Source organism: Melitaea cinxia, chromosome 8 (genome assembly GCF_905220565.1).
Source record: "Melitaea cinxia chromosome 8, ilMelCinx1.1, whole genome shotgun sequence".
NCBI lineage: Eukaryota > Metazoa > Arthropoda > Insecta > Lepidoptera > Nymphalidae > Melitaea > Melitaea cinxia.
This window is the reverse complement of record NC_059401.1, coordinates 5,392,515-5,464,603: the sequence shown is the minus strand read 5'-3', so window position 1 is coordinate 5,464,603 and position 72,089 is coordinate 5,392,515. Positions and strand designations below refer to the sequence as shown.

Below are 72,089 nucleotides of genomic sequence, written 5' to 3'. Positions count from 1 at the left end.
AGTGGGTTCAATTCCCGCGCACGACAGACATTTGTATTGGCCACATAGATGTTTGTCATGATCTGGTTGTTTGTGCTTGTGTAATGTGTATGTTTCCGAACCCCCGACATAAGAGAAAAAGCATCCTTGTTAGGTCTACCCATCACTAAAAATTGTAAAATAAAATAATTTTTAACAAAAAAAAAACCGACTTCAAACAGGAAACTAAAAAGTGAAAAATAAATTTACTTAGTACAAAGTAATTCGTATTTTGATTTAGTTAATCAGAAATGATTAAATAAAGATTTTATAATTTTGAAGTTGGTGCCAAGTAAAACAATAACTACTTTAGTATCTACTCATAAGTTGTATTCAGTTTTCTTTCATAATTTGTTTCATTGACTATTAGGTTGAATACTGTTATTATTCTGTTATTGTTTTGACATATCTAATAATAATAATAATTAACCTTTAAAACCATGGCAATGGTTTCACTGATGGAAAGCGATTACCGTAGATTATAGACGCCTGGAACACCAGAAGCATGGAAAACGCGTTGCTGACCCTACTAACAAAGATCTGATTACCTCCACAGATACACAACACTGCTTGAAAGCATTATTATTTAACTGTGATCTCCTGTAAGGTTGATGTACTTCCCCACTCGGACTGCTCCAGATTTTCAGCCAGATATTTCCTGCTGTGCCCTACCTCTGTTAAAAAGTTCGACACATATACTTGGATAAATTACGGGATCGCTTACACATACATACATACACTAAAGCTGCCTAGGTACAGCTCTCGCATCTCGCTTATGGCTGCCTGAGCTCCATTTGAGGGGCGAGATTATCTCTTAGTGGATGATGTTATTAAATATTTTTGTAGTTTTTACTTTTTGTGACTAGCTCGTTGGCGCAGTTTGCAGTGACCTTGGTTTCTGCTCCGTGGGTTGCGGGTTCGATTACACCTAAGTCTGGTTGTAATATTTGTATTTATATATATAATATTTCTACGTATATTTATCAAAAAAAAATGTTTAGCTATATCAGCCGTCTGTTAAAACAAGAATTAAGTTGCTTACTGCAGGAACAGACGACCGTGTGTATGTTATAAGATATTTAATTTAAAAAATATATTTTACAGATTTTAGAACAGGCTCAATTGGCGAAAATGAATTTTAAGACATTTTCTCTAACAGAATCAATCAAAGCTTTAATTATTTCATAGTTCGAAACTATTTATTTTTGAAGTAAACTTTCAACTAATCTTAGCTTCGCCACAACAAGCGCGATACCCAACTACTTAATGTAACCTGATAACCTTGTGTATTTTATAAAAAAAAACTAGTTACTCTGTAAGTTTAATAGAAATTAATAGATTGAAACTAATTAGCTAAGAAATTACTATTATTATTATTATGCCAAAATCGATCGGGCACTATTAGCCTCGCTCTAGTATAAATCATTTGTGTTAAGCTTATACAAACATTTCATATTCTTAATCAAAATAATAATGTTTTAAGTATGTAAAGTGCAAAATATTATGTTAGAGACGATCTAATAAACATAATATTACGTTGTGAATACGATACTGATAACCTCTATCGGAAAAGTAATTAAATTAATCTAGAAGAAAATATCATTATTAATTATACTAATCTCATTCATTTATATTCGTACAAATAAAAAGCTGAGCAAGCAAAGAAAAGTACCTACACGCTGGCGCTTAACAATTACAGCCTAAATTGTTAAATAATTTTAACATAAGTAAGAAATTTGTTATAAAAGTTCTTAAAATTGACACTTTGTACGTGATCGATCACTTTGTCAAACAACTTTCTTTTGTCTTCCAAATTAGAAAGGCGTTGGTAATTTATATGTATAGTAAAATGCGTGTGAATATTACCTAATAGTTGGTAACAATTATACAGTTATCGGTGTAACAAGTGCAGATGCGTGTAGTGTTGTGCACGAAGCCAATCGCCGTGACAAAAACGGTGCACGAAAGCGACCAAGCACGACTAGGGAACGCATTAAGTGGTCATGATAAACCCTAGTCCGTTGTACCGATGCATATCGTTTTACCACTTCGATTGGAAGTACATATTTATGATGACACTGTCTTTCTAGTTATTAAATAACTACCTACTTTACTTTTCCTGTTATTTCTATTATTTATTATCGATCTTCTTTTTTCTTTTTTATTCGACTTAAGTTCACAGTCTGAGAAATCAAACTTAACGAGACGAAAAAGTTTATTTATTGCATTGAAAAAGTGACGTCGATCGTAATCTGTAATCACAACCATTGTTTATCTAAATGCTTACAAAAGAATTTATCCTTATTCATAAACTGACTGAGAGACTTACAGATGACGGACTCTCTAAATGACTGGCTTACAACTAAGTAGGCAAACAAGCATATGGCTCACCATATGGTAAGCGATTACCATAACTTATAGACGCCTGCAACACCAGAAGCAGAAGCGCGTTGTCGACCCTATCCCCAATTCCCCCAGGAGCTCTGGTCACCTTACTCACCAGCAGAAACACAACACTACTTGAAAACAGAATTATTTAGCTGTGATCTTCTGGTAAGTACCGGTCGGGCTGCTCCATATTTTGAGCATAAGATTTCCTGCTGTGCTCTACCTCAGTTAAGAGATAGAGCAGTCATAGAGGCTGACTTGAAAATGCGCATCTGAGTGACTTAACTAGTTAACTTATTATATGACAACAGTTTATATAAAATTCCACGATTTTTAGACACGCATTAGGATTTTTGATAATTTGCATAGAAGTTTAACAGAAGCTTCAAGCATTTTCCAAAATGTATACATATTATAGCATATATAAATTATAAAATTCTCATTGGCTCAGTGTTTTATAAAACACTGAGCCAATGAGAATTTTATAATTTCAACGTTTGTATCGCTCTGTGCGTACTTAATCTAGTTTATCTTACATTAAGATCTTCTATTGCAACCTATGTTCCAGTTTAGCAATTTTAAAACACGCAATACGTTATAAATTGCAAATAAAAATTCATGTATAATATAGGTATATTATATCTCAATAACAACAACCGCTCTGGTGTAATGGTGCGAGTAGTCGCACTAATGGTTTGCGGATTCGATTCCCGCTCGGGATGGATATTTGTATTCGTACAAATATTTCTTTCCTGTTTAGATGTCTTTCCTTGTGGGTCTCCCCACCGTGCCTCGAAGAGCACGTTAAGCCGTCGGTCCCAGTTGTTATCATAAATATCTGATAGCGATAGTTACTCATAGTAGGGAAGAACGCTTCACAAGATTTTACATGGGCAAGTGACTCGTTCAAATGTCATCCAGCGAATCAATATCAACGTAGATCTATTTCTAGACATCCCAATATCAACATTTCCTTCCCCTCCTGTACCAGGACTAATGTTGAAAAATATGCTCCTGTCAACAGATTAATGGGAACATACAATGAATTATTGTTAGGAGCGACATTGATATCTTTTTTCTAATAATTGTAAAGAATTTTATTAGATTTAACTGTGCTTTTGTATTGTATTGATTCATACCTGTCAACTCTATGTGCTCACTACTATTGCATAATAATTGCTGTATACACCTTAAAAGACAAATCAAACTGTATTGTACCTGTGTCTAAGTTTGTATTTCTATCTGCAATGTTTTTTGAGATGTGTCGATGGTGTGTCTATTTAATAAATAAATAAATATCCGCCAACCCGCAGTGGAGCAGCGTGATGGATTAAGCTCCAATCCTTCTCCTATATGGAGAAAGAGGCCTATGCCCAGCAGTGAGATGATACAGGCTGAATGCATTTCGTTGTTGTTTAGTTCGATTCACTTCCGTTTGGGTTTAATATTAATAGTGTTGACTAATCTTTACAGTGCAAAGTACCTAATGAATTGCAGAAAGTAAAATAAAGCCAGTAGAATCGGTGTGGCTTTTATCATTTTAATCTATGGACCACGTAGCATATGGTTGAGCGTCACGGTCACCGCGCGTCCACTGCGTTCGAGGGAGTGTCACGCTTGGCCGGTGTCAGACAGTTCCGAATTCTAACAGCACAAACTGTCAGACTTATTTTTTTAATGATACCTTTGCAACTTAAATTGACGGTAACAACTAAGAATTAGCACAATTAGTATATGATAAATTTAAATTGAGAACAATATAAAGATTGGCGTGTCTTCGTCACAAGTTTTACGCCCGGCAAAGATAAAACTGGAAACTATATGCTAAAAGCTAATCGTTAGTACGAAATCGTAAAATTATATACCAAAAGTCAGACATATGGAACGAACTTGTTTGCGCGAACCCCAGCTTATATTTTTTACTAGCACAAATGAATAACAACTAAGTATACCGTATCTCTTCGACTTATCTCTCTTATAACATAGTTGTCTATTATTATAATATAAAAACTCGATGTCATAAAAAGTGTTTTTGTGTTTATAATTTCAAATTATTTAAATTGTTTTAAATTGGACATTGTAGTTTTTCAGATCGTATGACAACCGAGGTCCAATATAGTAAAGGTGGTTTGATTTTGGATACAATTAAAGATTTCCTTATGGTACCATAAGGATCCTAGTTTCCTTATGGTACCATAAGGAAACCAGGATCTGATGATGGAATCCCAGAGAAATCGAGCGAAACCCTCGAAAATCGTAGTGACGACTAGTGCGTTTATTATTTTTTTGTCTACTTACGTTGTATTACTTGTTGATGTAATTGAAGTCGATTTTTTTCATTTGCGAGCAAACACAATTATTAAACAATCTTGAAATATTCTATCATCGTATCAAATAAAGTATATTATAAATAGAAACATTCCAGTAAGGTAGTCAGTGGTTGTATTTTACATATTATAAACTTGACGTTTTAACAGTTTCTTGAATCCTCAAAATTGGTTTACCCTTATTCTCCATAATAATTACCTATGTATAGTCTCGTCAATTACAATATTGTGCCATTTTTAAGTGCGCCTTATTAAATTTATATAGCTATATCATTAGTATATTATATTTATGGAACATTTTAAATTTACTGCATATTTAGATACCTTAGATATACAAAAATGAACGTATAAAACATCTTTATGAAAACAAAACTTTCCTCCTTTTACCAGCAAACATATTACGGAACTTAAAAGAACCTTTGCATGAAAGTAACGTGCGATGCGAAAAGAAATGATGTGTTATATGCAAGTAATGAATACTTACTTTATATTCTAATATAAAGGCTTTTGAAGAACGAGGGATGTAGGCTTATGATATACGCCGTATACGGTTAACTCAGTCAGTCATAGATAAACAGCCGGTGCCGGTGCCCGCGCACCGCAAGAGGAAGTGCAGTGAACGATCGCCCTTACGTTTGTTGCTATTTGAAATTCGAGCAGTGTGGTTTTTTTTTCATAAAATAAAACGACGTTTGAACATCGGTGATTTAAGGTAAATTTATTTTTTTATTATTTATTATTTGTGTTTCAAACCAATTTTTTATGTAATTGTTGTTTTGTTTTAATAATTTATTATTAAACCCGACTGTTTTTTATTTGTTGTAATTTCAAGTTAATTTTGAAAAATTATTAATAGTTTAATTATACATTTTCAATAATTATTTAAGTAAATTATTGGTATAGTCATAAGCAAATCGATATACTTAAATATATAAAATAAGATAAATTAAGATGACACTGCAAGAATGCATAAATTTTCCATGTAAATCAATACTTTCACTTTTAATTGTGTTACTCTAAATCAATAAAACCTAAACTTAGCAAGTTTAAAATAGTAGGAAATGAAGTTTATAGGATCACGACATATACCAAGAAGTATAATGCACTTAAGTGGCTCTTTAATAATAATTTTCACTTATAAAAAATAAGCATGACATTCTTATTGCTACCTGTCTTTCACTTCCTATTACATTACATCCTTAAACACATTTATATTAATAGAGCAAAAACCTAGTACGTAACATAGTTGAAATAACCCGTCTAAACATGGAACTCGTCGCCTGCATCACTATACAGCCGTAAACAAATCATGCCGCGAAGTAGATCGTAACAGATCGACAATTTATGGGTCAGCAAATGTTATTTCCATACAAATTATCATTTATCCGCAAAAGAAAGTTTTACTGATACAAAATCTTAAGAAAAATAATTATCTCTGCTCTGTGGAACAAACATGATTTTTATTACTGAGTTTTAACATTAATTAACGCATAAATATTCTGTTTAAGTAACATTTTTATTTTGGCAGTTCGTTATAATTAACGGGCTTGAGATGATTCTGTAATTTTTAAATATGTCTTGAATGGATCCCAATTTTTTTTTATCACCACAATATGCAGAATGGAACATGTTATAGTTTTCTAGTTTTATATGTAATATTAAATAGTACTGTGTGGCTACGGTACTAAAGAATTTAGCCACCCCCTCTCTTCCCGTGGGTGTCGTAAGAGGCGACTAAGGGATAACAAGGTTCCACTACCACCTTGGAACTTAAGAAGCCGACCGATGGCGGGATAACCATCCAACTGCTGGCTTTGAAATACACAGGCCGAAGACGGGCAGCAGCGTCTTCGGTGCGACAAAGCCAGTACTGCGGTCACCAACCCGCCTGCCCAGCGTGGTGACTATGGGCAAAACACATGAGTTCACATTATTTTTGACGTAAACTTGTGGAGGCCTATGTCCAGCAGTGGACTGTATAGGCTGTAATGATAATGATGATTAAATAATATGATACATTCGTTTTTTTAGTACGAATCGTCTAGTTAACGTCTTATGCGTTGAAAGTATTTAGTTAAAGCATATATGTATAAAGCTTCGTACATTTTTCACACTAGAAAAAGATTTCCTTTTCTTTACAAAGTGGTGTGAAAAATTGTTTGATAATTGCATCGTTTGTAAAACAAACTTGCACATGACTGATTTTATAGCAACACTATAGTCTAATAATTATTTATAGTAATTATTCATAAAGTTGACATGCGAATTAATTTATTTAAAATTAGAATGTACCTACTTAATAGGTAGGTAGGTATATTGTATAATTTCAAGATGAAACATACATAAGTCTAAACCGACAAATCTCACCACAATTTAATTATTCGTCATAAGTAAATAAATTGTTGTGTAAATATTTTTATGTCAAATACAAATATTGGAATTTAAATACATTTTTGTTAACACGCTAGTTGATTATATTCTTGGAATTAACGCCTTCAAATGATTTTCGTTTAAAGAGTGAAGTTAACGTAACAAAAGATCAAGACAATTTTAAAGTAGTTTCTCTTTATAAAAGAATTTTAATTTACCATTTATTTTATAATATTATGAAGATTTATGAAAAAGAGATCGTTATTTGAATATTCCCATAGTTTTCTTGTTACGTAAATTCACTTAATCTAAGAATCTTAATTACATTTCTCTTACAAAAATTCAACTCAGTATTATAAACAATGCTCGGAACATAAAAACTTTCTACGGTAAAAATGTTGCCGAATTTGCACGTGATTAAGTAAAAAAATAAACAATATAACCAACGATAATCATGTTTATAACATCAGTGTAACCATTACCGTAGCTTTATTTTGTACTTAAGTGTAAATAGAAATTAACTTAAATGCGTGTACCCTTTAAGTCTTAGATACAAACGACATATTCTCTAATTGTTGGCTTTAAAATAATATTGAAATTGAAATTGCTCATGTTTCAACACGACTTCAGTCGTTTTCTTATAAAAATCTTAGTAAAAATGTATCTTACCAGAAATATTATAGCAAATTACTACGTTTATAGGTATTCAAGAAGATCAGCGCGTAAACAGTTTTCATTAATTTTTTGTGGCTTCTACTTATTGTAGGTAAATCAACGATTTTTGAAATGTTTGTATCACCCATAGCTAAAATAAATAAAACGATTAAATAAGTTAACCCCTAAAGTTTTTAAACTTTAATAGTCATTTTCAAGGTCTTTCTAACTGCTTCAGTTTACTTCACAGTTATGGAAATTCGTACACTGCATTAATCATCCGCGAACTATCGACCCAATAGTTTTCTTTATTTTCATGACAAGGTCTAATAAGAATCCTTTTAGTATTGAAGCCGCTGTTTAAACGAAAAATATCATAATTGAACTGTTTTATTTTTGATCTGCTCGCTTAAATGTCATCTTAGTACAAATTCTTTAGGCATATTCCCGAATATGTACTGTCTGTTTAGACGTCGATATACTCGTACTTCGCAAGGTTATGTCACTTAGGCTTTCCAAAATGTACAAATGTTACGAGACTGTATATTGAGCCGTATTTTCCAAATGTATATACAAAAAGACTACTGATAATCCAATCTTAGTACTTGCGCGCCTTTCTATTTCCACGGCTTCTCTCCCATCTCCACGCATCCGCCTGGTAAGACCATCAAGGCTAGTAGAGACAGCAATAAATTCAAAATTCAAGCACACAAAACACCTGCCTCTCCTCATTTGCTACCCCCTTACCTCTACAATTATGAAGAAATATATGAATAATAGCGTAAACTGGCATTGTTTTTTCACTCGATTTTTAAAGTCACCCGTAGATCCACAAAAATAGCGACTTCTCTGTATTTGATTACCACTTAGCTAAAATAAATATATTTTTAACGAGCAAATCAAGTAATCAAAATAAATGATAGAGTCTAAAAATAACCTTATATTTTTCGTAGGTATACTAACTTTTAACATTACTTCAATATGATTATATTTCAATTAATTAAATAAATATTGAAATTCGCCCTAATTGTTTTTAAATAAAATTCAAATAACCAGGCGATTTTATTAAATACTTTAAATATAATTTTTATTTTGCTTGACAGTTTTCATATAACATATACGTGTTAATTATTTGAGAGCAAGTATATATAACTTTTTGTTAGTCTAAATTGTAAATATACAATGTAACTTCGCGCATTGTAAACATTATAATCATTTTAAGTTGATGAATACTAAAAGAAGATTTTAAAAGTTTGTTTGTTAATTAAAGTTTCATCAAATCACTTTCTGATAAAATCGGTAGTTCAACAATTTCTGTCGACATCTGCAAAAGTTGGAAAATTTCTGAGTTGATGTGAGAAAAGTTTTTTGTTCCTTTAGAAATCGTGTGAAATACACGTGTAAATAATATCATGGCTATGTCGATCTATGTAGATTCGTGTCACAGTAACATGATCGCGATAAATTTTCTTATGAAGCACTAGTGAAGTGTGTACTCTTGATGTTTCCGAAATAAAACTGCATACAACCTTTGCATATTTATGTAGTACAAAAACTCGATTTATATTTTTCTACAGTAAATATTAAAGAGAGAAGAAATACAATTAAGTTAAATAAAAAATAAAATTAAAAAAAAAATTAATTTTAAGGTATATCTACTCTAAAAATTAAAGTCCAAAGAATCAAAATTATAATCCTTGACATAAAATATTTTTTTTAATATCATTCGTTATTGAACACTAAATAATATTTTATGTTCTCAGAAAAGGCTAGATTTTGCCTATCCTATTTAACACAAAATATGAAGTTATCGTCAAATCATCGTAAATCATCTCTATTATCAAGAAATCTAACTTGATTAAAATTATCTGTAGTTGAATATAGATACCAACCTATCGATTAGGGACAAAGTATAAAGTATTATCATGATAATGTGACTGGTGTGTAATAAAAACACCTGTAATAAATTATATTGTTCACTTTTACCGTACGTTCATTCCGTCGCAAGCTTATTTTAAGTTGTCAAATATGGTAAAGGCGCGAAAGTACGTAGTTAAAAAGCATTTCGAAGGTGTACCAAAACGCGATGATTTTGAAATAGTAGAATACGACTTACCACCTGTTCAAAATGGAGAAATTCTCGTTAAAACGGAATGGGTAGCAGTAGATCCGTATCAACGAGCCTACAACCAAAGATATCCAGTTCCTTTTGATCAGTTTGGTTATCAAATTGGAGTGGTGGAAGACTCTAAGGATCCTCGCTATCCTGTGGGGACCAGAGTAGTATCACACAAAGGATGGTGTGACTATAGTGTCATGAACGCAAATGTATCAAACTCTCCCGCCGACGTAGTATACAAAGCACCTGAATTAAAGGGTCTCTCACCTTCCTTGGCAATTGGAGCAGTCGGCATGCCAGGAGCAACAGCATATTTTGGTTTTCTTGAATTGTGTCAACCTAAATCAGGTGAGACTGTTGTAGTAACGGGAGCTGCTGGTGCTGTAGGATCTCTCGTCGGACAAATCGCAAAGATTAAGGGCTGTCGAGTAATTGGTTTCGCGGGTTCTGATGACAAAGTTAACTGGTTGGTAAAAGAATTAGGATTTGATCATGCTTTTAATTATAAGACTACCGATATACGTAAAGTACTTAAGGAAGCAGCACCCAAGGGCGTAGATTGCTATTTCGACAATGTTGGAGGTGAAATGAGCAGTATCATAATGAGTCAAATGAATCATTACGGCCGAGTATCTGTATGTGGAAGTATAAGTGCATATAATGAAACGAGTTTACCAACAGCACCAATTGTACAAGTTGATATAGTAATGAAAGAATTAAAAGTTGAAGGTTTTCTAGTGCCACGCTGGATAAATCGTTGGCCTGAAGCATTTGCTGATCTTACAAAATGGATTAAATCAGGACAAATAAAAGTCAAAGAACACGTTACAGAAGGTTTTGATAAAATCTATGATGCGTTTGTTGGAATGTTGGCCGGAGATAACACTGGTAAATCGGTTGTGAAAATTACATGATTACGTTACGTGCTACATAAAAGATGTAATAAGAAATGTTATGTATGAAATGTAATAGTTATTGTTATTTGAATAAAATATAACAACGATTTTCATTTTTTCTTTTAAGTACTATACATTTTTTATATCTGTAAAGCGAAATAAAAAAGCGATAAAATTTAGGCATATTTCTTATCAAATGTATATTTTGCAATTCACGTGCCATCTTGAAAACTTAAATCGATACGTTTTTGTATCAACGGGTGTGTACACTGTATATAAAAAAAATGGAAACCAGCAATTGTATTTTACTTACTTCAAACATAGAAACAATTGAAAATTATTCGTCTCCTTTACTATCCTTGTACACCAAAAGAGTTTTCATTAATATTATTGAATTATAAGTTATCAAAATATTTATATTTTTATTGATATAGTCAAAATGTTTTACGTCGGAGTCTCTGTCCTTGTGTGTGTCATACATGAATGCATGCATGCAGCAGCAGCAAGTATGATAGTTATAACTTATCATTTCAATGTAACTCAATTATCAGTTTACAAAATAGTTCGTGGTAATTTACAGGTCAACATTTTTATAAGACAGATAAAATAAACATAGATAACACACTATCAGCATCGTTTCCAATATTTATGTCAAGTCTAAATTCTAATCTAAGTTTTATAACATTTAAATGTTATCTTAAACCAAATAACATCTTTTAAACGCCCATAAATAGCAGTGTGTGGCTACGGCACTAAAGAATTTAGCCACCCCCTCTCTTCCCGTGGGTGTCGTAAGAGGCGACTAAGGGATAACAAGGTTCCACAACCACCTTGGAACTTAAGAAGCCGACCGATGGCGGGATAACCATCCAACTGCTGGCTTTGAAATACACAGGCCGAAGACGGGCAGCAGCGTCTTCGGTGCGGCAAAGCCAGTACTGCGGTCACCAACCCGCCTGCCCAGCGTGGTGACTATGGGCAAAACACATGAGTTCATGTTATTTTTGGCGTAAACTTGTGGAGGCCTATGTGTGTGAGTGGACTGTATAGGCTGTAATGATGAAATAGCAGTACTAGATATAATACGATGTGGTCTCACACAAGATCCAGCAAAACTTTGATTAAAAAAACACCCTGGTACTAAGTTCTACGCAATCTTAAACAAATTCCTAAGACATGAAACTCTCAACTTTATACTACGTATTAGGATCATTATATGTTTAACGTAACACCTAAGTATTCGTATCAGTCAGATTGTAACACTTTAACATTCGTATCAGTCCGTAACAACTTGAATAAATGACAAAATGTATCATATCATATATGTAATATCTTGTACAATGACAAAAATTAGCTTTAGATTAAAGTAAGAATCATTAAAATCGGTGAACCCAGTCAAAAGTTATACGGTTTAATATAACGTAGGTCGACGAAAAAATAGTCAAGTAAATGCTCGTTAGTAGATATAACACGCAACACGTTTCAATTAAAAGTAACTTCTGCGGTAACATTCATAAAATAATTCAATCAAATTAAAAGCCTCCTCCTTGATTGGATAACGATAACCTCACCTAAACTTATGTAACTATAAGTCACCAATAGAAAAAGAATAAAAATGTACCTACTATACTATGAGGTATTTTCTGTTTGTCTATGTACAAGACAATGTAATTATGATCCTTATGATTATCTCGTCGATAACTCAAAAAGTACTTATCAGATCTCAATTAAAATTAAATAGAACCACATGACACGCAACAACTTAAAAAAAATCGAAAATCGAATTCAGAACCTTTTCCCTCTCTTTGGAAGTCGCTTAAAAATCATTTCGATGACACTCAAAAAGGGAAGACTGAAATAGTGGAATATGAACTGCCGGTTATTCACAAAAAAGAAATATTTTTCAAGACAGAATGGGTTAGCGTAGAGCTCTACCAACGTTTCGGTAAGTACCTGCATCAAATTGCTAGGAGGTACTGGAATTGCCCCTGCTTGCCATGAGTGTGGCGCTCCGATTGATACGGCGCGTCACACTCTAGAGGAAGGCCCTGGCGTCCATTGTAGGCGGAGAACTCTCGTTGTCGAGGCCCGTCCGTTCTATGCTCAGCAGCGAGAGGTGCTGGATGAAAAAATAACTGAAAAATGTTAATAGTATTCATACTTATCAAATTACAAGCATGTTAATATGTACGATTTTATTTTTGTGTTACCCTCACATTAGGAATTCTAAACATTTTTGAATATCATATCAAAAATTGACATTGAAAAAATTGAGTCGGAGACGCGGGTTCGAATCCCGCTGGAGCGGTAAATTTTTGATATGATATTCAAAAATGCTTACAAGCATGTTGTTTCATTATAATATTTTGAAAATTAATGTTTTTAGTGAATCGTCTGAGAATGTTGTTGATAAAAAAATCTGTTGGAAATTGATCGCTTCCTACAGAAAAAGAAATCGCGCATTGTACATTACAAATTATTGTACTGACTAGCTACTATCCGCAACTTCATCTGCGCAAAATTCTAATTCTATGTAAAGCCCTAACTTTGAGAAGTCTATGTTTTTTACTTGTGTAGTTGTTTTTTATTAATAATTAGTTGTGCCTTCGACTTTTTCTTCGTGGAATTTAACAAAATAGTTATTGGTCAGTTTGCAAAGTTATAAAATAAAAAAATCTAAAATAAAATTAGGCTAAGTTACTCTTTAGTACATCAGCTATCTGCCTGTGAGAGTACCGTCGAAATCGGTACAGCCGTATCAGAAATTAGCAGGAACAAACAGACAGATAGACAAAAATTATAAAAAATGTTATTTTGATATATGTTCCGCGTATGCATACATATGAATTTAGTAAAAAGCGGTTATTTTAATATTACAAACAGAAACTCGTTTTATTTATTTGTATAGATAAAGGCAATAGGCGTAGGAATTTAAAAAAGTTTTCATGAAATTGAAGAGTGATTTCTTCCAAATAACCTAACATAGGTACAGCATAAGATACGATATGGCAATGGGTAGAATGTGTACGGTATATGAGAACAAAGGAATAATAAGATTATTAATTGATGTGTTCATACATTACATAATTTACAGTTAATTTTATTAATATGTTGAAGAAGTTGTTTGTTGTTATCTAGGCTTTCAAATAAAAATATCATAATAAATACTGTTTAGAAATTTTATTCATTTACTTAGTTTAACGCTTGTTTTGTCTGGATAAGGAGTATTGTGGTTCAGGTACCCTAACACTTAACCGCATTGACACGCTTTGCGAGCAGGACTCACCTGTAATGGGGCAAACGTTCGTAAGCAACTACAAACTACTAAAGTAGTTTAATACTAATGGTTATAGTAACAGATCAGCAAAATCATGATTTAGTTATTCCTACTTTTGCAAAAAAGTAATAAAATTCAATGAATAGGTTCAATTTAAAATACATACCTAAAAACATAAAAATAATTTACATAAGTGTGATTTAAATAAGTTTATAAATTTCGATATGATACTTATGATTCATCGAAAACAAATAGAAATAATTAGAATAAAAATAATTAGAATTCTAAACATTTCCATAAATACTTGCAAAGGAGAAATCATCAGAGCGTGAATGAGGAGGAAGTGACCCTATAATTAAGACCGAGATACTTTCGCGTACAAAAAGCGGCTCACCTGCTAAGCATCTTCACTGGAATTTTCTTTACCGTGTCCATTAAATAGCGTCATACCGGATGCCTTTCAAATATAAAATAAACTAAAAATAAAGTTATAATACGTAACTACTCATGGTCCAAATTTTGAATCCATTGTTCGTAACAATTAATGAAAAAGTAAAAGCATTTAAAAAGTTACAGTTGTCTATTTACTGTACTTTATACTTTTTAACCATCTAATAAGTTCCCGAGTTTTATTAAAAGCATTCCGTAGACAAACTGTGATTATGGAACCCTTAAAAACTGTTATAGTTAACTAAGATTATTGGAGAATTGAGATGTGTTGTTGAGATAGATTGTACCTGTTGCGTTGGCGGTTGCGGGTTCGATCGCCGCTCATGACAAACATTTGTATTAAACATACAGGTGTTTGACGTGGTCTGGGTGTTTGTGCAGTCCTTGTGGGTCTCCCCACCGTGCCTCGGAGAGCACGCTAAGCCGTCGGTCCCGGTTGTTATCATGTACACCTGATAGCGGTCGTTACTCATAGTAGGGAATATATCCGCCAACCCGCATTGGAGCAGCGTGGTGGATTAAGCTCTGATCCTTCTCCTACCAGGGGGAAAGAGGCCTATGCCCAGTAGTGGGATATTACAGGCTGAAGCGATGAAGAGATGTTTTTGTTAAAATCTTATATATAAAATTTTCGTATTAGTTACAATACTCCTCCGAAACAGCTAGACCGATTCTTATAAAATTTTGTGTGTATAGATATCGGGTAGGTCTAAGTATCGGCCAACATCTATTTTTCATACCCATAAGTTATATATGAGCTGGGATTAAGGGGTTTAATAACATACATGGCAAAGCAACGTTTGCGGGGTCAGCTAGTATTAAAATAATATCAAGCGCAATTAACTATAACTGCAGCTTATGTTATTTATTTATATATAAAACTTGATGATATTCCGAAATTCCATCTCGTATTTTTTTAAAGTCGGGTGCAATGGAATCGCTCTGTATCTAATGAAGGAAGAATACATTCCCAGTTACAACTTATGTAATAAATGGTATCATCAAAGATGCGTCAATTACTGACATATTTTTTTGATATTAAATTTCTAAAAATAAACGACCTCGTACATGCAAACTATCGTTAGCTTTAGTAGTAAGCCAACATTAAATTCTTGTTACAAATAAAAATAGTGATAATGATAATATAACAAAAAACAGCAACTTTGATATATTATATTTAATGATGTTCATGAGACAGATAAACTTTCTCCTTAATAATGACTTATAAAGTAGAATGAGTACCTATATTGATCTTTGGATGATGTTTTTATTCAATTTATAGAATTAAAAATAGAACTAAAAATAGAAAAACTTTATTCATGTAATAAACCGCTTATAGACTTAATATAAAAAAAGACATTACATCATTATGTAATGCGACAAAGCCAGACCTGCGGTTGACTATGGGCAACACACATGAGTTCACGCCATTTTTGTCGCGAACTTGTGGAGGCCTATGTCCAGCAGTGGACTGCAATAGGCTGGAATGATGATGATGATGATCATATATCGTGTTCATAATTATTAAAATATTTCTTAGCACTGTTTCATACAGAGCCACTTATATACCAATATTATAAAAGAAAGATTTGAACTTTTAACCGACTTCAAAAAAGGAGGAGGTTACTCAATTCGACCGTATATATATATATATATATATATATATATATATATATATATATATATATATATATATATATATATATATATAACTTCGTCGTTTATGAACCGATTTTGATAATTCTTTTTTTGTTGGAAAAGAGATATCTTAGGTATGGTACCATGATAAGGAAACCAGGATCTGATGATGGGATCACAGATAAATTGAGGGAAACTCGAAAATCCGCACAACTTTTTACTGGGTGTACCGATTTTGTTAATTTTTAATTTAATCGAAAGCCGATGTTAATATGTGGTCACATTTAAATTCATCGAGATCTGATTACAACTTTTAGAGTAATCTTTGATAGAGTAATGTTTACCGTTCGGGCCGGGATGGGAACCCGGTCCTGCTAGACAATGCGTCATCGGGGTTATTCAGAGGTGAGCCGGATAGTCCCCATGGAGGAGAAGTCTGGCCTTTTCGCCGAGCCGGTCGCTGGAGGGAACCTGTTGCCTGCAGATCCGGGACCCTCCAATTAAAGTGGCTGAAGGCTCCCGCAGGGGTTTGGTCGGTACTGCACCCCCAAGTGCTGAAGCCGACATACGGTCTAGGATTGCCTACCCGGGCGTCCTGGATATCACCCGTAAATGGGTCCCAAGCGATACCAAAAAAAAAATGTTTGCCTGCAAACACAATTAATTAAACTCAAAATAGAACCAGTATCGAAGCCTTTGAAAATGGTAAGAAGATCTAGAACATGATGACACCCCCATGAAAAGTTAAAAAATAAAACATTAAAAGGAAAAATAATCAAAAAAGGAAGAAAAAATAGAGGTTGGAAAGTGGCGGGGAGTGAGATTTTACATTTCAGGCTGAAGCGTAAGCGTAAGGATAGAATAATCAAGACGAGCCGAGGTTGTCTTCAGAATGCAGTTGTTGTTTACAAACAGTTACTACACCATAGTACTTCCATACTAGTTCATGAAACATACATACACCATAGTAGTTCATGAAAATAAGTACAGCTACTAATTACTATCTATTATATTACGTAGAAAAATATTATATTACGTCTACGTCTATTTATATTACGTCTAAGAAAAAAAAAACCAGTAAAAATGCATATCGAATGGATTGTCCTAGGATAGGATGGACTCTACATGTTCTATTCGAGCACCGTGAATTAGAACCTGTTGTAATTTAATATCGCAATATCTACCTATTTACCTATGACAGTTGGTAACCTTGAAACTGTAATACTCAAAAATTTGTGCCTATATTAATAGAAATATATCACACATGAAAAACATTCTATAAATTAATAACTGTATGACAAAAAGTTAGTAGTTAAATTATATGGAATTGCATATACAGTGAGATTGTCGAGTCCATTTATTTTCGGTACTTGATTGAAGCATTGGGAAATTACTGTTTCAATAAAATTTTATTATGAAATTATCAATTCGACAAGCAAACATCGTTAATTTATACATTTATTTCCATTAATCAAAAGTATATTTTAATAGTTATACTATGCCTCGTTATGTTTATTACATGTTCTTATTACAAAGCTTAAATAACATAAAGAAAATAAATAAAATTCAAAATAAAAATGTTAGCCATAAACTAAATATTAATGGAAATCTAAGTTAAAAACTATTATAAAACTAATACATTTTGGTAATAAAACCGTGTTACCAATTTACAATAGGTATTACAAAAATACATAGTTAATTGTGTACCTACCTACTCGTAATACGATGTATAAAATACGATATCTAAGTTTAGTGTAAGTGTAACATTTCTCTTTTGTTTTTTTTTTTCATTGATTAATTAAACTAATCTTCAAATTCGTTTAAGAGATAAAATAGCTTCAAACGGATTATTCCATTTATAGAAGCCTGATGTGACTCAGATATCAAATTAATCCCTACTTATTTAAGCAGATTTTGTGAGTGGTACAAGTGATGATATCTATATTAGTGATCGTAAATTATATTCAATTGATTTTAGTATAAAAAAACGAGTGTGCTTTAGACCACATGACTGAAGTAAAACTTCTTTAGCTCCATCTAACTTAAATATCTGTCTCAACTTCCGTTCACCTCGCCCGATCACACTTTTCGTTACGCTCACGTCACGCATTCACCAGCTTATTCCCCAAAATCGAGCGTGCGTAAAGAAGTCTTACTTCGGAATATTCAGATAATATACAAAAAGTTACAAATATCACATAATATATCAATACGTATAATAAAAATGTAACGGATAGCTGTTTGTACATGTAAGATATATGAGAAAAAATATCATTGCGACCTTTATCATCGCAAATAGCACCCAAAACAATGATTGTTAGAATTTTTGTCTGTTTGTCTGTGCGTTTGGGCACGTTAATCTCAGAAACGACTTACCCGATTTATATGCGGTTTTCACAAATATATTTTGGTAAACTTCACTTAACATTTAGTGTTTGTTTCATGTCAATCGATCAACATGTATGTAGTCACTATTCCACGCGGACGAAGTCGCAAACTAATATATATATATATGTACTAGCTGACCCGGCGAACTTCGTATCGCCTAACACAAACTTTATCGTATGGTATTAAAGTTCAAATTGACTTTTAAGTATTATCACAAATCTTTTGTATGGGAGTATAGAAAAGTGTTGTTTTTAGACTTTTTCAGGAAATTTAATTTTTTTTTTTTAGAATTTTTCTCTCCGTAAGAACCATCCTCGTACTTCAAGGAATATTTAAAAAAAAGAATTAGCGAAATCGGTCCAACCGTTCTCGAGTTTTGCGCTTAGCAACACATTCAGCGACTCATTTTTATATTATAGATTAGTTTGTGTAGTATATATATATATATATATATATATATACTAGCGTACTTGTGATGTGTGATGTAACGAATATTCGCATTCGCACGAAACGGTGCGAATATTTGGCGAATGTTTTTATTATATTTTATGAATGAAATCATAATACCACTGATAAGATTTATATTTGTTATTTACTTTGATCATGTCATGATCTTCAACAAGGTGTTGTGCATGAGCCCGCAAAGGTTTCTGAGTTCATACAACCAAAAAAAAAATTACGTAGCAACGCGTGATAAGACATGGTATAGTAGTGACTGTAAGACGCCGACCGTGTGGGTTTGATTTCCACTGATATTTGTACCTATTTTTATGAATATTTTTTTTTCCGGTCAAAATGTCTTATCTTTGTTGATTTTCCCACTGTGTCTAGGACAGTACGTTAAGATTACCGATGTAAAACTTTTCAAATATTCATATCTACAAATATCAGTATTCGAAATTTCATTTCCTAAACACCACTGATCAGTAGGTAAATTCATATTAAACGTTTCCGTTTTATAATACGAGTATCACTAAAGAAGTAAAGATATTCATAAATTACTCGTGTTTTTTAACTTTTAATATTGTGAAATTACTTGAGCTTTAGAAACTGCTTTTATATATTTTACATTATTATTCTATATTCTATACTATACTATTATTACAAAGCTGAACAGTTTGTTTGCTTAAACGCGCTAGTATTCCATAAAATAATATGAACACCAAATTAACACCGACTTGATTAAAGTTCATTGAATCAACAGAGGGTAGCTTTCTCTCGTTTCGGTAATGCTCTGAACTCCTTTCGTAGTTCCATCGTCCGTCATGCCCATCGAGCGCAAATAACACACATTGTATACACACTCAATTCGTACAATATAACACTTTCTTGTGAGCGCATTTTGGAAAAAAAATTAAAACAATGGAATAAAAAAAATATTTCATTATCTTCATTTGTCAGTAAAAAATAAATCGCTTTTACTTAAATCAGTATACTCCAACTGAATAAGTGTAAGTAGAGAACTTACTTGAAGCAAAAACAAGACAGCATACATTATTAAGAGATATAAGACGACACTATAGCTTTAGAGTTAGTGATTTTTGTGCAATTCTTGCACATGATGTAGTATGTGAAATGCGAATTGCAAACCGTTAATTAAAATTTATAATGGAAATGATAACAAACTACAAATGAAGTTCATTCCCATTAATTTCCCACTCGCCACCACTGTCAACGGCCTTCGCCCGTTGCGCTCTTTGCCCCTTTTGTTTCAACCATCGTATGACAGGACGTATTCCGACGCCCGTTTTTGACTCATTGTCACTGCACGTCAACGACATCTCAATACGTTACACGCATCCGGCGACGCGAGGTCAATTTTAATTATTTTTATGTAATCCAACTATTGTTTTGAAATATGATGCATGTGAACGAACCTCTTTACAAAATATTCGCTCGCTTTAAATTACTCCGCTTGATGTAATTACGTTGATCGTGTCGTTGTGAACGCTGAAGTAATGCTTACTTCATTAGCGAATCTGAGAATAGGCAATTGTGAAAAGACCATCTTGGTGAAAAAAAGTATGACTAAGAGTAATTACCAAACAGAACTTTTATTTTATAAAATGATAAATCATCTTTTTGTACTATTAATTTCTGAATTAATCACAATTGTACGTTGCCATTGTATTTTTATGAAGTCACTGATGTGACTAAAGCATTTCCTCCTAAACGGTATAAGAAATCTTATTGAGTAATAGTAAAAATAAAGATTTTGGCCCAATCAGTTCCAGATGAAAAAGTAAAGTTAATGGTCGTTTTTATCTATTCGAAGTATATCTTAACGGCGGTAACTATAAAACCGAATCATATTACGTGAATCGATTTCGCATAACATCTTAGTGACTGAAGACTGTTTGGATAAATTTTCTTATATCGAAACGATCCGGTACATTAAAAATACTATTCAATGTGTCTTCGCCAAGCAGTGAGCAAAGTTAACAGGCTGTTTAATAAAGTAAAAAATTGCACATTCAAAACCTATTCCTTTTTACAAGCGAATAAAGACAAACCAAGTTATTACCCAAAAAATAAACAAAATAATTAATTAGTACGAGCTTAAGCTTATCGAAATTTAAACAAGTCTCGAGTTTTGTTGCTGCTAACAATAAGACACGGGCAGTTAACAACCTCCGCCTTTGACATGCACTGGTTAACCGCTGAGATAACCTACATGTTGATGACTATATTAATATTAACTCGCTAAGTGCAGAGTAAGTAAATAAATATACTATTAGTTAAGCAATGTATGCATGTCATGTCAAACATTTTATAATTGAAAGGACAATGATATCTGTTTTAGTAAATATTTTGAATAAATCTTTATTTTATTAAGTATTTTGAGTCAAAGTTCATTTGGCCAAAAGATAAAAAATCTGAAATCTATAAAAGTCAGGCAAAAAATGAAGCAGTACAAACCTAATCGATATACTTATTGTATGGCGTATGAACTGCTGTATGCAATCAATTAGTTGAGTTCTTTTTTTAGATAGGTATTTTACACTAGAAAAAGTTGTCATAAGAAAAACTATCTGATAGGAACTATTCATAGTTTTTCGACCTTTAATGATAGATTATACACGGCTACTAATATTTCACTTTGTTTAACAATAACGTTAAAAAATATTCTTAATGTATAAAGGCTTTCTAATTTAACAAAACAATAAAAATTGTCACCTATCTATTACAGGTACTCGCAATTTTAACTGCACGTAGCAGAAATTAACTGAAGAGAGTGGTGTCAACACTTTCGCCCGTATTGCACGCGCCAAATCTTCTCACGGTGAAACCGTGCGAAGAAAAGTACAGGGAAAATGTTCTTTATTACTATAAACAATAAGATCCAATGCCACAGATGAGCCATGAAAGCAAGGGTACGCTTCTTCGCGAAAAATGCGAAAACTCCGCCAAGGGTCCGTTTAAAATTAGGACAGAGAATATGTATCGAATGTGTATTTTGGTTACTGGTATGCATACAAATAGTAGCAGCAAACAGACCACCGCGTTTTCTTATCGATGGACGCTCAGAAATAGTTATAAGATTAAAGGAAGGCCCTGACACGCCCGTTGGTAAGTTAGTAATTGGATATTCTTAAGCATGTGTACTTATATACTTCATACGATCATACGCAGGATAGCTGAAGATCCGACTTGTTCCTGACATGTATATCTTCTGTCTATTGACCTTATACATCAATATCTATTTCACAAGAATCCTTGTAAAAATGTATTCAGTTTTAAAATAAATAAAATCATAAGAAATTGCCGCTTCTATTAAGGTACGTATAATTCAAATTCAATTTTTTGAAACAATCGACCCACTTTCGTAATTATTGTGGTTAAAGTCACCTAAAACGAACAACCTGAATCGGTTTAGTTTGTTTGAGTGGAAACCATGACAGGACAGACATCCGGAAATTACTACGAGGGGGAAGTGGTGTTACCAAGACAACAAACACCCAACAGGGGAAGCCATACAACAATCCCGTTTACCTGGAATACGAAACTGAACGCTATTAGTCTCATCGTACGCTACTTGCTGAAATAAAGTTATGCATGTAAATAGTCATTTCTAACAAATGAATATTTAATGCTATGTAATTATGTAACTTGATTTTAGCGATTTATTTATATTTACATGCGCAAAGTACCTACGTAGCATATAGTAGAATGTAGTAGTCAAAATACATATAACAGAAGTCATATTTTCTTGTTAATAAAATTTTATTAGGTACTTGTGGTAGAAAATATGCGCATTTTATTAAAATATAGTTCTATTTACACTTGAGCTTTCAATACTTTTCGTAGTACTATTGACGCAAAAATTATATTTATTTAACCTTTTCATAAATTTTATATTCTTCCGTTTTTATTTTGATATTAAATTCTTATAATCTTAAAATTAAGAAATTAATGTGTGATTAACAGTTACTTATTTACTTATATATGCAGTCTTATTTAAATATTAGTGAAATATAATTATGATTATAACTAAGTAGGATTATCATAATTATTATGTTAATTATAACAGTCGTTTTGAATTACAGGGAGCTTAATATACCGTTTAAGGGGCATTGACCCCGACGGAGACGTATTGCGATTTGGAATAAGAGAGCAAATCGGTAGTGATATATTAAGAATAGAAGCCATTTCGTCCAACGAAGCTAATATTTATTTAGTTAAGGAATTAGATAGAGAGGTATTAAATATATTTTAGTTTTTGTATTTGAAGTTAAAACACATAATTGAACATAAATATTAATTTCATTCTTGATTTAATTTAACGTATTTTAAGGTACGTGATGAATACTCCTTTGTGCTGACATTAACTGATGGCAAACTAGGCGAGGGTAATTTTATCACGCAGAGCTTCTTGTTGTTAGTAGAAGATGTAAATGACAACGAACCCGTTTTTAAACCCTACCCTTCCGCAATTACCGTTAAGGAAAATGCACCACCTGGAGTTTTGTTAACAGTCGAAGCTACAGATCTTGATGAAGGAGCTTATGGACAGGTAGGATCAGAATAGAATTATTTTATCACTCGCTTCAGCCTGTAATATCCCACTACTGGGCATAGGCCTCTTTCCCCCTGGTAGGAGAAGGATCAGAGCTTAATCCACCACGCTGCTCCAATGCGGGTTGGCGGATATATTCCCTACTATGAGTAACGATCGCTATCAGGTGTACATGATAACAACCGGGACCGACGGCTTAGCATGCTCTCCGAGGCACGGTGGGGAGACCCACAAGGACTGCGCAAACACCCAGACCACGGACAACACCTGTATGGCCATACAAATGTTTGTCATGTGCGGGGATCGAACCCGCAACCGCCAGCGCAGCGCAACAGGCACAATCCATAGCTGTGACCGTTGCGCCAACACGGCGTCATTTTATCACTATAATCTAACAATTAACTATAATAATTTCTATTTATGTTGAAGTCTCTTTCTATTTATGTTGAAGAATATGCATAAATTGAAATTTCATGAGTTCTGTCAGATGTCATTGTCACGCATTGATAATAATAATAAGGTCAAGGTACTAGATTTGTCAATGTCAAACTGATTATAAGGAAGGTAAAGCTAAAAATATAATTTAGTAATTTTTATAAATACGTTACAGGTTTTGTACAATTTGCAAGAACTAGATGGTGATATAGATAATTTTGCTATTCAAACTGTAAATGGAAAAGGAGTAATACGTTTAACAAAACAATTAGATTACGAAAGAAAATCGCTCTACCAGTTACGAGTACTAGCAGTAGATAGGGCTAATCAGGGGAGAGTGAATACGGGTACCGCTGCTATATTAGTCAAAGTACAGGATGTTGAAGACCAACCACCTGAATTCGTGGTTGCTACTCCTGTTACAAGAATTAGCGAAGATGCATCTGTCGGTACAGCGGTTTTGCAAGGTATTCTTAAAAAAAAATTAATTTATTTTAATGACTTTTGTCGTGCCAGTAGGACTTCGCCAATGTCACGTAGAATGGAAGAGACATGATTAAGATTTATTGCTTAGGTGTAACGTATAAGATTGTTGTTTAAATTTCTAATACGTGTTTAAAATTACCAACATTATTTATAAAATAGCTTACTTAAAAAAATTGTAAAGATCTTGTAAATATGTCTATTTTGTTAAATTTGTAAATACTTTATAAATCTTGTGTAATTTCAGTTCGAGCTATTGATGGCGATAGAGGCATTAATAACCGGATCGCGTACAGTATCATATCGGGAGGAGAGGAGCACTTTGACATCGACAGTAGCTCTGGAGTTATTTACACCATCAGTCCCTTAGACCGAGAAGACCCCAGTAATAGCAATGGAGCTTACATACTTGAGATTTTGGTACAAAATTTTGCTAATATTTTAATTGCTTGCTAAGTTATTTAGTGTATGACTCTTAAATTTTGTTATATTACTGTTTATAATTATGGTCTGTCATGCTCTGTTAAGACCAGTAAAAACTTTGTGTAAAATAATTAGTAAACATAGTTTATTAGTCATTAATTTATTATTCTTTTTAAAAGCAGCCACTCATTATTTTAATTTTTCATATAAGAATAAAAACAACATTGTTTTTAGGCAACAGAGGAATCACATATAGTGTCTCCATTACCTAGTGCCACTACGGAAATAACGGTGATAGTTACTGATGTAAATGATGAAAAACCAAGATTCAGAAGTGAACGATATGTAGGGGAAGTGATAGAAAATGCTCAACAGAATACACCCATCACATTTTTGCAAGATGGAATACCAGAAGTATTTGATTATGACCAGGTATAATATATAAATGTTTTTTTTTTTGCTCGAAATAAATATAGTTAAAAAGAAAATAAAAAATTAATCTAAAACAATTAACAATTATATGCATAAAAATTAAAAAATGCTATGACTTTCTGAAACCTAAGATAACTTTTTTGTTATTTATGTTAATTTCTAAATTAAGTCCAACACAGGTGAATAATAATGTTTCTCATACTTTATATAAAATTAATGTGCAGACATTAGTCTTTCTTATAATCAATGAACTTATGTTTTATTTCAGGGCAAGAATGGCACCTTTGAACTCTATATAGTTGGAGACAATGGTGTTTTCGATGTAACACCTTTTAAGGGCATCAATGAGGCCTCTTTTCTTATAAGAGTAAATGACCCATCCTATTTGGATTATGAGAAGGTTACTGTCATGAATTTTAGTCTAGTCGCCAAAGAAATTGTTACCAAAGACCCTAAAATGAGGTAAGTCATAGTAAATGTGTCAATGATTCTAGTGGCATACATTTTTTTGAATTATTAAAAGTAATAATACTCATTTCGACATAGAATCGCAAGAAATATATTTCCACTAAAAATTAATTATTTTAATAAGTACCATAATATCTACAGCCGCGATAGACGAAGACTGTGTGAAGATGTTAGGTTTGGACTCACATTGTTGCAAACATCTGTGCTATTTTAGAAACATTAAAAGCACATCAATAAATGTATATAAAAACTGTTAACTAAATGAGATTTTCTAATAATTAATTTCAGTGTAGTCCCAATAACTGTGCATATAAAAGATGAAAATGATAATTTCCCTGAATTCACTGAATCAATTTACATGGTTTCAATACCTGAGAATTGTGGTGTGGGAACAACAGTTGCTTGGGTGCAAGCGTTGGACAAAGACTCAGATAATTATGGCACTAGAGGAGTGAGATACACTAGTCTAGGTGGCAGTATCGCTCATTTGTGAGTATTTTTTGTATAAAATATCTTTTATGGTCTATTTATACTAGCTAAAATACTTCCACGTCGCATTTTACATCCATTAAAGTTTTCAATTAATTTAGTATTTGTTTTATGATTGTTAAGTTGATTAATTATGGTAGTACGCTTATAATGAACCCAGTTGCTTATAGATTTACTTAGTACGGGTACTAGTACTAGGGTACTAGCTACTAGGTAGTTATCACCTGCCCAGCGTGGTGACTGTGGGCAAAACACACGAGTTCACGCCATTAATGGCGCCAACCTGTGGAACCATATGTCCAACAGTGGACTGCGATAGGCTAAAGTGATGAATATGATAGTACGTGTAAATTATTATCTATTTTCAGACTTCACCTCAACCCTATATCAGGAGTAATAACGGTAAAGGAAGCGGGCGATGAAAGTTTCGATCGAGAACTTGTTTCGAGACATTACCTCACTGTCGAAGCAAGAGATGATCAGGTAAAAAAAAACCTTTAACTTTCTCAATTCATACAAATATAATTAGCAATTTAATATAAAATCCAAACCTACGTACCCTGTCAAAGTAGGAAAGAAATTATCTTCGTTATTAAAATTCTTAATTGAATCATATGATTGAATGAATCTAGTATTGTTATGAACTGTATTTCTTTATCTTTTACATATATTTAAAAATTATAAGTATTAAAGCCAGTCTTTAAAAAGGAGTAAATTTATGATCTTACTAGCTGTGCGGTTTCACACGCGTTAATTTAAAAAAAATATAGCCTATAGCCTTCCTCGATAAATGGGCTATCTAACACTGAAAGAATTTTTTAAATTGGACCAGTAGTTTCTGAGATTAGCGCGTTCAAACAAACAAACAAACCTTTCAGCTTTATAATATTAGTAAAAATATATTTACCTTATTTTAAACGCCTAACAGTTCAAAGTGTACCTTAGACAGTCTCTCTAGATAGACCTGTCGTCTATTACAAATTAATGAACATAAACTATAGTAACGTGAATCATTTTAGGGTAAAGGCAATAGAAACACCGTTCAGCTAATAATAAACATAGAAGACGTAAACGACAATGCGCCGATGTTCCTCGCAAATAAGTATGAAGCAAGGTTATTTGAAAACGCACTGGAATTCGAAAATCCCCTTATTTTGGAAGCTAGAGATATCGATTTGAATGGTGAGAAATTATTTTACTTAATAAAACAATATTTGTAAAATTAGAGTCGATAGTCCGACGCTAGTCCGATTAGGTAACTTTAATAACATATATTTTTTATTCAATATCTATTAAAAATTAGTGATCGCTAAAGTTTTGGTATAAAATCATATGTGATTACACCATAAGGTTATATTTCTAGGTACTAAAAATAGTCACATTGAGTATTCAATAGTCGGTGGAGACTATAAGAAGAATTTCACAATCGATCCAAACCTAGGGATTATCACTCCAGCTGGCGGTATTGATTTTGAACTATTACCCGGTGACAATAGCATTATACGACCTATACATTTAACTGTAAGTATATAAAAATCTTTACAATGAACATTAACACATCTACGACAGATACACACGCATAAAAAAACATACCTATAATAGATCTTACAAACATAGACGAACATAAACGCAGTATACATATATTTAAACTCGCACAAACACATACGCGCACATAACACATACGCGCACATAACACATAAGCGCACACAACACATACGCACATACAACACATACGCACACACAACACATACGCACACACAACACATACGCACACAAACACATACGCGCACACAACACATACGCGCACACAACACATACGCACACACAACACATACGCACACACAACACACACGGACACACAAACGCCATAACCCCAGAATACGCACACAAACTAATACGCGTCAATGAAAGAACACGCGCACAGTAACACTGCTCATTAAACCAAATTTAATGTAGTTGTACCCTTATACTTCCTCGCCTCAGGTCCGTGCTCGAGATTTCGGAACGCCGTCGCTATCGTCCACGGTGCCAGTGTCGATATATGTGCAAGATGTGAACGATCACGCGCCTCAGTTCACACAAACGGTTTATAGGCGAGCCATACCGGAGGATATGCCTGGCGGTACCAGTGTGTTGGAGGTGTGTTCAATAATTGTAAAAAAAAATGTATTTCTATTTTTAATGCAATTCTAAACTACAAAATATGTTATCTTGTGTATATGCGTCATACAGTCAAGTTTTATCTTAAATATTGCGACTTAAGTTTGCTGGATAACACTAAAGACGTACAAACTGTATGTAGAATTTTTTAAATTAATTGATGTTTTTGCTACCTTACCTTTTTGTTTTTATTAGTTTATTTTTTTCTAGAATGTAGCTTTTTTCTTTGACGTTCGTTAAGTGTGTACAATCACCTTATAGCGAAATTAATATTTTAATTTCACTTCCGCATGTTAGAGTGTAATGAAGGTCATACACATTACGGTGTACCGAAGAGGAGTCCTTTATACTCACACCCTTCTTCTAGACCGAAGCGTGTATAATGATGATGATGTCGTCCAAGACGTATCCGTCTACGGCGACCCTCTGTTAGCGCCTGGCGTGCGCTCTGAGATGACTAGCGAAGCCAAACTTTGTTTTAAACATTGATGGTCAGTTTTAAGCGTCCGTATAGACTTAAAACTGTGGCGTCACTCTAAATGATTTTGTGCAAACTAGATTTTCCACTCATTGGCATCACTCCGGCTCTTCAGTTCTCGAACGGCCGGGCTGTTTAAAGAACGTGTACTACTTACATATTTGTGTCGAAAAATAAATGGATTCTGATTCTGCAAAAGAAACATTAATTCTTACTGCGGCTACTATTTGTTAACATATATCACAAAAAAAACAAGACAATATAGTATCTAAGATTTTATTTTTGTGTTACCCACATTAGGAATCAAGATTCAAAATGTTAAGACAATATAGTTTTTTTTTTTTTTTGTAACGCTTTGTAGATTAGCGGTACGGTCAAGTTTTTGCAAAATAAATAGGAAGCAATTCTTTTAGAGCTTGTTGTGGATGCTGTTTAGTTTTATAATTTTTGCCCGTTACTCTCCACAAACATTCTGAATTTTTATATTTTTCAATAAATTCTGTCATTATGACACGTCCAGAGAACACCGTCGCCGCCATTATAAAAACAAAGTATATACAAATGACGCTCTATCACCGCGGGCGACTGACGCGTTTGGGTGGAATGACGATTACACATCATTGCATTGCATTTGGCATTGGGCATTTGGGCATTTGGGCATTTGGCACGGCGCGCCGGGTCGGATTATGGTAGTCACGAAAAATTTTTGTTGAAACTCTGGAGTGATGATTCCACACTCATGATAAAATTTGTAGATTGGATTAAGTTGAACTGAATTTTTGGTAATTTGTAATTTTGCACTTATCATGCATACTGTATTCACCTTAAAAGGCGGCACATTTATTTTTAAGTTTCATTTTGTATTTACATTCAAAGCTCAAAAAAGCAAAAATTGCAAAAATTACAAAAAAAGCAAAAATTGGGTTTGTGCAGTCCTAGTGGGTCTCCCCACCGTGCCTCGGAGAGCACGTTAAGCCGTCGGTCCCGGTCGTTATCATGTACACCTGATAGCGATCGTTACTCATAGTAGGGAATATATCCGCCAACCCGTATTGGAGCAGCGTGGTGGATTAAGCTCTGATCCTTCCCCTACATGGGGAAAGAGGCCTATGCCCAGTAGTGGGATATTATAGGCTGAAGCGATTCAAGGCTCTGTATTGATGTAGTTGCCAAAACTAATCCACCACGTGTTTCCAGAAAATTATTACCTGGAGATCTTTAAGTCGCGAGTGAATAGGTTACTTCTAGGTAAGCGTGCTCCATCTTAGACCGCTTTTTTACTTATCATCAGGTGAAATAGTGGTCAAACGCAAGCCTATCATTGTATTAAAAAAAAAAAAAAAAAAAATCCGACGCCAATCTCCCCCGCGGCAGGTGAAGGCGCGCGACGCGGACGGCTCGGCGCTGCACAGCCGCGTGGCCTACCGCATCCAGCGCGGCGCGGCCGACAAGTTCGTGATGGACGCGCGCTCCGGCCTCGTGTCCGTGGCCGGCGGCTCCGCGCTCGACCCCGACCGCACCGAGCCCAAGACCACGCGCTACACGCTCACCGTGGTCTCTGCCCGTGCATGCTTATCCCTAACTAGCTTCTGCGCGCGACTTGGTCCGCGTGGAACAGAGGCGCGCGCAATACTTGATCGTTATTTTGCCGCGATGTTATTTTAAAACTGCGATATCCCCTGAGATACTCATTGAAATCGAATTATGTAAAAGGCTATTTTGTTTTAAATTAAATACTTGTGATGAGTAATGTATTTATTTAGATAAGGATTAATATCATGTTTATAAAAACATCGTCGCAAATAATGCATTATTTTAGAACAAACTTGGTTCGTATAAAAAAGGTTATAGTGAGCCAACCTTAAAAGACAGATATATGCTGTCGCGGACTTTTTTTAGGAACTTTTAAAGAGGATCAATTCTGTCATACATGATTTTTGCGAAACTTTTAACTGTTTTTACAACGCACGCAGCGGAAGCTCTCAAAAGGAAAAAAGAACCCCCGATTTTTAAACATTCTTCATTGGTGCTCCGCTCCTTTTGGTCTTAGCGTGATGATATATATATAGTGATGATATATAACCTTCCTCGATAAATGGGCTATCTAACGCTAAAAGAATTTTTCAAATCGGACTAGTAGTTTCTGAGATTAGCGCGTTCAAACAAACAAACTCTTCAGCTTTATAATATTAGTATAGATTAAAGATACAGTAGGACTCACTCCTGTGTCGGGGGTCCGGAAACACAATCTATATGGCCAATATAAATATCTGTCGTGAGTGGGGATCGAACCAGCGACTCGTCGTCGTCATTAATGCCTTTTATTTCTCACGCTATCCGTGGTCACCTACCACCTACTAAATAATTACGCCCCACTACGTATTGGTGTATGTATCAGTGTATGACTCAGAATTTTTTCCTGGAACATGCAAGTTTCATCTCATCTTACAGAAGATCACACCTAAATAATACTGTCAAAGTATCAAGTGCTGTTGTGTTCCTGTGGCAACTAACCTTACTTACCACAGGAACACATGTCCAGAGCTTCGGGTAGGATTGGGGGTAGGGTCAGCAGCGTGCTTGTGATGCTTTTGATATTGCAGGCGTCTGCAGCCAGTAACGGTATGGCAAGCGCCTACTAACTATTTAGTTATAATAAAACACCTGAATACCATTAATATCTCTCTGTATGCTCTGTAGGTTGCTCTCGATGGCGGTATCGGTGATCAGCAACTGAGCGCGTCGGTTATTGTGGACATAACTATCGTCGATGTTAACAACAAACCACCCATACTTGCTGAACCCGGTACTATTCATGTGATGGAGAATACTCAGGTTAGTTCGCTATTATTTAAACATCCTGTGTGTCATAGCTGGTCATAGCTTCACAGTGTGGTGAAGCTATGTGCTTAAAAGTATGAAATCGGGGCAATAAAATCAATTGGAATTAACTTGGCGTATGCAATAAATTGTATTTAATTTTCTTTTAAATTTTACAAACAATACAAATATTTAAATTAAATATTCAGACAACGACACATTCACGGTTTATTTTCAAATAAAAATAACTTGTGAATTGTGGGAAATATAAAAAAAAAATTTTAAACCTTAAATATAATAATAATAAACTATAATAGTAATTAATTTTATTTTTATCAAGGTTGGTACAACGGTATTCCGAGCTCAGGCTTACGACCTAGATGAACAACCAGTGCTACGTTTTTCTATAGACAAAGCGGGTAGTTATGCTAAAAATGAGGATGGCGTGACCGTTTCTACTTCAGAATATGATTATTTGTCTCTATGGGATTTAAACACCGTGGATGGCAATTTGAGACTAGTTAGGTAAGATTTACTTTTTTACTTGCTGTTGTGTAAGGACACAATAGCAAATAAAAGTACTACGTGAGTAACGCCTTACATGTCGGTAATCATGTAAGATTTAATTTTGTATTTATTAAAAAAGTTTTATACTCTCTTACTACTTATTTATTTGACCATCTGTTGAGATTGCTAAGATTATAAATGTTTTAGCGACTTATAAGAGGCTTTATTATAGTCTTTAAAGTAAATTTTACTAACTACTCTTTAACAATAAATATAAATATCGACAGGTTACTGGATAGAGAAAAAGTTGAAATTATAAAATTAGTTATCACAGTAGAAGATATGGCGGCAATAGATGATGGACCGGTACAAATCGCATCTGACATATTAACAATAATCGTGCAAGACGAAAATGATAATAATCCTAAATTCAGGAAATCGTTTTATAAAACATCTATAACAGAGAACTCTAAACCTGGAATGCATGTAGAAACTGTGATAGCGGATGATGCGGACAAGAATAGAACAATGACGTACATTCTAGAAGGTAAGAAAAAGTTATTGTAAATGAGATAATGAGTAGGGGAATTGTAAAAAATTATACAGGAATTAGTAAGGACACACAAAAATAGAACCTCGATAAGTATAGAAAATAAAAAAGTAAATGTTTGTTGCCAGATACAAATAAGTGTAGTTGTAGTAAAAGTCGAACAAAAATTTTTTTTAAAAAATGTATATCTATTAACACAAAAATAATAAGAGTAATATTGGTATAACTAATTTTGGTCGTATTTGCATGTATATACAAAAAATATACAAATATTTAAATTACTAAATGTACTAACTATAGGTCCAGAGGAACTTCGAAGTTTCCTGCATATCGAGAGCGCTACGGGGGAAATAGTCGTTGCGAGTAGAATCGACCACGAAATGTATTCGTGGTTAAATCTTACCGTCAAAGCTGTTGACAGCGGTGTCCCACGGCGCTATTCAGTTGTTGATTTATTTATACAGGTTTGTATTGAATTATAATATGTTATATCGAAATTTTTAGTATAATCATGTTTCCTTGGAAACGAAAAAAAAAACAGACTTCAATGTACATCCCCTATACAACCTAGGTAGTCGAAAAAATAATGAATTAAATACGTATTATTAGAGATAACTCACAAAGTACGCGTCAAATCTCGATCAAATTTAAATGGGACCACGTGACAAGCACCATATTTTGACTAAAAAAAGAATCATCAAAATCAGTCAAGCCAGTAAACAGTGATAAGGTTAACTCACATAGAAATACAATCCAATTGAGAACCTGCTCCTTTAAATACAATCCAATTGAGAACCTGCTCCTTTTTTAAGTTGGTGCAAAAGCAAATTATTTCATAGAAAAAAGAATTGTCTTAAAGCCAATTCAATCAATATATTTATCTGTCTTAGGTTCTAGATGAAAATGATAATAATCCTATATTTGAGCCATCGTCTTTCGAATATCACGTAAGAGAGGACGCGGAGCCTGGGACTGCCGTAGCTAAAATAGTTGCCAAGGACGCTGATTCGGGAGATTATGGAAAAATAACTTATCTATTGGATAGAGTATCGACACAGGTAATTATTGTAACGTACTTTCAAACCCGAATTCTACATTCAAAATCTACTTAGTAAACAGTAAAGTAATCGTTTGCGGCATCATAGAATTTTAAGCTATAACAATATTTTTTTTAACAAGCCCCCAAATTAAGTATTACGATTCTTTGGAGTCAAGCTTTATCTGTAAAAAGTTTAATTTAAAAAAATTCTTTTTATCAACAAACCAAATACACTTTATTGTACACTAAGAGAGGAAATTATTAATTTTTAAAAATTACAGTTAATTCAATTAATGTGTATTTTTAGGGAAAATTTCTTATAAATCCCGAAACGGGATACTTAAAGGTATCGGATTGGTTAGACCGCGAGTCTCAGCCTGTGTACAACTTGGTTGTAGAGGCTTGGGATAATTATCAGTTTGGATACTTAAGTGGAGAAAGCCGAAATGCTTTTAAGCAAATCATGTGAGTACTTTAATATTTAACCTGTATAAACAGAGTATACGAAATTTCAGAAAATATCCTGTATATATAAAATTCATTCTCGTTTGAGACCCCCTCTAGTAGGATATTCTTACATACAGACGAAAAGCTGGTCAATTTCCTGTTCCAACAATATATACCGTAAATTGACATATAATTGTAAAACGCTTTGTTTTCATATAACGATCGAAATACAACATTACTTATTTATATGAACAGATACATGTAGTCACATTATTAAAACTCATTCATTCACTGATCATATCTGTTTAAAACATGGTTCCAGAAACGATTTTAAACCTAACCTAAACATTTATCTCTAATTCATTAATTGCGTATAAGTGATAATTCATCTAATTTGAAAGTTCATAGCTTAACTCTTGTTTTTTAGTCTTTATTTTTTTCTCTTTATTTTTTTTTTCTCTAGTGTACACGTAGAAGACGTAAATGATAACCCGCCGGTACTAAATCTACCCTCGGAATGCGTTACAATAACCGAATTTCATAACTATAGAGAAGCTATAGTATCTGTATCGGCCACTGATGCAGATGATAATAATACTCCTAATGGAAGAGTTCAGTTTCATTTGGTTGCTGGGAAAGGACATGGTGAGTAAAAAATTGACTAACTGATATAATGATATTTTTAGCTTTCGGTAATTTTGATTAAGTAATTTGAAAAAAAATATATCACTTTTTGGCTTTTTAATAGATAAAAAGTCTGTCAAAGATCGTTTCATTTATATATCAGTCAATATAATGCACAACTTAAAATATTCATATTGTATCGTTGTCAATAGAAGATGGTTACATAATAGGCAATACTTAACTTCATTCTAAAGGTTAAATAAAATTTGTTCAAAAGTTATAATACCATTTTTATCCCATTTTATTCTACTAAAATGTATGTTATTCTATATTTCAAGAACTATTCCGTTTCGAACAAGTTGGAGGGGACGCTAACACCGGGCGTTTGTTTGCCAAACAACCTCTTAAAGACCGTTACGGGAACTATACTCTAATAGTGGAAGCGAGAGATCTTGGGAATCCAGCTAATGTGGTGCGGGGTGAACTGCACTTGTGTGTGACGGATTATAACGACCACGCACCAATATTTGTCCACCCTCCTCAAAATGTGACAATAAAAGTGCCTGAGGTGAGTGATGCGTTGTAATAGAAATATACGTATCCGCATTCAGCCCACTGCTGGGCATAAACCGCTTTATCCATGCAAGAGGAAGATTGGAGCTTAATCCACAACGCTGTTTGGCGGATATATAGTACTGTCAGTAACGATCGCTATCAGGTATTTATGACATCAACCGGGACCGACGGTTTAACGTGCTCTCCAAGGCATGGTAGGATAACATCCAAACCGAAAAGGAATACAAATATTCAGAGGTGGCTCACCCTAAAGAGCGCTAGTGCAGTGGACTCCTACGAAAGTTACATAGGTAATCTTAAATCTATATTTCTTAGCGCAGATGTTAAAAAGCTTCAAGCTGATCTTCATAGGTTGGAACACTATTGTAACACTAATTTTTTGGACCTTAACGCAGCTAAGTGTAGCGTCGTCACGTTTACAAGAAAGCGTAAAATTCTATCATGCAATTACATTTTAAAAGGTAAAAAGCTCCCTAGGAGTTCTACAATCAGAGATCTGGGTGTGATACATGATACCAAACTCCTCTTCAATGCCCACATTGATAGTGTAGTTAGTAAAGCTACTAAAGCTTTGGGCTTCGTGATGCGTACTTCGGTGGACTTTATCAGAGTCAAAACATTAAAAATATTATATTGCTCACTTGTACGTAGTCACTTGAAGTACGCTTCGCAAATTTGGAATCCTAGGTATGGGACTTATATTGCACACCTCGAAAATATTCAAAAGTAATTCCTATACTACATTTGTTTTAAATTAAATCAACCATATGTTTCTCACTCACTTCACTCACTTCAGCCTATCGCAGTCCACTGCTGGACATAGGCCTCCCCAAGTTCGCGCCACACATCCCGGTCTTCCGCAATCCTCATCCAGCCTACACCGGCAATTTTACGTAGATCGTCGGTCCAACGGGCCGGAGGACGTCCCACACTGCGTTTGCCAAGACGCGGTCTCCACTCTAGGACCCGTCTACTCCAACGGCCATCGGTCCTGCGACACAGATGACCAGCCCACTGCCACTTCAACTTGCTAATTCTGTGGGCTATGTCGGTTACTTTCGTTCTCTCGCGGATAGTCTCATTTCTAATCCTGTCTTTGAGAGAGACCCCAAGCATAGCCCGTTCCATTGCACGTTGTGCGACTTTAAACTTGTGGACCAGTCCCTTGGCCAGTTTCCACGTCTCGGCTCCGTATGTTAACACAGGCAGGACGCATTGCTCGAAAACTTTTGTCTTCAAGCATTGCGGAATCTTCGAAGTGAAGACTCGACGGAGTCTGCCAAACGCCGCCCAGCCCAACCGAATCCTCCTATCGGCCTCCTTCTCGAAGTTGTTGCGGCCTAGTTGGATAGTATGGCCTAGGTAAATATAATCCTGAACAACTTCGAGAAGGGTACCATCGACCGATACCGGTATCGGTATGACTTGGTTGTTAAACATAACTTTCGTCTTATCCAAGTTCATACAGAGACCGACACGTCGGGAGGACTCGTTTAGGCCGGCCAGCATTTGGCCTAACTCATCCAGCGTCTCCGCAAAGATGACAATATCGTCGGCGAAACGAAGGTGAGAGATGAATTCACCGTTGACGTTGATGCCCCGTTCCCCCCAATCCAAGGTCTTAAAAACATCCTCTAGCGCAGTGGTAAACAGTTTCGGTGATATTACATCCCCCTGTCTTACCCCGCGCCGGAGGGAAATAGGTCTTGTTCTTTGGTCATTGACATGAACGGTCATCGTCGCCGCGTCGTACATAGATTTTAGTACTTCGATATATCGCCAGTCGATATGACATCTCTGCAGAGAGTCCAGGACAGCCCAGGTCTCGACGGAGTCGAAGGCTTTCTCGTAGTCCACAAATGCCATACACAGCGGTTGATTATATTCTTCCGTCTTTTGGATAATCTGCCGAACAGTATGGATGTGGTCCACGGTGCTGTAGCCATTTCGAAACCCAGCCTGCTCCGGTGGTTGGAATTCGTCGAGTCTTCTGGCGAGACGATTCGTAACAACCCTCGAAAACAGCTTATAGACGTGGCTCAGAAGTGAGATCGGTCTGTAATTCTTTAACAGAGACTTATCGCCTCTCTTAAAGAACAGCACCACCACACTCCTGGACCACGCCTCCGGCGTGGTACCTCGGTGGATGACGGCGTTAAATAGTCTTGCCAAGGCTTTCAGGACAGGTCGCCCTGCGGCTTTAAGGAGTTCAGTGGTAACTCCGTCATCCCCCGGGGCCCTTCCGTTTTTAAGCTGCCCGAGCGCTGCACCAATCTCATCCTCTTCGAAGTCCGGGATACACTCCGAATAATGGCGCAACAATGGTGCCCGTGGATCTTCGGTGTCCCAAGTCGCAGGTTTGCGTGCGCTCGACGAGTACAGCTGTCCATAAAAATTCTCAACCTCTTCTCGGACCTGAGGGCGAGAGCAGACGGTTCTGCCATCTGCTGTTTTAAGCTTCGCAAGAAGGCTTCTCCCCAATGGTCTTTGGAAAACTTTGGACCCCCTATTCTGCTCAATCAGAGTAGCAACCTCTCTCGTATTTGAGCAGCGGAGGTCTCGGCGAATAATTTTCCGTACCCTCTTGGAAAGAGCCCTCTGTTCTGGCGAAGCAGCCGGCAACTCGCGCCTCTGCCGCATCAGATCCAAGGCTTCGGGAGAAAGTTTGGACTGCTTCGTTGGCTTTGTTGGTGGAAAGTGCCTGCGACCCAGTGTACACACCGTCTTCACCACGTTGTCGGTTATCTCGTCCACATCGCTAGTAGTTTCCAGCGAATCGAATCGGTTTTGGAGTTCCAACTGAAACTGCTCGGAGCCACATAGTATTTGGGGCAGCGTAGGTCGGAGAGTAGATTTCATCAAGCGGGTCCGCTCTTTTCGGAGACATATATTCAGAGTGCCCCGTACTAGCCGGTGGTCGCTGCCGGTGTTAAACCTGTTAACCACTGAGACATCTCTGAATATATGCCTTTTATCCGCTATGATGAAATCTATCTCGTTCCTCGTCACAGTATCGGGGCTTTGCCATGTCCACCTCCTTTGGGGCTTCTTCTCAAAAAATGAGTTCATCAAGAAGAGCCCCTCCGATTCGAGGAAGTTGACAAGCGTCTGCCCCCTGTGATTCCTGTGCCCCAATCCGTGTGGTCCGATGCTCGATCCGTCGCGGCCTTGTACTCCCACTTTAGCGTTGAAGTCTCCCATAACAACGCTGTAGAAGGTCGAAGTAGTGCCATGTATGGCCCTTGTAATATCTTCATACAAGGCTTCGACTTCATCGTCAGAGTGTGCCGAGGTCGGCGCATATACCTGTATCACTTTCAGGGAGTACCTGTCGGTGAGCTTAAGTACAAGGTACGCTACCCGGGTCGACACACTACTGACTTCCACAACGTTGTTAGTGAGAGTCTTGTGAACCAGAAAACCGACGCCACCTTGGGAAAGCCCATCACCTTCACGGAAGTAGAACAAGTGCCCGGAGTCCAGGATCATCGTGTCCTCTCCCTCTCTTCGGACTTCAGACAACCCCAGTATGCTCCACTTAATGTGACTAAGTTCTACCTCAAGTTCGGTGAGGTGATGGTCCAACCGTAGCGTGCGTCCATTATACGTAGCCAGGAATATTTTTCTATGGCAGCCTCCCGTACCCCGGTGATTCTTAGCACCCTCTACCCCACCGTTACCACGGCCGCTGCCGTAGCCGGGAATAGTGGGGCCGCCGGGAACTGAGGGCCTTATTTTTAGGTTCGAACTCATGGGGGTTTTTGCCCATAGTCACCACGCTGGGCAGGCGGGTTGGTGACCGCAGGGCTGACTTTGTCGCACCGAAGACGCTGCTGCCCGTCCTCGGTCTGTGCATTTAAAAAGCCAGCAGTTGGATGGCTATCCCGCCATCGGTCGGCCTTTTAAGTTCCAAGGTGGTAGTGGAACTGTGCTATCCCTTAGTCGCCTCTTACGACACCCACGGGAAGAGATGGGGTGGCTAAATTCTTTAGTGCCGTAACCACACAGCACATGTAACTCGTAACTATGTAAACCTATGTAAAAAGTGCCACATTCTTCCTCTTGAACTAAGAAGAGAAATCGCTGACTTAACTTATCTGTTTATTACTTCAAATCGAATAGACTGTCCTGAACTTTTGTCACAAATCTCATTTAATATTCCATCAAAAACATAACGGAAAAATCCTTTAATTTACCTACCCTCTGTCTCCTCAAACTATTAGGTCTTTACCTATGAAATTGCCGTTTTGTCGTACTGGTTCTTTCAAAACTAAAAAAAAATCGCTAAGAACCCGAATTTCTAATTATTTTTATCTTAAGAATATAGAATTCTTTTTTTTTATAGTTAAACATTTGTTTAAATAATAGTTTAATGTTTAAGCGTTCTGTTTACATCGCATTTGTACGTTTTTCGTCATCATGGATATGTTAAAAATTTGAATGATTATGGATTATGAGTTCCGTCGTGGTAGCAAAGCGGCAGAAGCGGCACGCAACATCAACGACTTTTACGGTGCAAACACTACTAAGATCGTACCACCAGGTATTCGTTTGCTCGCTTTCATTCAGGAAATTTTGACTTAAGAAATGAACCACATACGTGTTTGGCCGAAAATGTTGGATGACAATGACAAATTAAAGGGGACTGTGGAGGCTGATGATTCTCAAACTACAGCTGAATTAGCAGCAGCTTTCGAAGTTAGCACTAAAGCAATATTGGTCCATTTGCGTCAAATTGGCAAGGTAAAGAAGCTCGACAAATTGGTGCCTCACGAATTGAATGAACGCCAGCGCGAAATACGCGTCGAGACGTGCCTTGCACTGCTCAACAGACACACAAACGAAGGCATATTGAATCGCATTGTTACTTGTGAAGAAAAATGGATTCTATTAGTCAATCGCAAACGCTCAACTAGTTGGTTAGATCCTAGTTCAGTACCTAAACAATGCCCTAAACGAAAAATGACCCCTAAGAAAGTGATGATAATTATTGTATATTTGCTGGTCTAGCGCCGGAGTAATTTATTACAGTTTCTTACCAAACGGCATGAGCATTAATGCAGATATGTACTGTGAAGAACTAAACAAATAATGGGGAAGCTCGCACGTTTCCAACCAGCTTTGGTCAATTTCTCAGCTCCGCTGCTCCTGCACGACAACGCGCGACCTCATACTGCACAGCAGACGGTCTCCAAGTTACAAGAGCTGGGGTTGGAAGTTCTCCGTCATCCACCATACTCACCAGATCTTCTCCTACTGACTTCCACTTTTTCCAGATTTTGGATAACTTTTTGGTTTTTGGCGGAAAAAAAATTCAATACCTGAGAGGCAGTACAAAATGCCTTTGAAGAGTTTGTTGCCTCCCGTCCAGCAGAGTGTTTCACCTTTCATCAAATACGGCAATTGCATAGGTAAAGACCCATTATAATCAAAAAACTTTCATTTGGCGAGCAGGTAACAATTTCAATATGATTGCGAATAAATTTGATATAAGATCTCTTTGACACTAGCTGTGCGTCTGTTAGAAAGTTGATTATTCTGATACTCATTCTTTAACTCTCTTTTATTTTGTTGGTATTGTGATAACAACATTATTATAGATACATTGATATATCTTGTCTTGTCTATATATCTTGTTAGTGATGTATTTCTCTTGTAATTTCTGTTTCTATATGTGGGGAACTATTATTAGCTTTATGTTTCTATGTAAATTGTCTATTTGTGAATGTATTTTAGCTGTTGTTCCTCCTCAAAATTAAATAAATAAAATAAATAATAAACTTTATAATACATAATATCCTTACATTATATTTCTATTTTACTATACTTATACAATAGTAATATAGTAATAATAATATTACCTATGCGTACATTTGGCGTCAAATTGTAACGATTGTAGCGCCAGCGATTGCGCTCCTATGAAACGAAGTTTACATAGTTCGATTTCTAGCACTGTATTCAATGAGTGCAAAAGAGAAACATCGACACAAGCCGATGAGTGAATCAAAACATTTCGTATGAAAATTAGCCTAATCAGGAACACCGCTTACGCGCGACGTTGCCAAACCGCGGGTTCGGCCAAGCCGCGTGCCGTTGGATGACCTGCCTATGCGTTGTTGCCGTTTTTATGTATACAAACAAACGTGTCGGCTTCGTCAGTTATTTCGCAGTTTTTCGGTTGAATAAGTATTAAAAAAATAGTTTGTACGCGAAATTTTGTGTTAAAAAGGGAACAATTCAGTAGTTTTTATTATTCAATGTGAAAAGGCTCTCAAAATGCGCCTCAACTGAAAGCTAAGGGAGGTGACCACGTTCTGAAAATGCTTTTACTCAATAATGTAGTATGAAAACTAAATCTTTTACGCGTGTTTTAAATCTGATCAATATTACAAAACATATCACGTTGTGTGGATGTGAAGAAAGCAATAAATTATTTTGTTTTCTAAGCAATAATTTATTTGAGTCTGGTGTTTGGAGCTGGCAGTGGTGGTGAATCTGCATGGACGGAATGGATTTTCTGTACAAATAAAATAAATAGTAAGCTGGTAATGGTAGTTTTATGTTTATTTTCTTGTGAACCCCATCAAAAAACCCTCGAGACAAGCCGCCTCTGCAAACATCCATCCCGAATGGGAATCGAATCCGCAAACCGTCGGTGTTTTAGGCGCGTACACGCACCACTACACCAGAGCGGTTTATTGTGTAGTTTTTAAGAATTTTTCTTGTCCTAGTTAGATTAAATATTGTATGTTTTGTAGAACGCGACGATAGGCACGACGGTGATAGAGGTGCGAGCGATCGACGCGGACATCGGCCCCAACGGCGCGGTCCGCTACCGCCTGCGGCAGGACGCGCAGGGGGCGTGGCGCGCCTTCGCGCTGCAGGCCACCTCCGGCGCGCTGCGGACCGCGGCCGCCTTCGACCGCGACAAGCAGACCACCTACCAGGTACCGCCGCTAGTGTACACCTTAACACGTGGCTGCAGGCCACCTCCGCGCTGCGGACCGCGGCCGCCTTCGACCGCGACAAGCAGACCACCTACCAGGTACCGCCGCTAGTGTACACCTTAACACGTGGCTGCAGGCCACCTCCGCGCTGCGGACCGCGGCCGCCTTCGACCGCGACAAGCAGACCACCTACCAGGTACCGCCGCTACTGTACACCTTAACACGTGGCTGCAGGCCACCTCCGCGCTGCGGACCGCGGCCGCCTTCGACCGCGACAAGCAGACCACCTACCAGGTACCGCCGCTAGTGTACACCTTAACACGTGGCTGCAGGCCACCTCCGCGCTGCGGACCGCGGCCGCCTTCGACCGCGACAAGCAGACCACCTACCAGGTACCGCCGCTAGTGTACACCTTAACACGTGGCTGCAGGCCACCTCCGGCGCGCTGCGGACCGCGGCCGCCTTCGACCGCGACAAGCAGACCACCTACCAGGTACCGCCGCTAGTGTACACCTTAACACGTGGCTGCAGGCCACCTCCGCGCTGCGGACCGCGGCCGCCTTCGACCGCGACAAGCAGACCACCTACCAGGTACCGCCGCTACTGTATACCTTAACACGTGGCACGCATTCAGCCGATAACACCCCACTATTGGCCATAGGCCTCTTTCTCCATGTAGTAGAAGGATTAGAGCTTAATCCACCACGCTGCTCCACTGCGGGTGGGGGGATATAAATATATCCCTAGGGAAATCCCTATTATAAGTAACGATCGCTATCAGGTATCAAAAAACAAGAGGTCAGCCGAAATATATTCCGGATATTATTCGTTATGGAATTGAAACACTTAAAAGAGGCCTATCCCTATTCATACGCTGCTTTTACCTTTTTCCCTTAATTTATGGGGCGGCAAATTAAAAAGGTCCCGGGGCGCTGAATCTTAAAATATGCCACTGCAGGTACCACCAGAAACAATTTTTTTAAGAGTAACTGCGGAGTTTTTTCCCGCTTTTTATCTGCAAAGTGTACATTCCAAAACCTACATACCCTGCTACCAATGAGGTATAACTTCTTAAGTGTGTACATAATCGCATAAGCTCATACAACTTATTACTGTATTTATAACATTAAACCTATGTTTTACTTATCTTGTATTATTATTGCATTGAATCATAAAACAAAAATATATCATAGATAGAAATTACTTAGTTAATACAAATATGTTATTTGTCTTTAAAAACATATGACGTACTGTTACGCGGCACCTCCCGGTAGTCTTTTAGAATAGACACACAACTGGTTAAATATTGATAAAGTTTATTTAATAGTCCAAACACTTACAGTAACTGTCCCTAGAAACACCTCACTTTCCTTTTCTGTATAAAAAATATATATTGTGACGCGCTGGATGGTAAACGGCAACTGACTCGACCGTATGGAAAATGAAATATTTAAAGTAATTAAAATAGCGGCGTCAGCACTATCCGCGAATTAAACCTAGGTATAACATCTCCCCCCTTTTGATGGAGCTTTATCTTTAAAGATGAAGCGGAATTGAGACGCGACTAAAATCGAAGAGGTCAGAAAGGAAAATGAGCGTTTTACAATTTTTTACCAAAATATTATTAATTGGAATTAAAAAAAATAAAATTTATCATTAAACAATAAGAGAGCTGCTTAGCTAAAATTTTAACAATGTTAATATTATCATCAATAATTAAGAATTTGACATTTTATTATAAAATTATGATAATAAGATAATTATAATAATAAGTTTGTTTCAGAAAATTCATCCATAAGTGTTAGTAACATTTTAACTTATATGACTAATGTTAGTCTATTCTACACACAAACAATTCTCAAAGAAAATATAAATTTAATAAAATTCACAAAAATCATAAAATTTATAAAATTGTCAAAAATTGCCAAAATTCATAAATAAAAAAAATCATAACAAACTTTTATAAGTATCTAAGTAAGTTTATCTTAGAGTTAAGGTTATTATTTATTATAAGAATTAGTATATGAGTTAGTGTAATGAATAGTGTAAGAGATAGTACATTGATAATCTTAAGACATTAGTTTAATATTTAGAGTTAGTATAAAAAACATTTATTTAGAATTTGGATACATTACGATTTGAGAGTTTCATTACATTTAACAGTTAATTTACATGGTTTAGATTGAACAAAGATCCACTTATTATTACTAAGCGTTTGCCAAATATCGACATTACTATACAAAAGTTTATAATTACATTCAGGTGACATTGATAGGACTACTTCTGTTAACAATTTACTTTCACAACAAGGATTATTTATACTCGAATAAATGCTGAGCATAGGGCATATAGAATACTCATCGTTTATCAACTTACAATTGTTTAAGTTATCTAACAAGACGTAACTGAGCTTATCATCTGTTACTGCAATATAAGCTTTAGTCGGTTGCATTAAAGAAAACGTGTTAGCATTTTTATCATGTGGAGTCGGTAAAGGAATATTTTTGTAAACAATGTATTTATCTGGGTATATTAATGGTATTTTTAATATGAAAATAATCTTTTGTTGTAGTAGAAACATGTTAGCTAAAATATTTGCTTTTAAAATAAAATAGAATTAAGGATTATGTCTAAGAAATTAGAAATTGTTATCAGGGAACTTTCAATTAGATTGATAAAACTATTTATTCGCGTTACGTAGTATAAGTTATCATTTTGCTTTGTAACTTGAGAAAGAATATCATTTAGTAGGTATAGTTATATGGGAATTTAATTTAATTTCGTTTTGGTTTAGTCTTCGAATAGTAGAATTAAAAGTATTTAAGCTTGATTTTATGATTGTGCTGGCTTATAGTGTATAGAATGATTGAGATTTTTTTTTATGAGATTTAAGAGACTTATTATTATAAGATTCAGTGAGACTCAGCGGCTTGGACTGAGATGCATTTATTTTATAAGATTCAGTGAGACTCAGCGGCTAGGACTGAGATGCATTTAATTTATGAGATTCAGTGAGACTCAGCGGCTAGGACTGAGATGCATTTAATTTATGAGATTCGGTGAGACTCAGCGGCTAGGACTGAGATGCATTTAATTTATGAGATTCAGTGAGACTCAGCGGCTAGGACTGAGATGCATTTAATTTATGAGATTCAGTGAGACTCAGCGGCTAGGACTGAAATGCATTTAATTTATGAGATTCAGTGAGACTCAGCGGCTAGGACTGAGATGCATTTAATTTATGAGATTCAGTGAGACTCAGCGGCTGGGACTGAGATGCATTTAATTTATAAGAATTAGGAATAGTATTCATAATGATATGACTCAGGCCTACCTCGCGGGGAGGCTGAGATGATAGAGAATCGAAAATGGAGTTTGTGCCGTTTATAGCCGACGATTTCGACTGGCACGAGGCCGAAATCGGATTTAGTTTAAATCGTTTTCGTTAAAACAATTATTACATCGATCAATATTATCACAATGGTGCACGAGTGAATCGTTATTCGGTGCACGTGAACCCGTTTCGTCGCATTGTGCAATCTGAGAAGAATCGGGTTGCAGTATGCGGCGGCTATTGTTATATTCGCGTTTGCGACATTCGTTTATAACATGACCCCTGTTTTTACAATAAACACAATATTTATTATTATAATTAGAATTAAGTTTATAAGGTCGACTTAAAATTGGAGGATTTTGTAGATGAAATGTTTTTTGAAAATTGTTAGATTTAGTAAAATTAGGTTTTTGGTTTTTAAAACAAACAGAGGTCTTATGACCTGATCTGTGGCAAATTGAACAATATTTAGAAGGTTGTTGAGAAATTTTGGTTAGGTTTAAAAGCTTTTCCTCCTCAATAGCAAGTGTGATAGCCTCAGATAGCGTCTTAGGATTGCGACAGCGTACAATTTGCGATAAATTTGAATTAATCCCTAATAAAAAAGTATTCAATGCCAAATCCTCCATAGCAGCTAACCTTCCTATTAACTCATTTGAGTTTTCGCAGCTGTAATGTATATCAGATAGTAATCGTGTTAGACAAGACTCAATTCTTAATGAATATTGCGTGACATCTTCTGTTGAATTTTGCTTACAATTCTGTAGATCAATTAAAAGATGCGTGGAATGCTTTTTCTCACCAAACGTGACTTTTAAAAATGATTTTATTTCGGACCATTTATTAAATGTTTTAAGACAGCAAGCCATTTGTGCCTTGCCTTCAAGCTGTGATATAATGTATTTACAAAGCACATTCTGTTGGTCAGCGGTTGCGAGAGAAATAGCATTTTCGCAGTTTGTGAGAAAAGCTGGCAATGATTCGCGATCACCATTATAAGGTTTTATAAATTTGGTAAGAACAGATAGAGTTATCTTCTCAGCCATTTTCGGTTTTGAGAACTTTAAAGATGGATCTGAATAATTGCTGTCGGAATCAGAGCGAGCTTCTTCAATTACAGTCTTTTCCTTTGTAGGAGGCATTCAATTAAAAATAACAGTAATTTTAGTGAAAATGTAAATAGATTTTTGTAGAAGTTGTATATACGTGACTCTATAAATATACTAAGCTTGTTACTGAATTTAAGGTTTATTAAAAAAGGTTAAGAGAGATTAATCTTCTGGGAAAGAATGACTGATCACTAGCACTTATTTACTTTTAGTATTTTAGTAAAATAGAAAACTCACAATGAAACAGCAAGCGCGATCATATCTGCTGGGAAGCGCGACACGTGTTGATGACGTTGCGGGGCCGGAACTCGGACACGTGGTGGCTCTGTGAGTCGTATTGCAGCTAACGCGTCACGCTGCAATATAGCGACGTGTATGTAAAATGTAGATGATGGTGTGGTTGCCTGGTGAGGGTTCTTCTGCTGGGACGCAGTCTCAGCAGCGTGGGGCTGTAGATCTGCTAGAAGTTCCGTGTGTTTGGTGGACCTGGCTCGGCTCGTGGGGCCTGAGACGTATTCTGATGTAGGCACGGCAACGTGGGGCCTGTGACCTTGTGTAATGTCTAATGACGTACCTGGGTGCCAGGGTTCGGATGTCAGGGTTTTACACAGAAAACCACTTACGACATCCCACTTCTGACACCAATTGTTACGCGGCACCTCCCGGTAGTCTTTTAGAATAGACACACAACTGGTTAAATATTGATAAAGTTTATTTAATAGTCCAAACACTTACAGTAACTGTCCCTAGAAACACCTCACTTTCCTTTTCTGTATAAAAAATATATATTGTGACGCGCTGGATGGTAAACGGCAACTGACTCGACCGTATGGAAAATGAAATATTTAAAGTAATTAAAATAGCGGCGTCAGCACTATCCGCGAATTAAACCTAGGTATAACAGTACGTATAATCTACTTAGGCTCTTACGCAATTTTACAGATAATATATATAATATATATATATATATATATATATATATATATATATATATATATATATATATATATATATATATATATATATATATATATATATATATATATATATATCGCGTTGCTAGTAAATTGTGTATAAAAATGAATCGCTTTGTTAAAATAGATGAGCAGAATAGATGCATTGCAAGCGTTAACGAGATATTTATCTGTAAAATTGCGTAAGAGCCTAAGTAGATTATACGTACGTCATAAATTATATATATGTATATATATATAATTTATGATTATATTAATACTACACATAATGTACAGAATAGGTACAAGCGAGGACCATTAAATTTAAGTTAAAAAATCTTCTACATACCATTTTTAAGTTGTATAAAAAAAAAACAGAAGAATAGACGTATGTAGTTCGGCGCAAGATATGCTTTTGACTGAACTAAAAATACTGGTTCATTTGACTGGGTTTTATGTAACATAGAAATGATATGGTAGGGTGGATGTGTGGTTTAGTTTAATGGCCTTTGTTTGTATCCACACTATATTTAAAAAAAAAGTACTAAAATTGAGTCGTATTCATTTTCTGTACTTGAAAAAATTAATTAAGCAAGCGAAATATTTATGTATTTCTTGTTCAAACAGCTCAGAATAGAAGCATACGACCTCGGTCTCCCGACCCCGCTCAGTTCTGACCTAGATCTAACGATATACGTACAGAACGTCGATAACTACCGCCCACGATTCCTATACAAACACATATATTTGAATGTGACTGAAAATGTTGAAGATTATAGCACGTATCTACCAAATGTTATTGAGAGGGATGAGATTGATAGAGGGGATGAGCCGATATTGCCGGTCTGCTATTACATCGTGGCGGGCAATGAGGACGGAATGTTCGATTTGGATAGAAACACTCATAGGTAATCCTTTTATATTTATTTAAGTTTTTATATTTTGACTAGCTGATCCCGCAAACGTTGCTTTGCCATATATGTTATTAACCCACTTAATCCCCCCCCTAATAAATTAGGGGTATGAAAAATTGATGTTGGCCGATTCTCAGACCTATCCGATATGCACACAAAATTTTATAAAAATCTGTCCAGCCGTTTCGGAGGAGTATTTTAACTAACATTGTGACACGAGAATTTTATATATAAGATATAAAAAATAAGTATCAGAAATATATATAAAGAAAATAAGAAAACTTAAAAATTACTAATACTAGTTATTTGTAGAACCTAAAATAGAGAATTAAAGAAAGAGAAAGATAAATAAGAAAAGAGAATAAAATAAATGTTACTATTATTAGTGTTTCTAAACATTAGTAAACATTATTAACTCTAGTGATATACGTATAACGTAATATATGTTGGTTTGTAATGTTATAAATATAGGCCGTTATATAGGTATATATTTATTTTTCTTTCATGTATTGTGTCAAAGATATGTATAGATAAAGATATAAGGCATGATGGTTGCATTTCATGTTACATATGTCAGATATCACATTTACTTACAAAAACAATTAATTTTATTGGTTTAATAACTACGAAATAAAACGTACAATGTCAACGTGTGTCATACAATCTTCCTACAGGTTAACATCAAAATCATTAGATAGAGAACAAAAAGACCAATATTTACTCACCGTTATGGCGACAGAGGACTGTATGTCGAAACCGAATTATAAGGAGGAGTTAGATTCAATAAGTACGTTGAAAGTCCACATAGCAGTGAACGATGTAAACGACAACAGCCCACAGTTTGTTAGTAAAATATTTACAGGAGGAGTCACCACTGAAGCGGACTTTGGTATTGAATTTATGAACGTAAAAGTAAGTGATAAATATATTAAGAGTGTATACTACCTCAAATTGCTTATTTTCCACTCGAGACAATGTCCATATCTTCCAAACTACTGAATATTTAAGTTTGAAATTTATGTATGGTAAAGTTCAGGACATAAACTATCTTTCATATGTTTCGAAAACACGATTTCATAAAATTTTCTCGATACAAGAAAATCGCAAAGTTACCTCTATTTTTGTATTAAAACCTTAATATCTCAGTAAATATAGAAGTAATGGACTTGAGATTAAGCATGGTAATTGAAATAAGTATGAAGAACATTTTATATGTTTTAACTATTGATATTGTTTGTGGGGAGAAAATACATATAATTCGCGCGATGAACAACCAAGCGCTCTTAATTCTCATGTGTATTTAGTACGGGTGAAATCTGAATGCGAGTCTAATAAAATCTATTGTTCATTTCGCAGAGTTATAAAATTAATAAATTTCTAAAATAAAAGTAGCCTAAGTTACTCCTTATTACATCAGCTATCTGTCACTGAAAGTCCCGTCAAAATCGGTCCAGCCGTTTCAGAGATTAGCCGGATTAAAGAGACAGACAGACAGACAAAAATTGTAAAAAATGTTATTTTAGTATATGTATCGTATTTTAATATTACAAACAGGGACTCCAATTTTATTTATTTGCATAGGTTGTACGTTTCTTTTGAAGTTTTCCAAGACTAAATATGTATGTTAAGATAGTAGATATATTGAAACAAATGAATACACGGTAAATATAAATGAAAAGTATAAAAGAAATATAAGTAATTAATGAAATCGGTTTAAAAGTAATTCTCGTTTTTGTGTTATCACCTTAAACTAACAGTATTTATTTAATAACTTTTATATATTTATATGTAACCCGTTCTCATCACAGTGTATATTGCGTCTATGAACAAACAAACACTCATCATTTGTACATTTTTCAGGCTATAGATTTAGATGAAGGCATAAATGCGAAAATAAATTATTATTTACTAGGAGATGTGAAAGAAACATTGACAGAGGGCTTGGAAAACTTAGTTGTATCGCCCTTTTTAGTAAATGTAGATACTGGAGCGGTGTCCCTTAACTTCGACCCTCAGAAAGGGATGAAAGGTTACTTCGATTTTAAGGTAAGCTTAAACATAAACAAAGATAAGTTGAAACAAAAACACACACGTTTTAAATATCTTATTTGCTTAATATTAGACAGGGCTTGGAATACAGTTAATAATTCGGTAACGATATTTTTTCAGCAAACGATACATATTAAAAAAGATACTTCATCATCATCACCACTTCATCCTATCGCAGTCCACTGCCGGACATAGGCCTCCACAAGTTCGCGCCAAAAATGGCGTGAACTCATGTGTGTTGCCCATAGTCACCACGCTGGGCAGGCGCGTTGGTGACCGAAAAAATACTAAAAGTATCATTACTACAATATCATACCAGTAAAACTAATAGTATTAATCTTTATAACGTTCTGGATTAACGTTATCTATCTATGAAATAAACCTCTCCATGTAGTTGAATTTGTCAAACATTGAAACAAAGAAATGTCAAATTACGTTGGCTAAAAAACTTAACGTTAAAGTGTAACATTACATGATTCGACCATATCTATATTATTAGAGGCACAGTGGAAATGTCACTCAATAAAAAAAAACTAATAATTATGAATAATAATTGAATCCACAAACATGGTAAAAATTAACACGCAATAAGCCATGTTCATTTTAAATTATTTAAAAAAAAAAATTAATCGTATTGCTAGAAATTCCATTATAATGTATACTTATTTTTAATCTAACATTGAACAACCTGTATCTTACTTGCTTAGCAAAGACCTCATATTCCATAACATTGCTTAACACAAGATGATCTAATGAGATATATATTTATCACGTGAAAACTTAGCAATGCTAACTCGGATTTGAACACGCGATAGTGCCACGTGATACACGTGATCTATCTACAAGTCTATATCTAGATATAATTATGTTTTTTTTCCATTGTGTTATTAGAATTTATAGATAAAAAAAAGAGAAGTCACTTCTCTTAGCATTTTATACTAAATGTTTGATTTCTATGTGATTCTATCTATAATCTGACTATGTATTATAGTAGGATTATATCTTCTATATACATAACTACATTAGGGCATAAGGTAAAAAATCCAGGTACTCTATTCAGGTGGGACTCAACAGAAAATATCAGGACTAGGCAAGTACTTCAACTTTACGGAAGACCACAGCCTCATATTACTGCTCAAAAGTGGTATTGTAGAACTCTAGGGGAGGGTCGAGTATATAACTTTTATTTTATTAGCCTATAAACTAACCACAATCGTGTAATACAGACATATAAAGTAAAAAGTATAAATAAAAACCTGTTTTACCATTGATAAGTTCTAAAGTAAATAATAAATGTTAAAGGTGTTGGCGAACGATACGGATGGATTGCATGACGAAGCTCACGTTTTCATATATCTTCTTCGCGAAGACCAACGAGTTCGTTTCGTCTTACGTTCACACCCTTCAGAGATTCGAGACAAAATCAACAATTTCAGAGAAAAATTAGCAGACGTGACCGAATCTGTTGTCAATATAGATGATTTGCGAGTACACGAAAATAAAGATGGCTCTGTGGACAACACTAAAACAGATCTATATTTACATCTTGTTAATGGAGAGGATCATTCGGTTTTGGAAGTCGACCAAGTTCTCAAACTCGTGGATAAGAATATAGAACATTTGGATGAACTTTTTAAGGTAGGTTAACTTACGTCGCTTTTTAAAAGCTTTTATATGTATCTGCGCCTCCTTTGACGAGTGATGTAAGTCGAAAATCATCATTTTACAGGAGAGTAAAAACAAAGTGACTAGCCCGTTGGCGTCGTTTGTAGTGGCCCCGCTTTCTGTTTCGCGGGTTTTATTCCCGCCTGAGTCTGGGTGTAATATATGTTTTTATATATTTATACATGTAGCAATCCTAAGTATAATTATCTTAAAAATAATTATTATATTATAACACTTATAACAGTCTTATAACAGTTATAACATATATACAGCTTATAACAGTCTGGTGTTATCTACACAAGCATTAAGTTGCTTACTATACGAGTAAAAACAGGCGACCGTGTGTGTGTGTATGTTGTAAATAAGAACTAAGTGGGCTAGGTTTAATTGAATTATCTTCTTTTGTAGAGTAAACGATTATCTTTCAATATACATTGAAGTTTTTTTTGGTAAAAATTAATTTTAAAGGTACTCCAAAAAAGAAACTTTTGAGTTGTATCTTTTTTCACAACTATTAAGTGCTTATATTATGTGATAAAATATTTTATTTGTATAGTTAAATCACTTTACACCTATAACTTGTGTTTGTATAAACTCTAGAATAATGATCCTAGCGGAATTTTCCTCAAACAAAAGATAAGATATAATCCTTGAGACTTAATTTTTTTTTTTGTTATCATTCGCCTATTCAAATAATTTACCTGAATTTTCCAGTATACGAAAGTTTTAGGTTCATACGGATATAACTCTAGATATATTCAAAATCACTAGCTATAAACTTTAGATACTGATTGATTACTGAAAAAAGGGGAAAGAATTTGAAATAATTAATTATAATATTAATGTTAGAGTTAGTTTTTGATTTATTATGATGGGCCTAGTACCGAAAAAAGTTATAAAATGGTACATCTGACCGAATGCGCCTAATAAAGGTGATATCTTTCACAAATATACAGGTCAGAACACACTGGAATATCAGCCTCATGAGTCCATTCCTTACATGATACGCATTTTTTTTTTTATACTACTAGGTCGTCTTTTTGGTGGTTACTTTTTCACAACATTTGAATTTTCGGTTTGCCAGCGAACTTTATTCATTCTTTCCATTATTTAAGTTATAAGTTTACTTTAAATAATAAATGCAGCCTTTGGATTGGAATATACTATTGTTCGGCCATAGAGGCCACTGAAATGGAAATAATCTTTTTAATACAGTTGCTCAAAAAGTGGCGTATTGCAGGGACGTTCGGGATGTGGGCTATTACATACTCGTGCTTTTTTTTACCTTTCCCGAACTCGTGCGTTCTCTTTCTCAACTGTCAAAATAATGTCTTTTAAAAAGAAAATCCAACTATGAAGTTTATACTACAAAAGTTCATAGAAGTTTTTATGATTCATGCAAATACGTATATTTCTAAAAAAAAGCTACTAATTTGTTTCAATATCAGATTTAATGATTTGATTGAATGAGTTTGGTTAGGTTTTATTTCATTTCATCTCATTAAATTTCATTTTCATTTCATATCAATAAAAAACTTCTACTGAAGACTTGGCTGTATGGGCATAGTTCCCTTTGCCTACCAGAATGGGTGAAGAAAAAGAAACTCTGCTTATATGCTACGGTTGGCGCCATTATTCAGAAATTTTCTTTTTATTATTTTATTAAATTGCTTCATTTTTTCGCAACTGTATTAAAAATAGTCATTCAGTACACGTGCGGAACCGTCATTGCAACTCGTTCCGACTGTCAACCCTCGCCTTCGGCTGCGCCTCGGCTCGGGTAGACATTTGTCGGAACTCTTTGCAATGACAGCCTTTCCACACTTGTAATGAAATATACTATAAATATATTCATGTAATACAACTAAAATACTTTTCACACAAAATTTAAATTCTGTTAGAAAAATAAATCTTGCATCAATCAGAATTTTTTTAACATACACGTGACGTGCCGATCCCGCGCAAAATAAATGTACCTATCTTCTCTCACGACATGTACGAGAGGGGCTAACTGATGCTGCTTCACTCGCGGACTAAGTAGCAATGTCTCTTTGTTTTTCACTGCTTATTATCTTTTTCGTTCGTTTTTTTTTGTCATAGATTTCATATTCGTTCGGTACTACCGCCCGTTCGGCGCTAGGGGCTTCCCCCTATATGATAAAAAAGCTTGGTACATTTATTTAAAATTTTCATATATTTTCTAAAGGACATTTGTCTATATGTACTTTATAGAATCGTAAAATATGCGTTTGATCATGTCAAGATCTTCAGCAAGTTGTGCATGAGCCTACAAAGCTCCAAAAACGACCAAAAAAGGCGTAGCAACGCGCGCAGAGCACAGAAAAATAAATATAGAAACACAGCAATCAGATTTACAACAAATAGCACTTAAATAAAAAATCTTTGTATCACAAGAAAACTATCATCCAATAACACGATCAATGTGTGCGGCAGGAGTTCAACGTGCTGGACACGCAAGCGGCGGAGTGGTCGCCGGCGGCGGAGCGGCGCGCGGCGCCGGCGGCCGTGTACTGGCTGGCGTGGAGCTCGCTGCTGCTGGGCGCGCTGCTGCTGCTGGCCGTGCTGGCGGCGCTGGCGCAGCGCGCCGACTACTCGCGCCGCCTCAAGGCCGCCACCGCCACCGCCTACTGTGAGTGACGCCCCACTGTAGTAGCGCCGCGCCCGTGTACTGGCTGGCGTGGAGCTCGCTGCTGCTGGGCGCGCTGCTGCTGCTGGCCGTGCTGGCGGCGCTGGCGCAGCGCGCCGACTACTCGCGCCGCCTCAAGGCCGCCACCGCCACCGCCTACTGTGAGTGACGCCCCACTGTAGTAGCGCCGCGCCCGTGTACTGGCTGGCGTGGAGCTCGCTGCTGCTGGGCGCGCTGCTGCTGCTGGCCGTGCTGGCGGCGCTGGCGCAGCGCGCCGACTACTCGCGCCGCCTCAAGGCCGCCACCGCCACCGCCTACTGTGAGTGACGCCCCACTGTAGTAGCGCCGCGCCCGTGTACTGGCTGGCGTGGAGCTCGCTGCTGCTGGGCGCGCTGCTGCTGCTGGCCGTGCTGGCGGCGCTGGCGCAGCGCGCCGACTACTCGCGCCGCCTCAAGGCCGCCACCGCCACCGCCTACTGTGAGTGACGCCCCACTGTAGTAGCGCCGCGCCCGTGTACTGGCTGGCGTGGAGCTCGCTGCTGCTGGGCGCGCTGCTGCTGCTGGCCGTGCTGGCGGCGCTGGCGCAGCGCGCCGACTACTCGCGCCGCCTCAAGGCCGCCACCGCCACCGCCTACTGTGAGTGACGCCCCACTGTAGTAGCGCCGCGCCCGTGTACTGGCTGGCGTGGAGCTCGCTGCTGCTGGGCGCGCTGCTGCTGCTGGCCGTGCTGGCGGCGCTGGCGCAGCGCGCCGACTACTCGCGCCGCCTCAAGGCCGCCACCGCCACCGCCTACTGTGAGTGACGCCCCACTGTAGTAGCGCCGCGCCCGTGTACTGGCTGGCGTGGAGCTCGCTGCTGCTGGGCGCGCTGCTGCTGCTGGCCGTGCTGGCGGCGCTGGCGCAGCGCGCCGACTACTCGCGCCGCCTCAAGGCCGCCACCGCCACCGCCTACTGTGAGTGACGCCCCACTGTAGTAGCGCCGCGCCCGTGTACTGGCTGGCGTGGAGCTCGCTGCTGCTGGGCGCGCTGCTGCTGCTGGCCGTGCTGGCGGCGCTGGCGGCGCTGGCGCAGCGCGCCGACTACTCGCGCCGCCTCAAGGCCGCCACCGCCACCGCCTACTGTGAGTGACGCCCCACTGTAGTAGCGCCGCGCCCGTGTACTGGCTGGCGTGGAGCTCGCTGCTGCTGGGCGCGCTGCTGCTGCTGGCCGTGCTGGCGGCGCTGGCGCAGCGCGCCGACTACTCGCGCCGCCTCAAGGCCGCCACCGCCACCGCCTACTGTGAGTGACGCCCCACTGTAGTAGCGCCGCGCCCGTGTACTGGCTGGCGTGGAGCTCGCTGCTGCTGGGCGCGCTGCTGCTGCTGGCCGTGCTGGCGGCGCTGGCGCAGCGCGCCGACTACTCGCGCCGCCTCAAGGCCGCCACCGCCACCGCCACCGCCTACTGTGAGTGACGCCCCACTGTAGTAGCGCCGCGCCCGTGTACTGGCTGGCGTGGAGCTCGCTGCTGCTGGGCGCGCTGCTGCTGCTGGCCGTGCTGGCGGCGCTGGCGCAGCGCGCCGACTACTCGCGCCGCCTCAAGGCCGCCACCGCCACCGCCTACTGTGAGTGACGCCCCACTGTAGTAGCGCCGCGCCCGTGTACTGGCTGGCGTGGAGCTCGCTGCTGCTGGGCGCGCTGCTGCTGCTGGCCGTGCTGGCGGCGCTGGCGGCGCTGGCGCAGCGCGCCGACTACTCGCGCCGCCTCAAGGCCGCCACCGCCACCGCCTACTGTGAGTGACGCCCCACTGTAGTAGCGCCGCGCCCGTGTACTGGCTGGCGTGGAGCTCGCTGCTGCTGGGCGCGCTGCTGCTGCTGGCCGTGCTGGCGGCGCTGGCGCAGCGCGCCGACTACTCGCGCCGCCTCAAGGCCGCCACCGCCACCGCCTACTGTGAGTGACGCCCCACTGTAGTAGCGCCGCGCCCGTGTACTGGCTGGCGTGGAGCTCGCTGCTGCTGGGCGCGCTGCTGCTGCTGGCCGTGCTGGCGGCGCTGGCGCAGCGCGCCGACTACTCGCGCCGCCTCAAGGCCGCCACCGCCACCGCCACCGCCTACTGTGAGTGACGCCCCACTGTAGTAGCGCCGCGCCCGTGTACTGGCTGGCGTGGAGCTCGCTGCTGCTGGGCGCGCTGCTGCTGCTGGCCGTGCTGGCGGCGCTGGCGCAGCGCGCCGACTACTCGCGCCGCCTCAAGGCCGCCACCGCCACCGCCTACTGTGAGTGACGCCCCACTGTAGTAGCGCCGCGCCCGTGTACTGGCTGGCGTGGAGCTCGCTGCTGCTGGGCGCGCTGCTGCTGCTGGCCGTGCTGGCGGCGCTGGCGCAGCGCGCCGACTACTCGCGCCGCCTCAAGGCCGCCACCGCCACCGCCTACTGTGAGTGACGCCCCACTGTAGTAGCGCCGCGCCCGTGTACTGGCTGGCGTGGAGCTCGCTGCTGCTGGGCGCGCTGCTGCTGCTGGCCGTGCTGGCGGCGCTGGCGCAGCGCGCCGACTACTCGCGCCGCCTCAAGGCCGCCACCGCCACCGCCTACTGTGAGTGACGCCCCACTGTAGTAGCGCCGCGCCCGTGTACTGGCTGGCGTGGAGCTCGCTGCTGCTGGGCGCGCTGCTGCTGCTGGCCGTGCTGGCGGCGCTGGCGGCGCTGGCGCAGCGCGCCGACTACTCGCGCCGCCTCAAGGCCGCCACCGCCACCGCCTACTGTGAGTGACGCCCCACTGTAGTAGCGCCGCGCCCGTGTACTGGCTGGCGTGGAGCTCGCTGCTGCTGGGCGCGCTGCTGCTGCTGGCCGTGCTGGCGGCGCTGGCGCAGCGCGCCGACTACTCGCGCCGCCTCAAGGCCGCCACCGCCACCGCCACCGCCTACTGTGAGTGACGCCCCACTGTAGTAGCGCCGCGCCCGTGTACTGGCTGGCGTGGAGCTCGCTGCTGCTGGGCGCGCTGCTGCTGCTGGCCGTGCTGGCGGCGCTGGCGCAGCGCGCCGACTACTCGCGCCGCCTCAAGGCCGCCACCGCCACCGCCCACTGTGAGTGACGCCCCACTGTAGTAGCGCCGCGCCCGTGTACTGGCTGGCGTGGAGCTCGCTGCTGCTGGGCGCGCTGCTGCTGCTGGCCGTGCTGGCGGCGCTGGCGCAGCGCGCCGACTACTCGCGCCGCCTCAAGGCCGCCACCGCCACCGCCACCGCCTACTGTGAGTGACGCCCCACTGTAGTAGCGCCGCGCCCGTGTACTGGCTGGCGTGGAGCTCGCTGCTGCTGGGCGCGCTGCTGCTGCTGGCCGTGCTGGCGGCGCTGGCGCAGCGCGCCGACTACTCGCGCCACCTCAAGGCCGCCACCGCCACCGCCTACTGTGAGTGACGCCCCACTGTAGTAGCGCCGCGCCCGTGTACTGGCTGGCGTGGAGCTCGCTGCTGCTGGGCGCGCTGCTGCTGCTGGCCGTGCTGGCGGCGCTGGCGCAGCGCGCCGACTACTCGCGCCGCCTCAAGGCCGCCACCGCCACCGCCATCGCCTACTGTGAGTGACGCCCCACTGTAGTAGCGCCGCGCCCGTGTACTGGCTGGCGTGGAGCTCGCTGCTGCTGGGCGCGCTGCTGCTGCTGGCCGTGCTGGCGGCGCTGGCGCAGCGCGCCGACTACTCGCGCCGCCTCAAGGCCGCCACCGCCACCGCCTACTGTGAGTGACGCCCCACTGTAGTAGCGCCGCGCCCGTGTACTGGCTGGCGTGGAGCTCGCTGCTGCTGGGCGCGCTGCTGCTGCTGGCCGTGCTGGCGGCGCTGGCGCAGCGCGCCGACTACTCGCGCCGCCTCAAGGCCGCCACCGCCACCGCCACCGCCTACTGTGAGTGACGCCCCACTGTAGTAGCGCCGCGCCCGTGTACTGGCTGGCGTGGAGCTCGCTGCTGCTGGGCGCGCTGCTGCTGCTGGCCGTGCTGGCGGCGCTGGCGCAGCGCGCCGACTACTCGCGCCGCCTCAAGGCCGCCACCGCCACCGCCTACTGTGAGTGACGCCCCACTGTAGTAGCGCCGCGCCCGTGTACTGGCTGGCGTGGAGCTCGCTGCTGCTGGGCGCGCTGCTGCTGCTGGCCGTGCTGGCGGCGCTGGCGCAGCGCGCCGACTACTCGCGCCGCCTCAAGGCCGCCACCGCCACCGCCTACTGTGAGTGACGCCCCACTGTAGTAGCGCCGCGCCCGTGTACTGGCTGGCGTGGAGCTCGCTGCTGCTGGGCGCGCTGCTGCTGCTGGCCGTGCTGGCGGCGCTGGCGCAGCGCGCCGACTACTCGCGCCGCCTCAAGGCCGCCACCGCCACCGCCTACTGTGAGTGACGCCCCACTGTAGTAGCGCCGCGCCCGTGTACTGGCTGGCGTGGAGCTCGCTGCTGCTGGGCGCGCTGCTGCTGCTGGCCGTGCTGGCGGCGCTGGCGCAGCGCGCCGACTACTCGCGCCGCCTCAAGGCCGCCACCGCCACCGCCACCGCCTACTGTGAGTGACGCCCCACTGTAGTAGCGCCGCGCCCGTGTACTGGCTGGCGTGGAGCTCGCTGCTGCTGGGCGCGCTGCTGCTGCTGGCCGTGCTGGCGGCGCTGGCGCAGCGCGCCGACTACTCGCGCCGCCTCAAGGCCGCCACCGCCACCGCCTACTGTGAGTGACGCCCCACTGTAGTAGCGCCGCGCCCGTGTACTGGCTGGCGTGGAGCTCGCTGCTGCTGGGCGCGCTGCTGCTGCTGGCCGTGCTGGCGGCGCTGGCGCAGCGCGCCGACTACTCGCGCCGCCTCAAGGCCGCCACCGCCACCGCCTACTGTGAGTGACGCCCCACTGTAGTAGCGCCGCGCCCGTGTACTGGCTGGCGTGGAGCTCGCTGCTGCTGGGCGCGCTGCTGCTGCTGGCCGTGCTGGCGGCGCTGGCGGCGCTGGCGCAGCGCGCCGACTACTCGCGCCGCCTCAAGGCCGCCACCGCCACCGCCACCGCCTACTGTGAGTGACGCCCCACTGTAGTAGCGCCGCGCCCGTGTACTGGCTGGCGTGGAGCTCGCTGCTGCTGGGCGCGCTGCTGCTGCTGGCCGTGCTGGCGGCGCTGGCGCAGCGCGCCGACTACTCGCGCCGCCTCAAGGCCGCCACCGCCACCGCCTACTGTGAGTGACGCCCCACTGTAGTAGCGCCGCGCCCGTGTACTGGCTGGCGTGGAGCTCGCTGCTGCTGGGCGCGCTGCTGCTGCTGGCCGTGCTGGCGGCGCTGGCGCAGCGCGCCGACTACTCGCGCCGCCTCAAGGCCGCCACCGCCACCGCCTACTGTGAGTGACGCCCCACTGTAGTAGCGCCGCGCCCGTGTACTGGCTGGCGTGGAGCTCGCTGCTGCTGGGCGCGCTGCTGCTGCTGGCCGTGCTGGCGGCGCTGGCGCAGCGCGCCGACTACTCGCGCCGCCTCAAGGCCGCCACCGCCACCGCCTACTGTGAGTGACGCCCCACTGTAGTAGCGCCGCGCCCGTGTACTGGCTGGCGTGGAGCTCGCTGCTGCTGGGCGCGCTGCTGCTGCTGGCCGTGCTGGCGGCGCTGGCGGCGCTGGCGCAGCGCGCCGACTACTCGCGCCGCCTCAAGGCCGCCACCGCCACCGCCACCGCCTACTGTGAGTGACGCCCCACTGTAGTAGCGCCGCGCCCGTGTACTGGCTGGCGTGGAGCTCGCTGCTGCTGGGCGCGCTGCTGCTGCTGGCCGTGCTGGCGGCGCTGGCGCAGCGCGCCGACTACTCGCGCCGCCTCAAGGCCGCCACCGCCACCGCCTACTGTGAGTGACGCCCCACTGTAGTAGCGCCGCGCCCGTGTACTGGCTGGCGTGGAGCTCGCTGCTGCTGGGCGCGCTGCTGCTGCTGGCCGTGCTGGCGGCGCTGGCGCAGCGCGCCGACTACTCGCGCCGCCTCAAGGCCGCCACCGCCACCGCCTACTGTGAGTGACGCCCCACTGTAGTAGCGCCGCGCCCGTGTACTGGCTGGCGTGGAGCTCGCTGCTGCTGGGCGCGCTGCTGCTGCTGGCCGTGCTGGCGGCGCTGGCGCAGCGCGCCGACTACTCGCGCCGCCTCAAGGCCGCCACCGCCACCGCCTACTGTGAGTGACGCCCCACTGTAGTAGCGCCGCGCCCGTGTACTGGCTGGCGTGGAGCTCGCTGCTGCTGGGCGCGCTGCTGCTGCTGGCCGTGCTGGCGGCGCTGGCGCAGCGCGCCGACTACTCGCGCCGCCTCAAGGCCGCCACCGCCACCGCCTACTGTGAGTGACGCCCCACTGTAGTAGCGCCGCGCCCGTGTACTGGCTGGCGTGGAGCTCGCTGCTCTGCACGATGCGATACCTTCTATCGCCAAGCGATCAATATAATTGCCAATACCTATACCTTACGTAACACGACCGCAGTTACATTTCTTTGAAATCGTCATACTATAGAGGCCATTGATGACTAGCACTTTTGACTTCACCGAGTTCATATTTTCCTCTATGGAGAAAAGTTCATTACTCTAGTAAAATTGCACAAAAATATTTATTGTTGGCACTTAAAAAAGTTAAGCTTTTTTTTTTTTTGAAAAGTATCATAGTTGAAGCATAATTATTGTGTTCCATAAATGCTAATTTGGAAGATAAAGATTCGTGGCTTTACTATGTATACCTTATACGATTAATTAAATATTTTATTTATTCTTTTTTTATTATATTTTTAGGTCAGGTTCGTATCAAGTATTTTGGCATAAAAAATAAGACAATGATTTTGTTCCCTATTGTATAATAACATGTTTTTTATTCAATTAATATAAACTTCTTAGTTAATATAAACCTATAGTATTTTGAATACTGGCAATTTAAAAAACAAGTGTGCTTTAGACCACACGACTGAAGTAAAACTTCTGCATAATAGGCCTGCACTTTGACTTAGATATATAAAATATAACTGGCTATGAGAGAAAGAGAAAGAAAATGTGTACTCGCACCTCTCTCTTGCTCAGTTCGCCTCGCCCGATCAAAATTTTTGTAACGCTCTCGTCACGCATTCACCAGCTTACTCTACAAATCAAAAATGCGTAAAGAAGTTTTGCTAAAAAAAATGACGTTACCTTGGCGCAGAGTTCGCAGTAATTGGCTAATGCGCTCTCGGTCGTCACGAATTTGATCCCCGAATATGACTAATATTTGTATTCTTGGATAGGCCACTAAATTTCAATTGTTGTCTTTTTCCCCCTTATAGACGCTAATGACAAAGCATATATGAAATTTGTGCTAATTTAAATTTATAAATAATCACTACTCTAACTCATTGCTAAACTGTATAATATGGAATGTCATTCGCACTGTTTTAATGCTTTATTTATACATGTAGCTAGTCTTATAAGTCCGGGTTTTAGCGAAAAAATGTGTATCTTAATTAATAATAATAAGTAACAGTTTTATATATAAAAAAGACTAATTGATAAAATTATCCAATAAGGATGAGGATAATAATCTATATAATTCTATAGAAAATATCCAACTACTTTTCTTAGTAGCTCTGAAGTTCCTAAGTGAACCAATTTTTACATGGTTAATACCAGACTTTTTACGCTATTTCCTTATTTTAACTTCCACTTTCAAAATGTTATACGTAGATGTAACTTATTAAAAATTATGGTTGTGTAGTAGTAGTAAGACAAGTTCAGTAGTTTCTTATATTATTTACGAGAGAATTATGTAACTGACAAATATATATCTTATGAGAAACAAACAACCATTTTCCAGTAATCATACTCTTTAACAGACTCCCAAAAAAGGAGGAGGTTCTCAATTCAACTGTATTTTTTTTTTATGTATGTTACTTCAGAACTTTTGACTGGGTGGAGCGATTTCGACAATTTTTCTTTTGATCGAAAGGTAGCGTGTGTCATTTGGTCTATCTAACGACTACAATATATCTAACAACTACTTTTCGAGTTATATCTAATAATGCGTTTTTACTTGACGCTTTTTTCGTCGACCGACGTTGTATTTATACCGCATAACTTTCTACTGGATGTACCGATTTTGATAATTCTTTTTTTGTTGGAAAGGGGATATCCCTAGTTTGGTACCAGGTGATTAGGAAACTAGGATCTGATGATGGAATGTCAGAGAAATCGAGGGAAACTCTCGAAAATCCGCTATAACTTTTTACTGGGTATACCGATTTTGATAATTTTTAATTTAATCGAAAGCTGGTGTTTAATCATGTGGTTACATATAAATTTTATCGAGATCTGATAACTACTTTTTGAGTAATCTTTGATAACGCGTAGTTACTTGACTATTTTTTCGTCGATCTACGTTGTATTACTCGTCGATGTAATTGAAGTCGGTTTTTTTTTTCGTTTGCGAGCAAACAATTATTTTAGTATTTTATACAGCATATATTTGATTATTTTTTTACATAAGAAATGATCGTATTAGACTGTCGCATTGATCTGTAATTTAAGTATTAATAATATCATTAATCTAATGTAGTTTCAGGATATTTTAATTATGAAATAAAATTAAAATCTACATTATAAATAGGTTTATTTTTAAAGTATGACAGAGTACATCAAATGTCTACAAAGTCTTTATTGAAGAAATCGTAATATGTACTATGAAACAGTTATATTTATATACCTTACAACACCAAGACTAAAAATTGAACCAGTCAGTTAACAATTTAAAATTAGCAACAGACTTGATTTCTAATTTTAAGCTAATTATAATTGGACTTTATTTTAATTATGATACCTAAATGCATATCGATACAAAAGTTAATATCGATCAATTAGAATTGCACATATTCACGTATAAAACATTTCACAGCTTCTCCAACCCCGGGCGAATCGGATCTGACGATACGCAGCACCGGTCGAGTGCCGAACACCAACAAACACAGTACAAAAGGTTCCAATCCAATATGGTTGCACGCGTACGAAAACGACTGGTACAAATCTGACGATCAATTGAGTCACTCTGAACGCGATTCGCTTGACGAGAACGCAGTGGACCAGGACATGTCAAACGAGAAACCCTACTTCATAACCACAGCCGCCTTCCCTTCGATACGAACAGAAACTGAACCTGAAACCGATCAGACCAACTTCGATTTCTATCAGCAACTAGAACAGATGAAAAACGCGAAGAACATGGAGACTACAGAGTTGTAGATTATTGTGCCTTTATATGTACCTAAATATAGTTTTAGAATATTTAAAATAACGAGACGCACCGATTCTTCGTCGTCTTATCGATATAATAGAGGCTATTTTTAACCGACTTCAAAAAAGGAGGAGGTTATCAATTCGACTGTATTTTTACGATAACATTTAGTTGACTCGATCATTAATAATCTGTTTAACTGATAACGTTGTCAACATTAATTTTAGAAATGAACTATGCTGAAGGACAAATTGTAATTTGTAGATATGTATCTCTTAATGACGTATGTATTGATTTTTAATTTTTTATGTATCTTCAATCACCTAATTTGTATACATGTATGTCATAAGAATATACAAACTAAATGACTGTTCAAAATAATAAATTAAAAAAAAGACATTGGTTATTTTCCTTTTATTCCTGGTATCGTTATGCAACAACTACTACTATTTGGACCTTGTAAAAGAAGTCATGAAACTTGAAAACGTACACAGAGATTACTTGTTTGAAACAAGGTTTAACGCCCAGAAGGGGTAATGTTTTATATTTCTTAAATACCAAGATCAAATTTCTAAATTACAAAATAGCTAAAACATGACGAATCTGTATTGTCAAAAATGGTATAATTCTACTAGAAAATTCAGTATCCATTCTATCAAGTTTGTTGTTCAAAATATAAGAGTATTTCTCTACAGCTGACAAAATGTGTAAAAAAAAAACGACCTAAACACGGTGTCATTGTATTGTAACAAAAATGAAAACAATCGCACATTAAATATAACCCAAAAAAAGGAGAATGACCTACCTACAAGTCTATTTCAAGCCTAAAGATAAAACCGTGTTTAGATAGAGTCCAGTTGTGTTTGTTATTAAATATTGCCAGTTTTTCTTTCTATTATTGCTATATTATGGCCAAAATTCTTAACAAATGAATAGGAAATGTATGCAAAAATAGCTTACAACTGCATAAAATTAGGAAGTGTCCTAAATAAAGCTCAAAATGTTATTTACATACACAATAATTTATTGTTCCTTACAATTTAGTGAAGCTAAAATACATCTTGTCGATCGATTACAGTTTGAAAAGCTTTGAGTTAATCTCCCTGTGTTAACCAAGTAAACATATGGTTCCTCTTGCAGCTGTAAAGAAACACACCAAACTTTGCCACTCATGCCTGACTGTGACATATGCCATACTGATATAAGATAGAGGAAATAAGGATGGGCCATGGAAGGACAATCACAACGCAGGTGTCCTTACAACCACAATATATATTAGATAAAATTATAATATAAAGATCGCCATATTGAAAAGTCTCAATTATTTGTAAACTTATTATCTTACAAGATACACTGTAATTTAAATGAATTGAAATGTGTAACTATTGGAGCGTTTTAATTTAAGTATTATTAAATATTGTGGATGAAAGAAAACTGACCACTTAAATCACTGTCAGTCTGTTTAGCAGCACGCTACATATTTACTAACTTAAAAAGAGATTTTTCAAAAAAATTAACACTCGCTCAACTCTGTCAACAAGCTCATTCTGTTATCCCGTTTACTTACATTAACCAAAATGTTTCTAACATATGAGCTATACATACAGTTCATTAAAACACAAACTTAGAAGAGGACTATTTTTAAGCATTGAACGCTCCTTTTCCAAACATATGGCTATTGTACAGTTTCACAATGCAATTTAGTTCTAGTTAAAGTACAAATTCTTTAGGAATTACATGAATTCAAATAATGTAAATTTAACTAATGTTTAACTAAATGAATGTATGCGATAAGACATCTACCGACACATCAATGTTAAACCAAAATCAATATCTTCTTATAGAAAATGTTACTTACACGTAAGATGAATAGAAACTATTTGCACATGTGTATTATTTTACTTAGTTGCAATAATTGGCATTCAAAGTACAAGACAATCATAATCGGATTCTAAATAACCACATAGATTTTAACATAAATTTCAGTAAATTGTTTGATTGGTAAGGATTTAGAGAAAAAGGAATAGGGGAGCAGGAACAGAGAGGAAGGGTATAGCCCGGGCTGTGGCGACGTGTGTGTATATGTTTTGCAGATGTCACATTTGACTCATCACATGGCATATTTCCTTGTCCACTCTCGGGCTAATTCATTGTACTTTTCTCTGTCCGTTTTGTAGATCCTAGCAATTTCTGGCACCAAAGGATCGTCAGGATTTGGATCGCATAGAAGTGAGCAGATTGAGAGCAACACTGAAACAAGAATTACATATATAAAATACTAATTCCTTATAACAATCATATTACCACTTAAGCCTCAAAAGAAGTGTAGGTACCTTTGGATATGGTAAGTGCTGGAGACCATTGTGCACGCAAAATATCAAGACAAATGGAACCATTACTATTTATATTGGGGTGATAAATACGCGTTGTGAATGCAACTTTTGGTGGTTTAAATGGATAGTCTGTAGGGAAATGTATAGTCAGGAAAAAAACACCTCCCTGGTAGGGACTGTCGACCTGAAAAAAATAAGAAAATATGTAAGTCATACACTTTGTCTCTTTATGATCAACAGTTCAAGAAATTGCAATAAACTTGTCATATCACATATATGGCTTCATAGAAACAAAAGAAAAACTAAGAGCATTATGATATACTTCTTTTTTTTTTCACAACATCTAATACTAGTTATTGACAAAAAAATAATACTTACTGGACCCATAATTGTGGCTTGCCAGTGGAAAACTGTAATAAAAAATATAAAATCAATAAGTGTTATAACAATTGGCCATATTTTAGTGATTTTATATAAACAATAATAACAGCTGATTAGATTCTGATTACATTTTTTTACTTGGTTTTATTGTTAGAAAAAAATTAAACAGTGACAATGAAAATACAGAAAAGGACAATAATAGTTATATTTATATTCAGTATATGATTTGCTATACCAACGAATGAAAAAGCTAAATAAAGAGTGCTTTAAATGGAATCCATACATTTTATACATAATCCTTAATATATTTATAAATAGAATTATTGAGTTTAAATCTCCTTACATTTTACAAGCACGATTACGATGACTCACAAATATAATGTACTTAGTAAAGGATCAATAGGTAGGTACTTACGATCTTCTCCGTGTGGTCCTGCGGAACATTGTGCCGGTGGGTCCCTACCCAGGTCTTGTAATTCCTGTAATATCGAACAAAACTATATACAACAAGGCAGGAAATACAATACCGAGATAAGTAAAACATGTCAAACACATCATCACTGCTAAACATAAGGGCGAACAACGTACTTTATATACCTTTTTAAGTGTATAATTAATTTTTTAACAAAAATTACTCCTGTGCTTAATTTAAACACTTTTTCCGTCACAAATACATGATGAGAAAACCTCAAAATTGGCACATATTTCCGACATTTTATGTACGCCGTGTGCATAAAATTGAAGCATATTTTAACCAGTAAATCACCATTATTCGATAAGACAAAATAATAGCATTATTGGATTTGAAACTTTTATTGAAAAGTCGCGCACATAGAATTATCCAGAAGAAATTTCGATAATAGGTATTCACAATGACGAAACATTCACTACGAAGTCTGTTACAAATTTATCAGCACACCACACAATATAAAATAAAGTTTAAAATAAGCTACGATAATAATTATACGTACCCTATTAATTCGTTTTAACGCCATTTGATTATTTTATGATTAAATATACTGCCTTTCAACAAGACAACGAAACTGTGAGCCAAGGACCTTTGATTAGAGATTGCAAGATGGCTCCCGTCTAAACGCAAAAGTGCCACTTAAGTCGTTTTATGCAATAATAATGAAAAAATAACAATTAAGACAAAACTTCAAAGACTTAAGTAAAAAATAATAATAACTAATATTAAGAAATAATAAGAATTAGAACAGAGCGCAGGTTCTGATAAAATTAACAAACTCGCGACGAATGGAGAACAGCAAACAGGAAAATCGACCATTTACAAAGAGCGTTCAAGATTACTTCTCTTTTTTAAAAAATGTTTTTGATACTGAATTACTTATTCTTACAGTCTAGTCATAGCCAAAATAATTTGATTTTTAACTTAAAAATACCATGAAAAAATGTTACAATAAATTGAATTACAATTAAATATTATATTTACTTAAAATTGTATAAATTAAATTTTTTAAATTAATACATACTATTCTTATGGCAACACACTATAATTTCGGATATGACGTAATACATATAAGAATTCTAGGCGCTATTTTTGGATAAAGTAGGCAGATAGGGTTATTTTCAAGCACATTTTTGCAATTTGAAACTTTCCCAGATGTTAACGAAAGAGTGCAAGTACTTTTAAAATATTTTTTTAATCAATAAGACCGGTGGATAGTTATTAATAATTTTCAGTTCAAGATTTTACAAAAAATATTTATATGCAGAATACACAGCATTTTTAATTAATAATATGTAAATAAACATATTATTGACTTTTATGTGTATATATAAATAATAAAACGATATGTAAATACTATTTTCTCACAATATTAATTAGGATTTAATAATACATTAAAAAAATATGTAATTAATGATATAAAATGTTATTTTGCAAATATAGTTGTTTTTATTTTAAAATAATATAATGAATATTTATGCAACATATTTAATGGTGTATGTGTGTAAGTATTACATTTAAAAAATTGTAAAATTTGATATACTTATAAATAATGATAAATAAGGATGTAGAAAAACAACTATTTTGTAAATAATATTTATTTATTTTATAAGGAAACCACAAGGTTAAATAATACGTCACTTAACCCTTCAGTACGCGCGCAACTTTTTGTGACACGAATAGTCGCGCGTGTGTCGAAAATACCCGTACTTCCAAAATATTTTTTACTATGTTTAAAGGACTTTTCGTTTTTTTTTTTTTTTTTAATTAATAAAAAAAGAATGTAATAATACAATGCTTAGATATAAATCTTTATTTCTCATATAAATTATTTCAACATTTTTTACAAAAGTTGAAATATTTCGGAAAATACATGATTTTTAACATGTACTAAAATTATCATAGAGAAACTTTTTTTTGCTACACTAATAGTAAAAAAAAAAACCTTTATTTTTATAGAAAGTAATCAACATTACCTTAAATAGAGCAATAAAATTAAAGTTTTTATATAACAATATTTTTTTTTAATAAAGCTTCAAATTATCGTGAAAATCGAGATAAAAAAATATCATTTATTATATAATTAATCTTATCACAGTCTAATGTTAATTAGTACTTAGTTTCTGACTACAATTACTACATAGAAATGAAGTGTGGTCCCCACAAATATAAGCATGACAATATTTGCATTAGCTTTAGACTTTCTGTTCTTTTTAGTAGGGCAGATCGAACACCGCCCACGAACACCACTAGGCCTTGGGACTGCAGAGGTCTCTGGATTATTTTCTTTGCCCAATACTTGAAACGTTCTGTTTCGGAGGTGTCTGGGTAAAAATGTTATAGAAGTCCTCTTTTCTATCTGGTTTTACGAGGTTCAAAGAAATTTCCTTTACGTTTCTTGGTGGCTCCTCAATATTCCAGTAAGTAGTGCCGTTCCTGTCTAGAAAGTATCCTTGACGGATGTAACTCAGAGGTATATTAACGAGATCAGGACTTCTATGTAATAAACCGTCAGTCATATTTCCTCTTCTAGTAGGAACAGGTTCAGGAACATCGTCTTCACCACTTTGGCAAGAGTCCGAGTCATTTTCAAAGGTTTCCAAATTGTCCTCTATTTTGGATGAAATTACTCCCTCTATTTCATCTTCTTACAAAACTTCTGATATTCTTTGGTCATCTAAACGATTTCGCAACATTTGCAAACAAAAATAAAATAAATAATAGTAATTATAATAATAATAATAAAATAGTTTTATTTGCTCAAATTATGTGGTTTACATTATCTAGAAGCCCTGCGACCTGTGCTAGCTTAAGAAAAGCTGTGTTACAGGTCACAGTGTCTTCCCCAAATATTTGTTTATTGTTACATAATCAGACTTTGCGTTCAGATAGCGAAAACATAATTGAAACTGTAGACAAGGATGACAATAACACAATAATAAAACAAAAATTATAAACACAGAATTTGAAAACAAAAAAGGTTGACAATTATTAAAGAATGGAAAAAAAATATTTTTCATTAGTGTGTGTTTAGTTGTGATTGATTGTGTGTGTGTGTGTGTGTGTGTGTGTGTGTGGATATGTGTGCGTGCGAGTGTGCGTGTGTTGTATGTGTATGTGTGTGCGTATGAGTATGTAAATAAGTGTCTGCGTTTAGCTGTGATTTGGAGTGAGTTTGACCTATTATTTTATTGGTACGAATAGATTTTCAATATTCTCATAGTCTTGTGTTTTAAGCCAATTAGTTACTATCTTTTTTAAATCACGGGATCCTAATTCTTTAATTTTAATTTTATCATTTATAATGTTAAATAGTTTTGGGGCATTGTAATCGAAATGTCTTTTGGCAAACTGAGTTCTACAAGGTGGCAGTGGTGATCTTGTAATCCTTTTGTTGTTATCTATATGTGTAGGTATGGTGTTAGGGTGATATCTACGCACAGTGGCGTAGCGTGGTTGTCGGCCGCCCGGGGCGGAAGAAAATTTTGCCGCCCCCGTAGGTAGGTTTAGGTATTTCAATTTAAACTAGGTATACTAAAACTTACTTAGCTGAGTGGCTACGACATATAGAATTTAGCCACCCCGTTTCATCCCGTGGGTGTCGTAAGAGGCGACTAAGGGATAGAAAAGTTCCAATAATAATAATAATAATAATAATGATAAAGCTTTATTTAATTCCATGCAAAATTCATCAATCCTTATCTCCATTTGCCCAAATCAAAATTTCAATCAATTAAATAACAATACAAAATAATTAATAGTACTTATTAGATTTTATTAGATTAGTGATAATTATTAAGACATACTATTTAATGTAAAATAAATAAATTAATCTAATATATAAAATTCTCGTGTCGCGGTGTTTGTAGTTAAACTCTTCCGAAACGGCTAGACCGATTCTCATGAAATTTTGTGTGCATATTGGGTAGGTCTGAGAATCGAACAACATCTATTTTTCATCCCCCTAAATGTTAAGGGTAGTCCACCCCTATTTTTTTTATTTTTTTTTTATTTTTAGATAAATTATTTATATTTTTATTTTTTTATGATACAACATTAAAAAATTCATACAACCCTAAATTTTCAACCTTCTACGATCAACCCCTATATTTTATTTGTTAATTATAAACTTTAATTTTTTTGGCAGGATTTTTATTTTTATTTTGTCATGACTTAGAATTAAAAAAAAATATATTACTCTTAATTTTCAACCTTTCTACCATCAAGCCCTATTTTTCCATCGCAATTTTTATTTTTTATTATTTTTAATAATTTCCTTTAATTGTGATTTTTTTTCTCAATTCAATTTGATCTCCTGCCTTCGCCGGTCGATAACTATCAATCGATCAGTTATCCCCGCTAGATGTCTACATTACGTTGTCACCTCTCATCCAGCAAACATCACGGAGTAGGGATGAGAATAAAGCCGGTCTCCTGTCTTACTCACTATACTGTTTTCGGCCATTGTTTTTTTTTGGTTTTATTTGTGTACCGATCGTAGCAGTAACTGCTATACGTATTATTTTAATTTTTCTGTGCACTAAATAAAGCATACTTTCATTGTCTACAACGCTTTCGTTTATAAGTAAATCCCCGCACACTTATATTATAGTAGATAGTTTATTGGCAAAACAACGTTTGCCGGGTCAG

The 72,089-nt window shown here is 38.0% G+C and overlaps 3 protein-coding genes across 3 annotated transcripts; 2 read left to right on the top strand and 1 right to left on the bottom strand.

Moving 5' to 3' along the window:
* The first annotated feature begins 9,785 nt into the window (after positions 1–9,785).
* LOC123655978 (prostaglandin reductase 1-like) lies at positions 9,786–10,821 on the top strand. Its single transcript, XM_045591708.1, has one exon. It carries the CDS (start codon positions 9,786–9,788, stop codon positions 10,788–10,790), a length of 1,005 nt encoding a protein of 334 aa, XP_045447664.1. The 3' UTR covers positions 10,791–10,821.
* Positions 10,822–21,887: 11,066 nt separating this feature from the next.
* LOC123655823 (cadherin-23-like) lies at positions 21,888–64,542 on the top strand. The gene is made up of 28 exons (XM_045591576.1): positions 21,888–22,095; positions 23,073–23,224; positions 23,321–23,539; positions 24,153–24,444; positions 24,708–24,880; positions 25,118–25,315; positions 25,584–25,777; positions 26,072–26,272; positions 26,641–26,755; positions 27,292–27,454; positions 27,636–27,793; positions 28,256–28,411; positions 30,285–30,464; positions 31,611–31,745; positions 32,071–32,255; positions 32,525–32,784; positions 33,088–33,251; positions 33,678–33,845; positions 34,134–34,291; positions 34,737–34,918; positions 35,236–35,465; positions 42,232–42,420; positions 48,444–48,724; positions 49,405–49,642; positions 50,591–50,776; positions 52,082–52,417; positions 54,899–55,094; positions 63,921–64,542. Exons 1-28 carry the CDS (start codon positions 21,888–21,890, stop codon positions 64,262–64,264), a joined length of 5,661 nt encoding a protein of 1,886 aa, XP_045447532.1. The 3' UTR covers positions 64,265–64,542.
* Positions 64,543–65,259: 717 nt separating this feature from the next.
* Positions 65,260–68,269, bottom strand: LOC123656097 (ubiquitin-conjugating enzyme E2-17 kDa). The gene is made up of 5 exons (XM_045591821.1): positions 67,942–68,269; positions 67,386–67,449; positions 66,968–66,999; positions 66,590–66,773; positions 65,260–66,506 (listed from the first exon to the last, which is right to left on the bottom strand). The coding sequence occupies exons 1-5, from the start codon at positions 67,963–67,965 to the stop codon at positions 66,367–66,369; spliced, it is 444 nt and encodes a 147-aa protein (XP_045447777.1). The 5' UTR covers positions 67,966–68,269; the 3' UTR covers positions 65,260–66,366.
* Between the last annotated feature and the right edge of the window lie 3,820 nt (positions 68,270–72,089).

What these genes read in the sequence shown, in the direction of transcription:
- LOC123655978 (XM_045591708.1), top strand. Translation starts at nt 9,786, where the DNA reads ATGGTAAAGGCGCGAAAGTACGTAGTTAAAAAGCATTTCGAAGGTGTA.
- LOC123655823 (XM_045591576.1), top strand. Translation starts at nt 21,888, where the DNA reads ATGAAAGCAAGGGTACGCTTCTTCGCGAAAAATGCGAAAACTCCGCCA. An exon ending in GGCAATTTGAGACTAGTTAG is followed by an intron (nt 32,256 to 32,524) that starts GTAAGATTTACT and finishes AAATATCGACAG; the next exon opens with GTTACTGGATAGAGAAAAAG. An exon ending in CGCCACCGCCACCGCCTACT is followed by an intron (nt 55,095 to 63,920) that starts GTGAGTGACGCC and finishes AACATTTCACAG; the next exon opens with CTTCTCCAACCCCGGGCGAA.
- LOC123656097 (XM_045591821.1), bottom strand. Translation starts at nt 67,965, where the DNA reads ATGGCGTTAAAACGAATTAATAGG. An exon ending in AGGACCACACGGAGAAGATC is followed by an intron (nt 67,000 to 67,385) that starts GTAAGTACCTAC and finishes TTTTTATTACAG; the next exon opens with TTTTCCACTGGCAAGCCACA. An exon ending in AAGCCACAATTATGGGTCCA is followed by an intron (nt 66,774 to 66,967) that starts GTAAGTATTATT and finishes TATTTTTTTCAG; the next exon opens with GTCGACAGTCCCTACCAGGG.